General features: G+C 38.8%; 1 long non-coding RNA gene across 1 annotated transcript; it reads right to left on the minus strand.

Moving 5' to 3' along the window:
• Positions 1 to 20493: 20493 nt before the first annotated feature.
• On the minus strand, positions 20494 to 44436 carry LOC138752680 (uncharacterized). Its single transcript, XR_011350830.1, has 5 exons — positions 44351 to 44436; positions 25706 to 25905; positions 25274 to 25600; positions 24513 to 24631; positions 20494 to 20881 (listed from the first exon to the last, which is right to left on the minus strand). It is a non-coding gene; the product is annotated as an uncharacterized lncRNA (long non-coding RNA).
• Between the last annotated feature and the right edge of the window lie 27653 nt (positions 44437 to 72089).

The following is a 72089-nucleotide window of genomic DNA, read 5'->3' on the forward strand; positions in this document are numbered from 1 at the left end:
GATGGAGATAGAGAGAATGAGTATGGGGAGTGTAATGATAATGATCATAGTTGCAAGCAACTAGCAATGCCTTATTGTTTGATTATACTTGGCTGCCACCAGAGGGTGACACAGAGCAAGATACACAGTATACAGAGCTGTAACGGAGAGTTGCAGCCTCATGGCCTGCCTCATGGTGCTGTTTACATCAACTTAAACTAAAGAACCTTTTTCTTCATCCATGTATTGTCTAAAAACTCACACATATGAATACAAGATGAAACATGGTGTCAGGAGTGGTATGAAGGAAATTAGAAGGAAATACTTTAAAAGGTAAAATCTAAAGTCTGCAACTGATCAGTGAAGCGAAGCTAACACTGTGAAAAATGCAAGGATTACATCCACCAGTGAAACTTCAGCTGACAGATAATGTGGCTGAAAATTCAAACAGATTTAAACTACATTTTGGATTTTATTTAGTGGCAGTTGGAGCTGATGAGAAAAGTGATAAAGTGAAAGCATCAATTTTCTTACATGTCATGGGTGATGAAGCTCTGGAGGTGTATAATAACTTCACATTTGCTGCTGAAGGAGACAAAATTAAACTGAAAAAAAATAATGGAACGGTTTGAGGCATACCGCATCCCTAAATGTAATGTGACATTTGAAAGGCACAGATTTTAAACATGTACAGAAAACAGAAGGAAGTGTTGATCAGTGCGTAACTGAATTGAGAAACAGAAGCAAAACATATGAATTTGATGGACTGACCCACTCACTGATAAAAAGACAGACTTGTGTGAGGTATTCCAGATAATAGTCTAAGGGAAAGGCTGCTAAGAGAGCAAAATCTAGACCTGGAAAAAGCCATAGCACTCTGGAGAGTCACAGAAACTGTAAAATTGCAGACAAAGGAGCTGTTCAGTGAAACTAGCTGTAACGTGGATGCAGTGAACAAGAACAGGCATAAACCATTTATCAAAAAGTGCACCAAAGTGGAAAGAGATGTGGCCAGTGAACAAAAATGAAAGGGACAATTGAAAGCCATGTCATCAATGTGGTACATAACACCTACCAAACAATGGTCCAGCCTATGGTATAACATGCTATATATGCAACAAAAGCAACCATTATGCCCATTGCTGTCGGAACCAAGTGCAACAAAGCAAAGTTCATGCAGTAGATGAAAGGGAGATAGAGGAATTCTATGTAGACATTGTAACTGAAAACAAGAAAGAAAACAAAGACTGGGATGTTGAGATTAAAAGTGAATGACATCTACATTCAAGTTAAATTGGATACTGGAGCACAAATTAATGTAATGATTTTAAGAAGATTAGACCGAGACCAAAGATGTATGGAACAAAAGTGAAGGTGACAGGATATTCAGGTACTGATATACCAGTGCAAAGAGAATGTATGGTCAAAGTGAAACACAAGGACAGAGAACACATGCAAGCAATCATCATGGTACCAAAGGCGTGCAACTGTATCAATCTAAAGATCAATTAACCTCTCTTGAATATCTGTGATGACATCCTGAAATGGATCTAATATCCAATACAGGAATATTAAGGTTTAACAGGTCATTAAACCTATTCTACAGATCCATGTGTATTTGTTTCAGGTGTTTCACATAAACATTAATGTCATCATCCTTCAGTGTCACTGCGCAGTGTTTGGAAATATTCATTATTTTCTTCATGCAGCTGTTGGAATAGGTGGTGGTTTCAAAAGGGATGTGATTTTATAAAGTTTACCATCCTTACGACAATTGAAAGGGAAATCCAGGGGTGCTCCGCACTAAATTCTTAGCCACTAAGTGCTCCCTATGAACGACGCAATGTACAGTAAAGGCTGAAGTGTAAGGGGGGGCGTGGCAAGATGGCGTAGAACCAAGACGTGGATTCTGTCTCTCCCTGGAAGGACTGATTAATACCCAAGTTATATAAACTGTTTAAAAGTTAAAAAGTTCATTAAACATATTAAGTGTTGGGGTTGCAAGAAAGGAAAAGGTCAGAAGCAGAAGAAATTAGTTATTAAAGTTGTTGGAAAAAGTGAAAAATCTGGGCCTACTGACCAGGAGAAGCACCAGGATCAATTACGTATGGAACGTAATTATGCAGAGCATGTCCCTGGATCAACTTGAAAGAAGATCGCTGTCTCCGGGGATTCGATCGACCAAAGATGGCACCAACGTCAGCCAGGATGCCCGTGGAAGCAGTTGCATCAGCGTAGCCAGGGGGAGGGGTGAGTTGAGCAGGGCAGTGGATGGGATAGCGCTGCAAGTAGCGTTTTAGTATGTGCCGACATGCCTGTGAGCACCCGCTACTACGCAACAGGCCCAATGAGCATGCACCAAATGTCGTGTTTCTGTGGTCCTGGATTGATTTCGGGCTGCAGGGGAGACCTGCTCCACGTCGAGCTGAAGAAGTCGGCCCGACATTGGATAGGGTTCAAACGCGCAGCATGACAACTTGAGAGGATATTTTGGTACATGAAGATGAAGAAGAACAAATTGAATATTTGGACGAAGAAGATCAAGAGTTATTATTGATGGCAGCTGAAGCAATGGAAAGTAGGCCCAGAACTATAAAAATGGCTTCTCATTTTAAGTCTGCTACTTCACCGACTTCTACTCCTTCACCTGGACCTGAAATGGTTACATTGTTTGAGGAGTTAACAAAACAGAATGAAAATATTATGACTTATATAACCACTGGTTTTCATAATGTTGATGAACAACTTGTGGATGTGAAAAGTAAAATTTCAGATGTGCATGGAGAAATTGCCGCTATGAAAGAAGATCTTAATAAATGCTTGATTACAGTGAATGAAGTACAGGAAAGATGCAAGAATGTGCAAGATAGAATGGATCAAGTGGAAGAATCAGTATCTGGGTGGGATATGCAAAAGAATTTGCTTATGCAAAAAATTGATTCTTTGGAAAATCAAAGTCGAAGGAATAATTTAATGATAGTTGGACTTCCGGAAGACTTTGAAGGTCAAGACCCTATGAAATTTTTTTCATAAATGGATTCCAGAAATATTAGGGGTGGAAGCGTTTCCTGATGGATTGGAATTGGACAGGGGTCATTGAGCGTTAAGAAGGAAACCTTTTCCTGGACAACCTCCAAGAGCAGTTTTAATCAGATGTTTAAGATATCAAGATCGGGAGACGATTTTGCGTCTTGCGGTGCAGAAAGCCCAAATTGATCAGAATCCAATAATGGTTCAAGGTAATAGTTTTCTTTTATGCGAATTTAAGTCAGGAGGTTATACAGCGATGTACGGTGTTTAATCAAGCTAAGACGGTGTTGTGGAAGAAGGGCTACAGGTTGACATTTAGATATCCAGCTGTTCTGAAAGTGTTTTATGGGCCATCTCAATATCAATTGTTTGAGAAAGCTCAAAATGCTTTAACCTTTGCTAATTCTTTACCAGATATGCTGAGATTTGATCTTTCCAAAAAGCCAGCGATCAATGTTCCTAAAGTCAAGAATGGAAATGAGAGTGAACTGCAGAAGATGGAGATGCTGCAGTTGATTGATGTGGCGGAAATTATTATAAAGCAGACTGGACAATAAGTTTATGATTTTCTTCATTTTCTAGAAGCCCCACTAGGGAGAGGCAGATGACCCAATGATTTCGAAGTCATCTGCCACTAGTGGTATCGACCACACCCGGTTGACAAGGGGGGTACTGCTTAGCAGTTTGGAAGGGAGGAGGGGAATTTCTGTGATTGTATTTGATAAGTTAGTAAGTAGGGGGGAGTTTTTGTTTTATTTTACCTTTTTTGGGGATTTTTACTAGTTTAGAGGGGGGTGGGCGGTTTAATTGTAAGAGTAAATTTTGTGAAGTGTCACTCTATAGGTGATAATGAATAATCTGACTTTTGCGACGTTTCATGTTAGGGGGTTAAATCATCCGATAAAATGGTAACGTATATTGGATTATATTAAAAAGATGAGGGTGGATATAGCATTTTTGCAAGAAACTCATTTAACTGAGAAGGAACATTTGAAATTGAAAAGAGATTGGGTAGGACATGTGACTGCTTCATCTTTTAATTCTAAGGCCAGAGGAGTAGCCATTTTGATAAATAAGAAAGTACCGTTTATTTTGGATTCCTTTTTTGTTCATGCAGGTAGTAGGATTTTGGTGGTGAATTGTAATTTTTTTCCAAAGCCTGGACTTTGATGAATGTTTATGCACTGAATGAGGATGATGAAGTATTTATTACAGATACTTTTTTAAATTTGAACCAATCGACTGGAAATATTTTAGTGGGAGGGTACTTTAATTGTTGTCTGGACCCTTTGTTAGATAAATCTCCAAAGACTGAAGAGAACTAGAATGGCAAAGAGAATTATCGAGGTAACGAAGGATTTGAATTTGGTGGACATATGGAGAAAATTGGACCCTACTGAAAAAGATTTATCTTTTCATTCGGCACGGCATAATTCCTTTTCTGGAATTGATTTATTTTTAGTTTCATCTCAATTGCAAGGGAGATTTTTACAAGCAGAGTATAAAAGTAGAAATTTGTCTGACCATTCGTTGTTGTTGGTCTCTTGTTAGGTACTGAGAAGGTAGCAAATACTTATCATTGGAGATTTAATGAGATGTTATTAAAAAGACCTGAGTTTATTAAATATATTAGGGAATAAATTATTTTTTATTGACAAACAAATCAGGATTCAGTACAAAGTAAATTTGTTTTATGGGATGCTTTAAAAGCATATTTGAGAGGTCAGATCATTTGTTAAACAGCTCGAGTTAAAAGGCAATACTTGATTGCAAGTCAAAATTGGGAAAAAGAAATTGAAAAGTTAGAAAAAGAATTTCAGAAGAATTCTACTGAAGATAATAAGATCCATTTATCTAAATTAAAATTATGATATAATATATTGCAATCATATAAATATGAAAAAAATGATTCAAAGATCGAAAAGCGTTATTATGAGTTAGGCAAAAGAGCACATAAGATTTTAGCTTGGCAATTGAAAATGGAACAAGCATCAAGAACAATTAATGCTATTAGGAAAGATTTGGAGATTACATAAACCTTAGGAAATTAATGAAGAATTTTTTAGATGTTGTAACGAACTGTATACATCTGAAAGTAGACAAAATATTGAGCAAATTGATTTGTTTTTGGCTAATTTAAATTTTCCATCATTGACTGGGAAAGATTAATGGTTTAGATTGTCCTTTCACGGAATTGGAATTAAAGGAAGCATTGCAATTCAATGTCAGAAGGAAAGTCCCCGGGTGAAGATGGGTTTACAGTAGAATTTTATAAAGAACTTAATAATTTGTGGTTTCTGGTTTATATGGAAGTTTTGAAGCAGGCAACTGAGGTGGGTTCATTTCCAGAATTGTTTTTGAGGGCATTGATTACTGTTATTCCAAAGAAAGATAGAAATCCATTAAAAGTGTCTTCTTATCGACCAATATCATTATTAAATGTAGATTATAAAATTGTTGTGGAAGTATTAGCTAACAGATTGGCTAATTATTTGCCAAAATTAGTACATGTTGATCAAGCTGGATTTATAAAGGGTCAATACTCAGATGATAATGTCACTAAATTGATTTCCATAATTAATGTTGCTAGACAACAAACTAATCAACCAATGATAGTGGTGTTAGATCCAGAAAAGATAGGTTTTTTTAAAACTTTATTTAAATATTTTATCACATGAATAAAACAAAAAAATTACATTTAAAGAAAAATAAAAATAAAGTAATTATTTCAACACAGCATTAATGACCTAACTTAAATCAGTCTAACCCCCCCCCCCCCCATATATACGGCCACTAAAAAAAAATCTATCTATATAAAAAAAAACACCCTTCCCCCCCCAAAATAAAGAGTGGAGAATTAATAAAGTTAATAATATTATATATAAAAAAACACTCACAAACAAAAAAAACAGATAAAAATACTAATAAAAAAATTATCAAATCTAAAATATCAAACATAAAACATATTTAAGTCAAACTTAATTGCATGTACTTAACAAATGGAGTCCACTTCAGCTTATAAAAGGACATTTTATCTTGAATTGAAAAAGATATCTTTTCCATAATTAAACAAGACTTCATCTCTAAATACCACCTATCTAAAGTTAATATATTTCTGTCTTTCCAAGTAAGCGCTATACATTCCTTGGCTACTGCTAAGGCTAAATAGATAAAAGAAATCTGATAATCATTTAAGCCTGTCAATTAATGATTGCATATTCCCTAATAAAAATATATCAGGATCTAATACAACATAGATATTATATAAACTATTAAATATAGATTGAATACCTTTCCAAAACTGTTGTAATCGATCACAAAACCAAACAGTATGTAAAAAAGTATTGGCCGTCTGATCACAACGAAAACAACAATCTGACTTACTAAGACCAAATTTTTTAAATTTCTCTGGTGTTAAATATAATTGATGTATAAAATTATAATTAATCATCGCTAATCTAGCATTGATCAATTTCCGAACACTATTCTGACAAATTTCCATCCAGGCTTCTTCAGCTATTATAGAACCTAAATCTTTTTCCAAATTCAACTTATCTTTATCCCAATCTGTCTTGCTTTCATTTTCTTGTAAAATACAATACAAATCAGATATATACCCTTTTTTTGGTATGGAAAGTACATATTTCTCAAAACTAGTTTCAGGCATAAAATCATATGTCGGCCACATATCTGTTTTACAAATGATCTTAACTGATAATACACAAATACAGAATTTCCACTAATACCAAATTTCCTTTGTAATTCCTCAAAAGACCAAAAACATCCTTCAAAAAAACAATCTGATAATTTTTTTATTCCTTTCCTTTCCCATTGTTTCAAAGTAATTTTGGAGACTGTAAAAGGAACAAGTTGATTATTATATAATAGCAATCACCCAGACCATTTATTTTTAAGCCCCAATTTATTAAGTTTACTTGTCCATAAATTCAATAAATGTTTCAATATTGGTACATCATAAGTTCGTAATAAATTTTTATTCCATCGAAACAAAAACTCATGTGGAAATTTTTCTAAAATAACTGCCATTTCTATCTTTGCCCAACTAGGTGGATCCTCCATATTCATTAATGCACTAAGAAATTTAAATTGAGCTGCCTCATAATAATGTTGAAAATTCGGTAATCTCAAACCTCCAAATTGAAAATCCCACATCAACTTTCTCATTGCTACCCTTGGAAATTTTCCCTTCCATAAGAAGTCTCTAACTGCTTTATATAAATCCTTAAAAAAAACTTAAAAAAAAAAGGAATTGATTGAAACAAATATTGTATCCGAGGAAAAATATTCATTTTGATAGTATTAATCCTCCCCAATAAACCTAAAGGTAAATCCTTCCACCTAATCAAGTCTAATTTAATCTTTTTTTATTAAAGGAAGATAATTAATTGAATATAAATCTTGATATTCTGTATTAACATTAATTCCTAAATATTTAATTTGTTTAGTCCACTTCAAATTTATAATATTTTTATATATTGAATAATCATCTTTAAAAATTGATAAAATTTCACTTTTAGCCTAATTTACCTTATAACCAGATAATTGACCATAATTTTCTAAAGATTCTTGAATTGCTGGTAAAGAGATATCAGGATCCACCAAATATAATAAGACATCATCAGCAAATAAATTAATCTTATATTCCTCATTCAAAACTCTCATACCCTTAACATTTTCATTTTGACTTATTAATTGTGCCAAAGGTTCAATAACTATAGCAAATAAAGCAGATGACAATGGACATCCTTGTCTAGTAGACCTTGTTAAATCAAAAGATTCTGAAATCTGCCCATTGGTAGCAACTCTAGCCTTCGGACTATTATATAAAGCCTTTATCAATCCAATAAACGAGGAACCAAAACAAAATTTCTCAAGTTCTTTAAATAAAAACTTCCATTCCACTCTATCAAAAGCCTTTTCTGCATCCAACGAAACCACTATTGGATAATTCATTTGAGATTTAGATTTGTTTATCAAAGTTATTAAATGCAAAATATTATCAGACTCATATCTATTTTTTATAAATCCTGTTTGGTCTTTATGTATTATTTTAGGTAAGTATTGAGCTAATCTATTAGCCATAACTTTAGCTACAATTTTATAATCCACATTTAACAACAATATTGGTCGATAAGAAGAAATCAGTAAAGGATCTTTATCTTTTTTTTGGTATAACTGTGATTATTGCATTAGAACAAGATTTAGGTAATTGAAAAGTTTTATAAATTTGCTGTATTACATCCTTATAAATAAGAGATATATCAACATAAAAAGTTTAATAAAACTCTATAGAAAACCCATCTTCACTAGTTGCCTTTCCATTTGGCATATCTCTTATCGCCATTTCAATTTCATTTTCTGTAAAAGATTTATCCAACTCTTTTCTATCTTCTTGATTCAGTTGTGGCAATTTAATATTTTTCAAAAAAGAATCTATTGCATCTTCAGTTGCATCTTTACATTCTGAAGTATATAATTTTTTATAAAAATTACAAAATTCCTCATTAATTTATTTTTGTCTAAAAGTAATACCCGATTTCTTTCTAATTGTTGGTATAATTCTAGATAAGTGTTCCTTTTTTAACTGCTATGAGAGAACTTTATGAGCTTTCTCACCCCATTCATAAAACTTATGTTTAGTTCGGTTCATTAAACATTCAAACTGATATGTTTGTAATTCATTATATTTAAATTTTAAATTAGTTAACTGATTCTTTTGCATTTCGGTAGCATTTTTTTAAAATTCTTTTTCAGTAACAGTTATCTTTTTCTCTAAATCTTCAATCTCTCTGATTCTCTCTTTCTTTACTTTAGAAGCATAACTAATAATTTGACCTCGTAAGAAAGCTTTCATTGCATCCCATAAAACAAAATGACTAGAAACAGAATTAATATTATTACTAATAAAAACCTCAATTTGTTTTTTTAAATAACTAATAAATTCTGTTTTTTGTAATAACATAGTATTAAATCTCCATCTTGGAGTTCTCTGAACATCTTGTGAACTCTGATATTCTAATAATAGTAATGAATGGTCTGAAACCAACCTTGCCTTATAATGCACAGATATAACCCTATCCTGTAAATGTGTTGAAATTAAAAAATAATCAATTCTTGAAAAAGAATTATGGCGTGAGGAATAAAAAGAAAAATCTTTCTCTGTAGGATTAAATCTTTGCCAAATATCAACTAAATTCAAATCTGTCATCATGTTAGTCACTTGTACTGCCATCTTAGATTTCTTAATTGCTCTTGGATACTTGTCCAATAGAGGCTCCAATACCACATTTAAATCTCCCCCAATCATCACATTAGAATTTGCTTGCCCAAGTAATAAAGACATATCCACAACAAAAGCTGTATCCTCAACATTTGGAGTATAAACATCAAGCAAAGTCCAAGCCTCATTAAAGATTGTACAATTCAGTTTTAATAATCTTCCACCATTTTTCTCTTCATTCTGTAACTGAAATGATAGATTCTTGTGCACCAAAATTGCCACTCCTTTTGCCTTTGAATTAAATGAAGAATAAAAAACTTGTCCAACCCATTCACGTTTAAGTTTCAAATGTTCCTTATCTGTTAAATGAGTTTCCTGCAAAAAAGCCACATCAACTTTTAATTTTTTTAAGTGAGCAAGTACTTTCTTATGCTTAATTGGATTATTTAAACCCTGGATATTAAGAGAAGCAAACTTTAATTTAGACATTTCTTACAACAACACAACAAGAAAAAAAAGAAAAAAAAAACAAGAAAAAAGAAAAAAAAACCCTCCCCTTATCCCCTCTTAAAACTACAACAAAAAAAAGGAAATTATTTAAAAAAAAAGAAAAAGAAACTTCACTCCTTAATCCAAAAATTAATGAATAAAAAACAGGTAAGAGGTTACAACTACCTCCTCCTGTCTGAACCACACAATGCGGTAACTCCCACAAAATATTGGGTGTGAGATAACTCACACGTGGCTTGACGACTTCTGGAAAATAATGCCCACCCAGTTCCCTCTCCTAACTCCCATTTCACATTAAACTATCATCATTATCTAAATCTTCTCGAAAAAAAAATTTTTTTTTTAATCAGCTTTGTCACTCCGACCACCATTGCTTCCATTTCTTTTTGAAATTCGATTCCCATCTTGCGTCTCCACTCTCTTTGGAGATCGTGGAGGACTACGTCGTTCCTGGAATTGTGTAATTGGTAACAGTTGAGCAAAGTCCATTGCTTCTTTAGGGTTATCAAAAAATTTTGGTTGATATCCATCCTGAAAAATCTTCAATACTGCAGGGTATCTAAATGTTGCTTTATATCCTTTTTTCCATAACACTTCTTTCACAGGATTAAATTCACGTCGTTGAGACATAATTTCTTGACTCAAATCCGGATTAAAAAAAACACGATTGTTCTGGACCATCAAAGGAGATCTGCTTTGTTGCGCATTTCTAATAGCCACACGCAAAATTGTCTCTCTATCATAATAGTTTAGACAACGGACCAGAACAGGTCTTAGATTCTGTCCTGGAAAAGGCTTTCTTCTCAAAGCTCGATGAGCACGTTCCAGTATTAAACCTTCCGGGAACTTACCTTGTCCTAAAACTTGAAGAATCCAATCAGTAAAGAATTTTCTTGGATCTGGTCCTTCTATATCTTCTGGCAAACCAATAATTTTTACGTTGTTCCGTCTAGACTGATTCTCCAAATAATCAACCTTTTTCGCTAAATTTTTATTCTGAATTTGTAAAGTTTCAATTGTTTTATTTACGTCTTGTATTTGATCTTGTACCTCAACTATACCTTGGTCACAAACATCAAGTCTTTCATTCGTTTCAAGCTTAAAAGCTCCATAATCAACCATCTGTTGAGTATTAATGTCCACCAAGGTATTAAGCTTAGTGTTAACTTGAACCAAAGATTTACCTATCTCTTTGATTGAAGAAGATAACTTAAATTCAAGATTCTTAATAAACATATCAACTGGAATAGATTCAGGCAAAATAGGATCCTGCTGTTTCTAAATAACCAGAGGGTCTTCTAATCCTTCCCTTAGTTTAACTGCTTTTCTTGCAGTATGACTCCGTGTAGAAACCCCTGCACAACCTCCTCAGCAGTATCAGAAGACTGATAGTCAGGGTTATCCTTAACCCATATTACATCAAGAGCCTTCATTACATCGAGATCTATTGAAGTCTTCATAACTGGTGGTGCATTTCGCAGCGCCACCGCTATATCAATCGGCGGACGTCTCTTTAAAGTCGGGTCTTCAGCTGGCAGCGTCCCAGCTGTTCCAACTGTCAAAGGTTCAGTGACAGCGCTCATAGTGGGCGTTGATTGAAATACACGCGCCTGGCTAGCCCTTGGTTCCAAAGGCTGCCAGGTGCCATCTTTAAAGAGCCCTACCAGTAAAGAGCGGGGCTCTGTTGCCGAATCCTGCACTTCTCCTGGATCCATTCCACGCTGAGTCCTGGCTTCTTGTAAACAGGTAGGCTCAGATAACTTCGGGAAATGTAATTTCTTAGCGATCTGTTGCCGTTTTCTTTTACTTTTTTTCAGCAATTGTACCATTAGAAGCTAGTTCAACACCTCTAACTATTTATAAACTTTTTAGAAGGTTTCAATGGGCACTTATAGACAAAACAATAAAAAAGAGTCAGGAGAGGACTGGAAGGCACGTCTATTCCTTACGCCATCTTGCCACACCCCCCAGAAAAGATAGGGTTGAGTGGAAATTTTTATTTAAAGTTTTAGAAAAATTTCAATTTGGACCAATTTTCACTACTTGGGTTAAAGGTTTATATACTAATCCTCCAGCACAAATAATGATGAATGGTCTGATTTCATTGGCTTTTACACTATCTCAATCAAATAGGCAAGGCTGTCCTCTTTCACCAGCATTGTTTGCATTGGTAATAGAACCTTTAACTTGAACTGTGAGGCAAAATTTGAATATTAAAGAGGGTGAACAAGAAAATAAGATTAATTTGTTTGCTGATAATGTTTTAATATATTTAACATATCCTAAAGAATCTTTAAGGATGCTGCAAAATTTATTACATCAATATGGCATACTGTCAGGTTATAAGGTTAACTGGGAGAAGAGTGAAATATTGCCTATATCAAATGAGGATTACTTAGATTGTAGACAGATTACTAAATTTAAATGGTCTGATAAGATTAAATATTTAGAAGTTATAGTTAAGATTAACATGACTTATATATTTTGAATTATATGCCTTTGTTGAATAAGATTAAAATTGATTTAAAAGAAATGGAAAGATTTGCCATTAACTTTAATTGAGAGAGTAAATTGTATAAAAATGAATATTCATCCTCGTATACAATATTGTTTTCAATCTATTCCATGTGGGATTCCGAAGAAATTTTTAAAAGAATTAAATAAAGTAATTTGATTATTTTTATGGAAGGGTAAATTATCTAGGATCTCTGTGCATAAATTAACATGGCGATATGAATGGGGAGGACTTAAATTTTCAAAATTATTATGAAGTGGCTCAGCTGAAATTCATTAATAGGTTGTTTGATGTTCAACGATCACCGGTCTGAGCTAAAGTTGAGTTGGATCAAATTCTCGAAAAAGAAATTAGTCAATTTATTTATAAATGGAATCCTTTGTTGTTACAAATATATAATTTACCAGTATTAATAAAATTATAATTTTATTCATCAATTATATTTGGTATAAGCAGAATCAGCTTATAGGTTCTAAAGGGAAATTTTTGATTAAATCACTGTTGTATCAGAATAAATTAATTCTGTTTTCTTTAAATAATCCTTATTTGAAAAATTGGAAATTGAAAGGATTAAGTATTATACAAGATTGTTTTGAGGTGGGTAAATTTTCTACATTTAATAGATTACAAGAGAAATTTGGTATTTCTGTAAATTCTATTTTAGCTTATTATCAAGTTTGAGATTTTTTACTAATACAATTTGGTAAGGAATTAATTTTACCAAGTCAATCTAAGTTCAAGATTATAATGGTTGGCAAGGACACGAAAGGATTTATATCAGATATGTATAGGTTGCTGCAAGAAAAGATGGATAAAGTTGTGATAGATAGAATAAAAGAGAAATGGGAGAAAGATTTAGATATTGAATTGTCTTGGGAGGAATAGTCAAATGTGTATGGATAGTGTTACAAAATTAGTTAATGTGAGATATACTATGGTTAATTATAATTTTATTCATCAATTATATTTGACATCTGAGAAGTTGAAGAAATATGGATTTAGACCAACAGATTAGTTTTATACGTGGAGAAAAGACAGGTACTTTTTTTTGCATTGTGTATGGACATGTAAGAAAGTTAAACTTTTTTGGGAAAAAAATTATTAAATTATTTACAATTGATTTGCAAATGGATTCAATGATGTGTTTACTGGGATTTACAAATGCTGTTACTTTGGGATTGGTTGATAAGCCACAACTGGCATTTCTGCGGTTAGGGTTAGTGGGTTGCAAGAAAATGTTTCGCGATAACTTGGAAAAATTATGTGGAATTGAATATACAAAGATGGCATAATGAACTGTAATCATGTTTATATTTGGAAAAAAATAACTTATAATTTGCAAAATTGTAAGTTAAAATGTGGAGTTTATATTTGGATTGATCTTAAGTAAGAGTATTGTAAAGAGTTGGCATGCTGGAGGGAAGGGAAGGAATAGAAGATCCTTTGGTTATTCAGAAACAGCAGGATCCTATTTTGCCTGAATCTATTCCAGTCGATATGCTTATTAAGAATCTTGAATTTAAGTTATCTTCTTCAATCAAAGAGATAGGTAAATCTTTGGTTCAAGTTAACACTAATTTTTTTAAAGCTCCGAGGAGTGAGGAAGGGAGTCAAGATGATGTAGATAGCAGAGGGAGGGAGGGGGTGGGGGGGATTATCATCATCAGTATTTTTTTAATACTTTTCCTTCTTTTTTATATATCTGTATTTGTATCTTGTATTTTGTTTATTTGTAATATCTTGTAAAATTCTTAAATAAAATTTTCAACAAAAAAAAAGACCAAAGTGTAACATTCAGCACATGATTAAACCTCTGTATCATCCAACAGGCAACCAAGTTCTCAAATGGAATATGATTCTCATTTATGTCATGGTTAACTTTTTTTTTAAGTAGTCAGTCCCTAAGTATCTGTTTTAATCCTTCTGCCAAACAAAAGCACTTCCATGATCTTGTTTCCATTCCAGAGTTTGGCACAAGAAGACTGTCGTTCTCTTGAAGAGTGAATTTGTCTAATTGTGAAGAGAATTTCTTGGATTGTATTGAAATGACTAATTGTTTTTCAGTGTCCATTGTCATCTCATCATTTTTAGAAATGTGGAATTGCTCAAATCAATATCCTGAATAGTTTCTTTGGCACTTAAGTTCATGATTGCTAAAAGCAAAATAAGTGACTCAGAGACATTATGAGCATTTCCACTTGTAACAATCAATTCACTTACCTTGCATGACGCAAGAAAGCACTTTTCTAATTTCTGTGATGTTTCATTAATCATCTATTTGAGCCCTCTCTTAAAATGACCTCAAAGTGTTTTGAAGTAATCCAAGTGTTTATCTTTCTTCTCTTTATGTACTGTTTCTAAATGTTGTTTCAGCTTGCTTGGCCTCATGTTTTGGTTTGAAAATGCATTCAAAAATCAAACACATGGGCAGAGAAAGTTTTGCAGAGATGTAATGAAGCCACATGATGAGTATTCCAGTGAATACTGCCAACATTTCTTTATGGCCAAGGAACTCATGGGTAAAATTATTTCTGAAAGTAGCAAAAATTAACTATTACAAAATGAAAGCACTTCTTAAAAAAGTCGACTTAAATTTTATGGAAAATAATGTACAATGCATTGGTTCTTCAATAAAAACTAGTAGAAGGAGACGTACATTCACTACCTGAAAACTCGAAGCAAAATGATGCGAGAAAGATGGAGCAAAACCTTTCAGCCTGCATGTTGATTTCTTGGAATTGAATGAAAGAGGAGAACTATGTGGAAGGCAATTCATAGTCAAAGCTGGTTCCGTGTCAGTCAAACACAATCACATCAAAGCAAAGAACACTCTGAAAACATTGCTAATTTTCTGTATTTCTGTAGGTCATTCTAGCCTGTCACTAATTGCCTCCAATCTTGCTTTGCTTGGCAACTATATAGCAAGCCTAGCAGAAAAGTCCTTTTCTTCCCCAAAATCTTTCCAACGTGCTTCATTGGAATATTATCAAGCAGAAATGTATAGGCCCTGAAAGGAGATGATTCATACATTCTATATTACTGACTATTCAGCATATTAAATCCATACTAGCCCCCACCAGAAAATCCAATCGTTTCTATTCATCCCCTTCTTATTCCTGCAGCTCCTATTTGAATTTAGATGTTTATGAACATGGATTGAAATACAGTGAAAATCTTAGTTTTGCTACTCCCCGATACCATGTTCGCCCATCACCAACTTTTATTCATTTGTCCCTTATCTTTACTCAGAGGTAAATTAGATAAGGAAATTAACCTCCCAGAATGTCTTTCAAGGAAATTGGAGCATTCAGAGGGAAACCCACCCAGAAAGCTCCAAGGTCAAGATCAAAACCGAGTCACCACAGCCACTGCACCAACAATCTGCTCTTCAAAGCTTGGCCAAAGCTGTTGTTCTTTAAGAAGTATTCTTAGGAGACTAAAGAGTTAGGAAGACAATTCCTGACTTTAAAGCCTTGCCAACTGAACCAAAAGGCCAACTTGCTTGGAATGTGTTGGGGCGTGGGGGGGGGGGGGGGGGGGATAGCATGGAAAAATGATTGGCAAATGGGACTGGTCCTTCTGTTTTATAAGAAAATATTATAATAATATAGAATCTAAGGAATTTCAGGGGCAGTGATAGTGAGAAATGCCGAAGATGTCAACAAGGTGTTCAAAACTGTGAAACTGAATAGAATGTATATTACAATTAATTTGAACATGGTTCATTCTTTACAGGATCTGCCTAGCACGGAGAATTTGCTTTTCAAGTTGCACTTGCTCTAAAGCCAACACATGGAATAACCTACCAGTTTCATAGCTGCTGGTCTAGAGTCCAGAAACCATATTTTCGTGAAGGAAAATACAAAGTCTGCACACACCATGGTTGAAGTAAAAATACGATGCTGGAGAAACTCAGCTGGTCAAATAGCAAAGGTAAAAGATGCATAACCAATGTTTCGGACTTCAGCCTTTCATCAAGGGGTGAAAAAATTGTTGGCAGGCACGAGAATAAAATGGTAGGGGGAGGAGCACAGTTCCAAAGGCAGGAGGCAATAAGTAGATAAGGGAGGGAGGACACACCAGCAAGTAGGGGGAGGATTGGAGAGGGAAGGGGGTGGAGCTGGAGGAAAGACGACAGAGAAGGGAAGGGAGAATGGAGAGTTTTTAATATTTTCAGACACAGTAAAATAATCTCTGGGAAAGGTAGCACAATAGAATAAAACAAATAATGTCTAGAATGCATGCATGTTCAGTAACTTGGTGTTCGAGTGGCCCAATATTAGACAGTTTTGCCTCTTGAAACAGTATAATTAGTTTTCAAAATACAGTAACAGAGTGTTTACAGACTGGTTAAATTCTTTCTCGAATAGAGTACAGAAAATGTATTTTGTGCATTGAACCTCGGGAACTATGCTTGAGATAAATGTTTACAAAAGCATGAAATACAGTGCATACTGTAAAATGACTCAAATGAAGTTTTAGAAGTCTTACTGACAGGAGTTTACCTCTCATTTCCCATTTTACTTTTTACAGACTTGTGATTTGTGAATTGCTTTCTTTGTAAGATGAAACAGTGGGAGGAAACAAAGTTGTCTGAATCATTACTGGAAGAATCATTCTACATTTTAATCAAATGGCAAAATCCTTAAAATTCTGGAGGCCACAAAATGTATATTCATGTTGAGAACAAGGTCAACTAAACCAAATTTGCATATAAACAACAAAATAAATGCATAACATGATCAATGGAAAAAAGTTAGTCAGGGAAATCATGTAATTACCTGAATAGTGTTGGGAATGTGACACAAATAAAATTATTTAGTCAAAGCATGCATATTAACCTTATATGGATGACAGGCAGAATTTACACAAATACACTCATTAATTTATTAATGTATGTTTTCCATACCACTGCTTCTATTATGTTGAGAGATTAGAATTGTGAATATTCCCCTCAATATGCTCAAATGCTAAAGTCTCAAACAGTGATACAAGGAATTACCAAAGAGGCTAATACATTGTTGGCCAATATTTCAATGAAATTGTGAATCAGATGAAATTATCTTCCATTTTTGCAGAGTGGTTATAGATTTTGGTTAAATCTTATTTTGAGTACAGAAAATTTATTTTGTGCATTGAACCTCAGGAGTTATGTCATGGTTGGAAGGATGCACAGTGTCAAGTCATCACAACGTCTTATATTCCTTTGAGTTTCCGTTGCTAAAGTAATTCAAAGAATTTGGAAACTTGGGATTTTAGCTTTATGCCATGATGTGATAAGTTGACCTACCAATAGTATAATGAGGGACATAAGCATGGGACATAGTTGCAGGAGATTGATCCTTGGGTACCTAAGGCTTGAATAACAAATGGGAAATGTACCATTAATGCAATTGATACTCCTTTCTCCTGGAGTCTAATTGGGCTAATATGTAGGCCACTTTAACCTGTATTGGGCATATGATACCAAAATTGGTTGTGTCTATCTCTGAGGCTGAGGAGTTAATGTTACTAAGGATGTGAAAAGGGGCTGGGGAAATCCCTATCAAGTCAGATATAATGGAAGATTGATCACTCCTAAAATTTGTATCTCAAATTTTTGGGTAGTGATTTGTGAATTCACAAAAAGTGATTTTGGTAAGTCGAACAGTTGTAAGGGCCTTACTAACAGATTCATGGCTGCCTTCCCATCTCCTCATGGACCCAATATCCAACCTCACAGATGGGAAATATTAAGCAAGTCCAGGGACAGAAAACAGCATCTAAGGACTGAAGAGATTGAAGAGCTTTTTAACAGTGACCCCCTCCCATAGTTTTACATTCTCTCATAGGACACGACACCCCTTCAAAATCCATCCTTCTAAGAGTCCTTCTAGTCTTAACAGCTTGGGCTTGGTGGTTGAAGGCTTTGGGAAATCAGGACAATGATTGGCTGGAGAAGGTGAGATGGAGAGAATGGAGCTGGATATGGAGGGTACAGAGACAATTAGCCCTCTCTGAAAAGACTTTCTTTGTTTCTTTTTCTCCTTTCTTGGCAAAATAGCACTGGAACTGACAAAATCTCATGACTCTGCTGGTCTTCGAATGCAGGCAAAGAAAATGTATTTACTGTATCTTGGTATACCTGATGATAATAATTGCCTCTAATATATTTAAATCAAGTCCACTCTAATTCTTCTAGACTCTGGTGGATGCAAGGCCAGCCTGCTCCTTCACCCTTCCTCAGAAGACAACCAGCTCTTTTCAGGTTTAGGAAATCTTCTTTAAATTGCTTTTGATGCATTAAAATCTTTCCTTTGAAAGGGAGAGCAATACTGTACAGACTTATTGGTAGCTAATGGGATCATCAGATTTTAAAGTCATATGAGAACTACAGTTCTCTATGCCTTCTACCCTGCCAGTGGCCACTTGAAAATTTATAAGGGAGGGAATAGCTTTAAACTACTCAAATTAATACAGATGAATCATGCATTATGGGGAGAATGTGTTCTTTGAGTTTGGACCATATCACAATTTTCCATAACTTGAATTTGTATCATTTGAGTGTGCATCCAGCTGTGCATGTTGAAAAAGAGATGTTAGTATTTATTCATTTACTTTATTTAACTTAAATTTGTGAGAGGGAATTTTATTCTGTATCTCAAATTTTTGGGTAGTGATTTGTGAATTCACAAAAAGTGATTTTGGTAAGTCGAACAGTTGTAACATGGGGTTGTCTGTTATCTATACATTACTTGGGGGGGGGGTTAACTTGAGGTCTTTGGTAGAAATATCTGAATGTGCTGCAATACTGTATCAGTGGTTTCTTTGTTAGAAATTTCAACTCTGTACGAGAAATTAGAGATTTTATGTCTTTTGCAGAAACCCCACTGCAATATCAATAGGGTATGACCCAATTGGAGATTTCATCTTTTAGATAGCACAGTAAATCCATGCCCTGTTTGCCATCTCAGATAGATGTGAAATATCTCATGAATAAGACCAAGGGAGTTATGTCTACGGCCTGGACAGTGGTTATCCCAGGCAATGATTTTTAAAAAGAAACTATCATGGCACTGTTTGTGGTATCTTGCTGTGCACAAGTTGTTTGCAACAACACTATTGAGAATGCACTGGAAGAAGGTTCCTCATTAGCTGTGAAGTGCTGTGGAGCATCCTAAAAGAAAAGTGAAAGATGCTATCAAAATGAGGTTTTTTTTCCCCCCCAAAGCTCTTTGCAATAGCAGAGAAGGAAAACATGATCTAGATGTACTTATGATTGTGTCAATTCAGGGACAGCATTAGAACATGTCTTAGCAGAGGGCATTAAGGTAACCATGGGGAGGGGGGCACAATCTGACTTGCCCCTCCTTCTGATGTAACAGACAAACGACCTGTTTATATCATGTGGAGACTAGTGACACTAGTGCTACGGGTTTGAGGGGGCAGGGGGTGAATCACAATACCTCGTTTTGGTGCCGGCGCTGTATCAATTAATTGACCTCTATCAGACTTTGACATTTAAAATTAAGCAGTAGCTCTTTTAGATGATTCTTTCATTATATTTCAGAATTAGATTTGGATTCTGCTTAACTTATGCATGGTGTTTAAGTAAACCAATAATCCAATAAAAGTCATGTTATTTAGCTCAGACCGTGATAATGCAAGTAATTTTCAGATAATGTATTTTTTTTAAAAATTCTCTCACTATGGATCACAAGAAAGCAATATTATATTTATATTAGAAACTTGCAACTTTAGAATCAAGGAGTGCACACTTTTCTACCATGATATAAATTTTAAGACATCCAAAAATGGCAAAGGTCAACTCCAAGTTTTTATGTGTTAGTTATTTTTAAATTAGAATTCTCTGCTGGCTACAACAGTTTCTCAGGTGCTCAGAGAGGACTTCTGGTGGATGCAATGCTGAAACATTTCCCTTCTGTTGTACTAGCTAAATCCATGTGAGAGATTCCTCGCTGAACTCTGCTTCTGATCAATGGAAATTCATTTCAGAAGCAAAGTTGGAGACACCTGTGTTCAGCAAATTTGCTGGATTTCCAGATATTCTAACTAGTCCAGGAAGTTGGGCAAAGATAATCCAGTTCTCAAGTTGGATTATGGCTAATGCATGCCTATATTAACACCAGCTGCTAGTTTACCAATTTTCTTGGCAAAGTTCAATATTGCTCAGTTAATCTTTGAGTTCCTTGAAGCATCAATGGGTATCGTACCCATTTCAAGTTCAAATTTATTTATTATTTAATTGCACAAGTACATCATGATGAAACAACATTCTCAAGATCTTGGTGCAAAACGTGCGAACACACAACCAGACATTATGCACATACAGACAAGTAATACATCTGCAGGACAAATATACATATACAACAATAAATATTGTTGAATAAATAGTACTGTTTCAAATGGTGAGTGTGAGCAGTTCCTTTGGTCATTCAGCATTCTCACTGCCCACGGGGAGATGGCATAGAAGGAATCAACGTGACCTTTTTCTTCGCTGGAAGTGAGTGCAAGAATATCAGTGTGTACTAATGAGTGGCTACTTGGGCTGACTCTGGTGGACTTTGATCTGACACCCACATCCCATTCCATTTGTGGAGTTCACACTGTAAAAGCAATAAATACTGAGATTACATCTGACAGTCTATTTCATGGTGTAATTCCAATCTAATGTGTATATCACTTAACCTTCATTTTTGTGGCTTCTGATATCATCTGTAGATTGCTATTTCTCTTGGCCTCCTAGGTCTACAAGCCTATTCTTGTTCTACATAGGTTATTGCAAAAGAAAGTACCACCTTTGGATCTCAGGAGGCTTATCAATGGTGCTGCATAAATTCAAAACCTTTCCTTTGTTCTTCCTCGATGTCTGTACAATACTCCATTCAAGCTAATGAGTAAAATGCACCTTATTAATGGATGTTATGCATAGGATGATGCAGTGATTTGACAAGGATTAAGCACTCTCATGTGTGCATCAAAACAATCTAATTTTATCTGGACTTTAGTCATAATTTGGAGCAACAGTAGGCTGCTTTTTTATCAATTACAGGTCAGCCTTCAACATCCCCTCAGTGCTGGTCAGCAAGTTTCAAAACCTGGGCCACTGCACCTCTCCCTGCAACTGGATCCTTAACTTCCTCATCAGAAGACCAGTCGGTGTGGATTGGTAAGAACATCTCTTCCTCACTGACACTGAACACAGGCCCACTTCTCTACTCTCTCTACATTTATGACATCTAGGCACAATTCAAATCTAAAAATTTGCCAGTGACACCATGTTTTTGCAGATGGAATCAGAGATGACAATGAGGACAGGAGTGAGATAGATCAGCTCGTTGAATGTGTCACAACAACCTTGCATTCAACATCAGTAAACCTAAGCAATTGATTGGGACTTCAGGAAAGGGAAACCAGGAGAACACAATCCGGTCCTCATCGAGGTGTCAGCAGTGCAAAGGGTAAGAAACTTCAGATTCTGGGGTCTCAACATCTCTGAAGACCTATTCAGGAACCATTATGCTGATGCAATCATGAAGAATGCACGCCAGTGCATTAGAGTTTGAGGAGGTTTAGTATATTACCAAAGGCTCTTGCAGAGTTCTATCTGTGCACTGTCGAGAGAATTCTGACTGGCTGCGTCACTGTCTAGTATGGAGTGTCAAAGCACATAACAGGAAAAGGCGAGAGAGGGCTGTGAACTCAGCAAGTGCCAGTATGGACATTAGTCGTCACTCCCTTAAGGACATCTTTAAGAGGCAATGTCTCAAGAAAGCAGCTTCTTTCATCAAGGATAAATGGGTGTTTTCCTATTGGCAGACAGTGGTAAGTGGGGTGCCGCAGAGGTCGGTGCTGGAAGAGGGAACAGAGTGTAGTGTAGCCAAGTTTGTGGGTGGATACTAAATTGAGTGGAAAAGCAAATTGTACAGAGAATGTGGAGAGGCTGCAGAAGGATATAGTTAAGTTAGGTGAGTGGGCAAAGGTCTGGCAGAAGGAGTACAACGTTAGTAAATGCGAGGTCATCCACTTTGGTAGGAAAAGTAGAAGAGCAGTTTATTATTTAAATAGTGAAAAGCTGCAGCACGCTGTTGTGCAGAAGGAGTTTGGAGTGTTGGTGCATGAATTGCAAAAAAAATGGGTTGCAGGTACTACAACAGGTTTTTAAGAAGGCAAATGGAATGTTGGCTTTCATCACGAAAGGAATTGAATTCAAGAGCTGGGAGGTCATGTTACAACTGTATAAGGTACTGGTGAGGTCACCTGGAGTACTGTGTGCAGTTGTGGTCTTCATACTTGAGGAAGGATATACTGGCCTTGGAGGCAGACCAGAGGAGCTTTACCAGGTTGATCCTGGAGATGAGGGGGGTTGACCTACGAGGAGAGACTAAATCTTATGGGATTATACTCACTCGAATTCAGAAGAATAGAGAACTTACAGAAACATAAAAAATTATAAAAGTGATAGAGGCAGGAAAATTGTTTTCACTGGTAGGTGAGCCTAGAACTAGGGGACCCAGTTTGATAGTACAGATCTATCACCAATGTATGTAGTGTATATAGTTACAGTATCTAGACTGTGTTTACAGCGATTGGCTGAGAGCTTAGCCACACCTACTGTCTGGGCCTTAAAGGGTTGTGTCCCTAGCCAGGTGGGATCATTCCGGACTGGTCGGCCACCTGTGAAGAGCTCCTGTCTTTTGCTAATAAAAGCCTTGGTTTGGATCAACAAGTCTTTGGTTCTTTCGATGAGCTCGACACCCAGCCTCAAAATTCAGGGGAGTTGATTTAAGATGGAGATGAGAACAATCTGTTTTTCCCCCAGAGAGTAGTGAATCTGTGGAATTCTCTACACAGGGAAGCGGTTGGGGCTACTTCATTAAACATATTTTTGGTTCAGTTAGATTTTAACATAAAAAAGGGAATTAAGGGATGTAGAGAAAAGGCAAGTAGGTGGAGTTGAGTCAATGATCAGATCAGCCATGATATTATTGAATGGCGGAGCAGCTCGATGGGCCAGATGGCCTACTCCTGCTCCTATTTCTTACGTTCTTATGACCAAGACCATGCCTTTTTTCATACTATTGCCATCAGGAAGGAGGTACAGGAGCCTGAAGACACACACTCAACATTATAAAAACAGCTTCTTCTCCTCCATCATCAGATTTCTGAATGGACAATGGTCCTTTTTTTTTGCACTACTTATTTATTATTTTATATCTTGTATTTACAACATTGTAATTTATAATAATTTTTCATCTTGTCCTGCACAATACTGGTACCACAAAATGACACATGTTCATGACAATAAACCTGATTCTGATTTTGAACTATTAATGGTGTTAGGAACGGTTTTGAAATGGTTTAATGTGTGAATTATGTACCAGTCACAAGCCATTTTGACTCAATTATTAGCCCATAGAAGTCACCCTATCACCTGGATTATCTGCATTTGAAAGCTATACATTGACCAGATAGTTTATTAATTGTAACATGGATCAGTGTAACATAGTCTATTGACTAGACTAACAAGATCAAGTTATTAATCGGGTTCACAATTATTCAGCTAGAAAGCTGAATACTAAAGGGACAGTGAACTATTTTCAATGTTAATAGATAATGTTGGAAATTATTCAAGCTGCATCTGTGGACCTAGAGTTAAGATTAAATCTTCATCAAGAAGAAGGCAAATGATTGGCTACAGGTTAAAAGGGAATGAATACTGACATAGCTATCCATGAATTGCCTCCAAACTTCAACTGTTAAGTTGAATGTATGAAGTTGTGAGGTTGATTTTCAATCATCTCATTTATTGGGATAGTCATGTGGTTTAGAGTTTGATGCTGGGTCATCTGGTAGATTAAAGACTCGACATTGAAAGTGAGAGCAAGCAGAGCTTCATCTGATCAATTCGTGACTTGCCAGAAAAATGGACCAATAACTGCTGTGCTCCAGGAAAACCAAAAACAACCAATGGTATAAATCTGAAGTAAAAGCAGAAATTACTGGAAATACTCAGCAGAGCTGTGGAGAGAGGATCAGAGTTAAGGCTTCAGAACAACACTGATTGGAGCTGCTTTTTTTGTGGGAAATGTTTGTTCACAATTGAGAGATAATGGGAGTTATTTTTAGAGGGTTCCTCTACATGTTGGACAGCTGCAGTCTCAGATTGGATCAGAGAAGCGAAACAGGATGATCAACAATGGGACAGTATCAATATCCGCAGAATTCTGCCTTCACCTGAAAAAGGAAGACAACACTTGCCACACTCCACGAATAGACGACAAACTTTCCTGCCATGTCTGAATGACGATATGAAAGTAGAAAGTGCCGTAAGTACTCAGCAGCTCAGAGCCCATCTGTGGGAAGGGAAACAAAGTCAATATTTCAAGTCTGATTGTGACAAACATCTCAGGAACCTTAGGGTGGCAGACATGTGCAGTCTATCTGGACAAAGACAAGCTGCAGGCTGGACCTGGTGACCATCTTAACAAGTGGCAGTTGAAGCCATCATTGGCTTTGGTTTATGGTGCCTCAGGAACGGACAGAAATACCTTCAGAAATGCACTGTCATAAACACCCAAGTGAGGAAAACTAGTGGCCGATGACTTTCTTGTCAGGCTCGATGGTGCCTGAAATACAACAAGATTAGCATGTAGGTACAAAAGGCATTTCATAAGGTGAATGGAATGTCAGCCTTTACTTCAACAATGTTGGCTCAAAGCTATTACAGTGCCAGTGACACGAGTTTGAATCCACTACTCTCTCAAGTCTACCTGTGATCGTTTAGGCTTCCTCCAGGAGTTTTGTTTTTCTCCCATGATCCAAAGATGAATGGAGTTATTAGGTTAATTGGTCACATGGGTATATTTGGAGCATTGATTTGTGGAGTGGAAGGGCCTGCTATTAAGCTTAAATAAGGCCTCAGTTTGCAGCTTTTACTGGCTTTCCGTCGGTACCACCATCTTTGATGCAACACGAGGCAAATGGAAGCTACTTACATGGTGCAGGGATATCTTGCCATTGAAAAGCCTTCCAAGGTCTACTAGCCTGTTATCAAAAAGATATCTTTATCCAGATGTGCATAATGTACAGTCCGTGGTCAGGATCCTGTTGGCCTTTGTACCCAAAGGTGTAGTTTCTGGCTGTCTGCATGGAGACCCATTTAACACATAGCTGATGTTAGTGATCTTAAAGGCCACATCGCTAGCCATCAAAACTATTCACGGGCATGCTAATAGACAGATTGGAGGTGCACCAGCCAGGGTCTCTGAATGAGGGCGAAGTTCTGGGCTGTGTATCACACCGAGGAGCTGAGTTGCTTGGATCTGCAGAAAGAATAAGATTCAGAAAGCACACATTTAATGATATATCCAAGGAGAAGGAAGAAAAGGAAATGAGCAAGGAAGCAGAATATTAGTATAAATCACTACCTTGACATGAGTTAATGGACCCTGGGTACTATTTATTGTTCAGTTAGGTTCCAGCAGTGAACCCAACTCTACGATCACATGCAAATAGCACTCTTATAGTCCCTTCAAAGATGATTTTGAAGCAAAAGCCAGTGCTTTCCATTAATGGATGTTCAGTCAATTCACACATTCATCTTCATTATCGAATAATTACCAACCATCTAAACAGAGCAAAGTGAGAAAATTTATGTGTTTAAAAAGTATTGCAGGAATGTAACAATCTTATTCAAATACACATTTTAACTCTTTCTTTCTTCAGCTGTTATGTTGTGAAAACCCAAAGGCCTTAGCAGATCAACCTGTGTGAAGAGCACGTAGAGAATGCTTGGCACAAAGGAACAGTCGGGATTGTTGCTGCCTCACCACTTCGGTGACTTGGGTTCATTCCTGACCTGGGGATCAATCCTGATCTGCGTTTAGCTGAACAGAAGTTAGAGAAAAACCAAGAAGATTGTCCACACACAAACTCGAGTAATTCCGATCTATTACATGGTCCTTTGAGGACATCCAAAAAGGGAGTGGACTTCTTTGTGGAGTCAATGTCACCAGCTGATGTCTTTCTCCTAACAATAGGTGGAAGATATCTGTAAGACTCCCAACATCATAGCTATGAAGATGTTGGTGAACTGGGTCACAGTGTTTTCTCACCTCAACTCCATTGAAAGTGTCCTTATTTTCTCTGTGCCCATTCCAATTCTTTCAACATACATCCTTGGATTATCCCCCTTAATACTCAAGAAACACAGTGGATTTGGGAGAGTGTCATTGCAAACTGTAGGCATTGTGAAACAATTTGAGGTGCATTCACTATTACTCAATACTTAACCATATAACCAGTTACTTAATTTGAAAATTATTATGAAAGTGTATTAGAAAAGAAAATGTGAAATGAAAAGCCAGTCTGGTTGATGAATTAGTTAAGAACTGTACATATTGACTGGGCAATTTGCCAATTTTGGTTTTCTGTTTTCCTGAGCAAAGTTCAGGAGCGGAATAATAGTTAGATTAAACAAGAATCAGGGGAGCATACTGCACATGATACAGCATTTAGCAATTTTTTTTGACAGTATCTATCAAAGACAAAATCTCCGCCATCTACCTGCATAAGGAGATTGGGCACAAGGGAACAACGTTCCACACCATTGTAACTTAGAAAAGCATTGTTGTTCCTTCATTGTACCATCTCAAAACTCTAGTAACATTGTAGAAACACATTCATCCTAACCCTAATGCAGTGGTCTGAGAAGTTATCTCGCCACCTTCTCAGAGGGGAGTGGCAATAGTCAAGAAATGTTGGATTTGCGAGATGTAACAAATTATAAACTGAAGTCAGTTTATTAGATGGATTTCAAGTAGAGGTCTATTGGCAGTTCTGAGTGCCAATATCAGACTGGTTTTGACTGCACTGTGCTAATAAACTGCTATTGGAAGGACTGGTCTGAAAGGCCTTCCATGTTAGTTCAATGACTCAACGTAATTTGATGAGAACGATTTATTACATGGAGCTGGGGTGAGGAGAATACACATTCAAAGTGTAAGAGCTATTTATTGTCAATTAACCTCATACTGCAATGTTCAACAGCAACATTACAACAGAGTGCATATTATTAACAGACACTCAATTGATAAGATTTTTCACCTGAAACATTACTGTTTTTCTCCCCACAGACCAGCTGACCTATTGATTATTTCCAGCATTTTTTGTTTAAATTTTGTTTTATTAAATTTCAGTTTCTCTTGCTGTTGTTATTTTTTAAAATTTCCAACTATTACTAAATGCACATGTTGTTTCATGGTAAGGGTATGAAGAAATGAATGACAGGAAGTTTCAATAGATCTTTCAAAGTCACAGATAATGCCTCAGATGGAGTAATGCTGCCTCATGATGGAGGATATTAAAGTCTCAGAGAGAGTGCAGGTTCACTGGAATAGTACTGTGATCAGGGATTTCTCAAAAGCAAGCAGGAGCAGTACTCAGAAGAAGATGAGGAAAGATTTAATGAAGATGTTCAAATTAAGGTGGGTTTTGATCAAAGAGATGCGAGGTTACTGTTTTCATTAAAGGTAAATCCATAAACAAAGATGATACAGAAATTAAATAATTCCGCCCCCCCCCCAAAAAAAACTGAAAGTCATGCAGAAATTTAGATGTACACTTTGAATTGTTATGAATTTGAATGTTTGAAATTTGGTGAAGGCAATCTAGAGTATAACTTTTTAAAATAAAATATATTTTTTTAAAACATAGAGGAGACTGCAGTTACTGGAATCTGGAGCACAACCAACCTGCTGGAAGGACTCAGCGAGTTGAGCAGCATCAGTGGGGGTAAAAGAATGTCCAGTGTTTCAGGCTAAAACCCTTTATCAAGTCAGGTCTGGTTTACTTGCTCTCAAATTGACAAATAGTAAAAGGAATCCGTTTCAGGCTTCAAGAAAGAGAAGCAACGAGAAGCTAAATTGGTGAGATCTTGCAAATAATGAAAATGTATAAAGGATATCAAAGTCTCCAGCTATTGCTGTGCATTCTATAATTCTAATGTTCTTCTCCAGAGATTTGATTCCAGAATAATAGGCTGAAATTCCAGTGAAGTTCAAAAGGGTTGTTAAACTTTCAAAGGGTTTGATTCAAGATGGATGCTTCCACACAGTCACGAGTTGAGTTCCATACCTAATAAAGTATAGTTGTTTTAAAAGAACCCAAGTTTATAACAATAAAAAGAAACATCACATGGTACCAGGAGTAGTAGAAACACCAGGAGTAGTAGAAACACCAGGAGTGTGCATTACTCATTATCAGCAGAGAAATGGAAAGTGCGAAAATGCCTGATACTGTAAATTGGACTGGATATGTTGACCACAAGTGGAGGTTGTTCAAAGATGCATGCTGCATCTGCATGCCATTGGACTTGATAACAAATTTGATGCATGGAAGATTTCACTGCTACTACAGTGGCAGGACCTCAAGCACTAAAAGTTTTCAACACATTGGTTTTTGTCAAGGCAGAAGACCAGGGCAAGTTCGACAAGATTATTGAGATGTTTGATAATCACTGTTCACCAAAGAAAAATGAAACGTTCGAGAGATACATGTTTTGCTCGTGCATGCTACTGCAGCCAAAGAGCTTTGATACTTTTTTTTTAAAAAACAAAATTAAAAGCAAGAACATGCAATTTTGAATCGCTGCAAGATTCAATGGTCTGTGATCAAATTGTGTTCAGGATTATTGATAAGAAAGTGAGAGAGAAGTTGCTGCAAGAGACAGGTGTTACGAGCTCAGAGGACCCTAAAATCCAGCAGCAATAGATATTCGCCAAGACAAATGATTACTTAAACAAAAGTTTCTTGTAATTATCTTTAAACATGAGAACAGAATCATACTTTATCACTATTAACTTAACTCCCTTTTAATTCTAAGTGCACGTGTATGTAATGTGTATGTAAGTTCAGAAAAGTTCTTTGATTCACAGTCCTATCTCACTTCTCATTCCTCCAAGTTCACTGGTTGCAGGCAATTCTTATACTATGCACAGAATTTAACATTTATAAAGTTCACCAGGCTTTGGTGCTAGAAAGATGAATGGTTACCACTCAGAAAACCACTTGTCGGTTTTCAGAGAGAGATTTGTTGTTTGGTGGGCACCCACAACTGATTCCACTTCAGTGTCTTGCTAAAGAAACTTGCCCTCTCAGGGTGCTCGAAATGATAACCTGTTTCTTTCAGGTCACCACAAAGTTCCTTTTTGTTTCTCTTATTTCAAGTGAAACATTAGGCAGCCAGTCTTCTTGCATGAACCACAAGGGCTTTGACCAGACTGAACTAAGCACAAACAACCCTTCTTCCAAATGGGGTTTTCCACAAGCTTGCCAGCTTGCCCAGTTCCAGTCCCAGCTGCTGCTGACTGTAAAACTGCCCAACTAAATTTGTCTCCCCCTCTCTCTCTCTCAGAAAGCCTGTTTTACTCTTGCTGCTTGCAAAACCACATGACCCACTTAGAACAGCAAGTTCCACTCCAGACAGCCTGCAGCTCCAATGTGTTCTTTCATCTGTTGCCTTTTTGTAAACAATAATCCATAAGTGACATCTTTTGGGCACTCTCCAAACCTTTTGCAAAGGCTCTTGGCGCCAGCCTGTCTTGTCGAGCTCCAGTATTTAAATAAGATCGGTTTTAAAGTATTTGTAAGTGACCTACCCTAAAAATCCTGCCTCAATTTATCTCCCAAAAACATATCTATATACAATACAAACACAACATAATCTGAAACACAGGGCATACTTTAGCTGGAGCTGTGAAGATATGCCACACCAAGGAATTAGCTTTGCAGCTCATGAAAAAGTTTGGTGAGAGCGCAAAAGCCAGTGAAAATAAAGGCATAGATATTGCTACAGTGTGTGTCCACACACACAAACAAAAAATGAGATTGAGGAAACAAAAAGATGGATAGATATTCAATTGCAAACAGTGTGGCACTCAACATGCACCAAAACTATGCCCCACCTATGGGAAAGTCTGTAATAAGTGCAAAGGGCAGAATCATTAAGCAAATCAATGTTTTTCCAAAGGGAAACACAACAGAAGTGAAAGTGTGGACACTGTAAATACGATTGGAGAAACTGACCTCAGTGATACACTATTCATTGGCATAGTAGTGCAGAAAGACTATAAACCAACAGATACTGAACAGTCAAGCATGATCAGAGTTGAGCAGAATAAGTAGACTTTATCATTGCATACAAATGGAACAAATATTCCTTTCAAGCTTGACACGGGGCAAAGGTCAATTTGATCTCTGAGCACATCAGGGCAATGAAGAAAAAGCCATACATCCATGCAAATCCTGTACAGCTCAATGCCTACAATGGTCAGAGTATTGACATGAAAGGTACATATAAACTCAAGGTGAAAGTTAATAAAGAGCACCACCACAGGTTCACAGTAGTCCCTGATGGACTGATAAAGCATATTAAAATTGCGCCTAGTCAAGAGGGCGTCCACATCAGGGAAATCTATTGCGTTAACTGATACATTTATCCAGAGCATCAACACAGAGTGAAGCACACAATGAGAGTTCCACAGAGACAGATGTGAATCTCCATGTGACTTGATCACGAAATCACTGATATGAAATCCAAGCAGATTCCAGCTGAAACAGAAAAAAAAAATTCTACTGAAGGTCATCAAAAATCTGAATGAAGGATTGCCAAGAGGTGAATGTCAGCCATAGTAAAACATCAGAGCTGAGATGACTGTTGTTAATTGGCTTCTAATCAGACAGAGCAGAATTGTCATTCCTCATTCACTGAGACGAGATGCTGAAAAGGCGGCACAAGGGGCACCTTGGAATGGAAAAATGCAAGAGGAGGGCAAGAACTGCTGTTTATTGGCCAGGGATAAATGCTGACATTGACCAGATGGTTTGAAGCATCACACAAAGCAGACAAAGAAACCCATGATAATAACTAATGTTCCAGCAGAACCATGGCAGAAAGATGGGACTGCTCTGCACCACATTGATGGAAACAATTATTTGCTGGTTAATGACTATTGAACCATCCGGAGATTGTACAGCTTCCTAATATGTCTGCTGCTTGTGTGATCAAATATATGAAATTGATCTTTGCAAGACATGAAATTCCTTAAATTGTCTACAGTGTCAATGGACCATGCTACAATTGTTGAGAATTCCAGAACTTTGCAGAAGAGTATGATTTTTGATAGGTGATTTCAAGTCCTCTGCATCCACAGTCAAACAGTAAAGGAGAGAAAGAAGTTCACATAGTTAAATAGTTGCTTAAGAAAGCACTAGACAGTGGCTCAGATCCACATGTATCTCTATTGAGTAACAGAGCTTCACTACTTGAACATGGAATATCATCAGCTGATGAAGTAGACTACGCACCACACCTCCCTACTCTGCAAACCCAAACAAGAACAGATGTCAAATGGAAACAACAATATCTGCAATGGAGACAAAAAGAAAACTATGGCAAGTCAGCTTATGACAAGTCACTGGCACAACATGACAGAGTATGATGCAGAAATTCCAACACTTGGGACATAAAGGCTACTGTCCTGGAGGAAGTAAATCCAAGATCCTACAAACAAAAAAAAAAGCCTGCTGAAAATCCAAGAGACACTGCAGTAACAGACCAATGCAGAAGATTCAGCCTGTACAGCAACAGAGGAGACACCACCAGGGCTAGACAGTAGTGGGCCAGCAGAGCCGACACAAGCACCTGTGTTAAGATCCATACATTGTCAAAGCACCTGACACACTGAATCTCAAAGAAAAAGAGCTGCACACTTAAAAAGTTGGTGGTGCTGATGTTGTGTTTACATTTGTGTTGAACTTTGAATTGAATACTGTATTTGTGTGTCATATTGTTAGATTAAACATCTCAAGGAAAGGAATGTAGTGATAAGAGTACTAATGATCCTCTTGACCACTAGAGGGAATCAGAGACTAGTTTGTTGCCAGCTTCAATTGGATTTAAGATGGATACCTCTACATTCTCATGAATTGAGTTCTATAGCAAATAAAGTATAGTTGTTTTAAAAGAACCCAAGTTTCTTTATCATAATAAAAAGAAACATCACAGCATAATAGTCCTTAACTTGAAAGGTTGAGTTGCGATCTGTTATGGTCTTGATCCCTTGCCAAATGTCACTGGTATCGCAGAGCTGTCTGTGGATCTTATTTGCGTACCCCTGCTTTTCCCTACGGATTGCATGGGAGAGTTCAGTCCTGGCTGGTCTTAGTGCCGTCCTTTCCTATCCTGAAGGCAGCATTACGAGCTCTGAGAAGAGTGCAGGTCTCTGCATCCAACTATGGTTTCCAGTTAACCCTGGTTTTGAAGCATTTTATCTCATTGATATCATCAATGTATTTGCTGATGGAGCCAGTCACTGAGCTCATGTACTCCTCTATGTTTACATGACCATTGTAGGTGGCCACCTCCTTGAAACAGCCAAAGTCTGTGGTCTCAAAGCAGTCTTGCAATGCTGCTGTGCCACCCTCCCCTCCTCTCCACCACCCCTCCTCCCCACGTTCTGATTTCCACACAATCTGAACTAGTTTGCTTTGCTGGCGATCTGTTCACCAGGGTTAGGACAAATATGTGATCTAAGTAACCATGGTGGGGGTGAGGTGCAGCCTTGTAAATTTGATCGTTCTCTCCTCTGGTGGCGAAGCTCACATGCTATTGAAACCATGATAAGACTGCTTTCAGGTTGGCGCGATGGAAGTCGCCTGCAGCAATCATAGCACCATCAGAGTGTGACATCTGGGCTTGACAGATGGCACCGTAAAACTCCTTCATGGCTTCATCCTCTTTAGCTGAAGGCAGGTTGCATCATCATGGCTAAGAATTCCCTGGGCAGGTAGCAGGGTCATCGGACCTGAAGTGGCCCCTGCAACCTTGTACTGTCATCTTGAAATACTCTTCACCTACCCAGCCAAGTCCAACTTCAATAATATTCAAGAAATGAAAGGATTTAGTTCAAAGCAGCTAATTTACAGGTACCCCATGGAACATATTGGACATTCATTCCACTTGGGGGTGTGGAATTTAACTGTTGTCTTTTCCAATATTGCAACAGTAATTACTTTTCAAAAAAACATTCATTGAATGATACAACTGAAATACTAGTGGAAACAGCTAATAGGTATTTGAATCATTCAAAAAGCATTTTAATGGCCACTGGGGAATAATCTATTGAATGGTTCACACAACATTCAGGAACAATTCACTGACTAGATTATGCAGCAGTTAAAAACAACTTATTGATTTTTTTTCTGCATCTTTGATAAATGATCAATTGACTAAGCAATACTTCATTTGAAAGCAGTTTATTGATTAGAGAGCAGTAATTCAAGAGCTGTTGATGAACTAACTGCCTGTACACCATTTGAGAGGTTTTTTTGCACAATTAGAAAGCAACATCGTTTGCCATTCTTGGGTAGTTTATTGGTTAAACTATATCTTTTTCAGCAACAGTTAGTCGACAGAAATATATTTCACCTGTGAGTAGTTTATCAATAACGCGGTTCTGTTCCAAGTAAATATTTTAATTATTTAAATTAATTATTAACATTTAAATTAATTATGATCCATTTGAAAATAGTGTTTTGAATGCAATTTTTCGATACAAAAGTTACTGACAAAGCTGCTACAGCAGGTAGGTGGAACTAGTGAAGTTTCACTTAAATTGGTGTGGAGTAGAAGGGCCAAATACGGCCTGTTTCCGTACTGTAATTGTTATATGCTTATATATTGCTCAAATTCACCTGGCCATTGGAAGTGGAAAGTATTCCCTTTTTGATACAGTGCCATACAAAAGTTGAAGGAACATCACAGTTTTTTATTGGGTAGAGGGCTTCAGGATTAAATCTCATCGACGATGCAAGAACATCAAAGCATTTCCAAATCAGGCCTGAAGGGAGGCCGCAACTGATAGCATTTGGAGCCTTGCAGCCCTCATCCTTCTGTGTAGTAAATGTGACAATTTGAGGAAACATTGTTGGTTCTTTGTTGAGTTGTATTTCATTGATGACTTATTACAACTAATGTACACCAAAGGTGAGAGAGACCAAAGGTGAGAGAGACCAAAGGTGAGAGAGACCAAAGGTGAGAGAGACCAAAGGTGAGAGAGACCAAAGGTGAGAGAGACCAAAGGTGAGAGAGACCAAAGGTGAGAGAGACCAAAGGTGAGAGAGACCAAAGGTGAGGGAGACCAAAGGTGAGAGAGACCAAAGGTGAGAGAGACCAAAGGTGAGAGAGACCAAAGGTCCAAGATATTCATTGGGGTGCCTGTAAAATATCTGGGTTATTAGAAAGTATTCCAAGTTATTTCCTGCCCTGTTCTTTCCAATGATGGAACACTAAATGAAAGGTCACCTGCTGCAAATTGTGCAGCCTCTAATCTACACTCGTAGCCATTCCATCTGTGTAACTGGTGCTTGTTGGTTAATGCTCACGCTCAAGGTGCCAATAATAGAGAAGTTAATGATAGAAATGCTGTTGAATGTCAAAAATGGTTATTTGTCTCTCCTAAGTCTAAGCCTATCTGAGGTACTGCATTCAACTGGTTTCAATGGTGGAGGGCTTGTTTCTTTCTTTATACCTACAGTATTTAAGAGAGTTCCATTTGAGTGGGTCTGTTCACCTGAACATTAAGTTAGTGTTAACTCAGCATTCGTGCTCTTGCCTCTGAACCAAAGGTGATGCAGTGGAGCTCATAGAGCTGATACATCATGCCTCTAGAGTCCCCAGCTTAACACTGACTTCTGCTCTCTGAGTGGAGCTTGCATCTTCTCCTCACGGCCCCATGTTTTTCCTCCAGATGCTCTGGTTTCCTTGCATGTCCCAATGAACCTATGGTTCGGTTGTTTAATTGACCATAGTAAATTGCTCCATTGCAAAATCTGGAGGAAGTTGATTGGATTTTTTAATTTTTAAAAAAATTTAGGCGTACATGACCCCATTCGGCCCATGACCCCATTCCCCCAAATGCACCAATTAACCTATGTAGACATGGGGAGAACGTTAAAAACTCCCTACAGACAGCAACAGATTCAAAACTTCGTTGCTGGCACTGTAATATCATTGTGAGGAAAGTATCAAAAATAACATTAGTGAATTGAATTGTTTTAGTGTCATGTGTACCAAGATAGAGTGAAAAGATTTGTTTTGTGTGCTATCCTGACAAGTCAGCTCATACAGCAGGTAGTACAATATTAATAAATAAGACAACAGTGTTGGGAATAATGCTACAATAATTCAAACAGGGTGGAATAGAGAGAAAAGTGCAGAAACTTTAAAAAATTTAGACATATAGCACAGTAACAGGCCATTTCGGCTCACAAGCTCATCCTCCCAATTACACCCAATTAACCTACAGCCCCAGAGTAATGGCATACAAGAGCAAGAATGTAATGATGAGACTCTATTGGGCACTGGTGAGACCTCACTTGGAGTATTGTGTACAGTTTTGGGTGCCTTATTTGAGAAAGGATGTGCTAGCATTGGAGAAGGTTCAGAGAAGATTTACTAGAATGATACCAGGAATTAAAGGGTTAACTTATGAGGAATGTTTGTCGGCTCTTGGACAGTACTTGTTGGAGTACGGAAGGATGAGCGGAGACCTCAGAGACAATTGAATGCTAAAAGGCTGGACAGAGTAGATGTGCCAAAGTTGTTTCCCATGATTGGGGAGTCTAGGGCAAGAGGCCACAATTTCAGGATAAAAGGGCATTAATTTAAAACAGAAATGAGAAGTTTCTTTAGCCAGAGTGATGAGTCTGTGGAACTTGTTGGCACAGGTGGCAGTGGAAATGAGGTTGTTGGGGGTATTTAAGGCAGAAATTGACAGGTATTTGATTAGTCAGGGTTTCAAAGGTTATGGGGAGAAGGCCAGGGTGTGAGGCTGAGTGTGAGATCACCTCATGATTAAATAGCAGAGCAGACCCGACAGACCGATTGGTCTAGTTCTGCTCTTATATTTTGTGACCTTGTGGTTTCTCGGACTGTTGCTTTATAGTTCAATGCTCTGTGCCCACTTCTATTACAGATGCTAATAGTTTCATTAAATGCCATCTAAAACGGAATCACTGCAACTCTGGTGCCATTTTTCTGTGCACCCAATTGAATTTAATAAAAAACAAAATATTTCTGACTTTAAAGGACAGACTCAGAAAAATCAAATGAAAAAAATTAGAGGTCTGAATTTTATAGACAAACTTTTTGAACTACATTTTGTACATAAAGGTATAATATTCACTTTATATTATAAAATATTGAATACAAAAACAATTTCCTTAAGTAAGATCAAAACTGAATGGGAGAATGATCTTAATTTATCCTTTGCAGAGGAAGATTGGTTCACAATTCTAGGCCTTATTAATAATTCTGTGTGCAAGACAGAGTTTGATTCAATTTAAAGTGGTACATTGAATACACTTTTCTAAAGTTAAACTGTCTCAAATTTATAATGCCATCAATCTATTCTCTGATAAATGTAAAATTTTTGAAGCCTCTTTGATACACGTTTCTGTCTTGACTCATATTAGGAACATTTTGGACAGATATTTTTAAAACTTTTTCAGATATCTTCAGAATCAATTTTGAATCCTGTCCATTAATAGCAATATTTGGTTTTCCCAAAGATGAGAATATAAATTTAATGTCAGTCAAAGACAAGTTTAAGCATTTTCTACATTGCTGGCCAGAGGAGAAATCCTGTTGAAATGGAAAGATGAATTTCCACCTACCCACTTACAATGTTTACAGAATACCATGTCCTTTTGGAGTCTAGAGAAAATTATACGTAATTTTAAGAAAATTAAAGTCACATTTGAAATGACAGAGTGTCTATTTATGGATCACTACCACAATCTGATTAATTAGTTTATTCTGGATGGGTGTTGTTTAATGGGACTTGCTTCTCCAACATCCACATCGTGATAAATCACTGATGTCCTTTTTGGAACATCAGGAAACAAACTCGTATATTTTAAAATTAATTCCTTCAACTGCATCTGTTCTTGTGACTTAAGATGACCTAACTTAAAAAAATGAAGAAAAGATGCCGGAAGAGAAAGAAGAAGGTCTTACCTGCATGAAGAAACAGGGAGCCGTCGTGGAGAAGAGAGCCCGTTTCCAAGGTTGGTGACGACCCTGCGGAGTCGCGACCTCCCGACCGCTGGAATGCAAAAATGGCTCTCTGAGCCAAACAAAAGTGCACAAATGCACATGTGTGAGGAGTCACGCATATGCAGTGCGCTCACTAAGGAAAAGGAGAACACCGACGGGAGGGGGGCCCAGCTGAGGAGGGGGCAAACACAGTGCGACCAGCTGAGGGATGCCCGACACCAGGGCTCTCAGCTGGAAGAAGAGGAAAGTAACAGGAAAGGGAGTGATAGGAAGGAAGAGCAGCAACAGGAGGCCCAACAGATGAGTAGCCCAGAAGAAGAGGACCAACAGCAAGAAGCCAAGCAAGAAGAAGCCCATCAAAGTGAGGCAAGCAACTCAACAAGAAAGTCAGAGACACAGATACAAGGAAGAGAAGTAGAAGACACAAACGCAGGTACAGACGCAGAAGAAGAGGAAGAAGAAGACCAAGATCTGCACAGAGAAATAGAAGGTAAAACAGATGGACAGAATATAGATAAAGTTTTTTTTTCCCAAGAACAAATGAGAGCATTAAAAGAATGGTTGACATTAGAATTTAGTGAAATGAAAAGTACAGAAGAAAAAGTGAGTAGAATAGAGCAGGTCATGACAGAAATAGGGAAAAGATTAGAAAATGTGGAAGAACGAGAAACGGCTGTAGAAATGGAAGTGAACGACTTGAGAAGAAAATTGGAAGAAAGTGACAAAAAAGTTAGTCACAGGAGTTGTTACCTCAGAAAATTGATATGTTGGAAAATTATAGTACCCCCAGAGAACACTATTTTCCTATACATATAACAAAGCTCTCTCTCTCTTTTTCTCCCTTCTTCCCCTTCTCTTATCCATCTTTAAATCTTTATGGATACAGTTGCAACATTGGGTTATGTCTTTGCCCTGTGCTTCTTGGCACAAATGGGCCTGGAGGATGAACTGCAGACATGTTAGTTTGACATCTGGTGGTTGGATACTGATAGATAAAATCAATCAAGATGCATTTCACAAACATTTCTCAGACTAGTTGACCCTGTATTGAATGTGCCCAGAAGTATTGAACTGCACGTTTTACAAACATTTCTACGTCTGATTCCACCTGCATTGAATTCGCCCATCATTATTGAATGAAGATCTACCGGGTCCAATGCCTAAAGAGGGTGCACAAAATCAGTGAACCGGTGCAGACTCGAAAGGCCAACATGGCCTGTTTCCACTCCATAAATGGTTATATGGTTATAAGGTACATGGATGTAGTAGATTGGTATGCTTTGCTGGACCTCCAAAGGTCGCTGTTTGATTCAAAGCTACTAATAACATTAATTCAACCTTGTTTAGTAGGAGGGGTTAGAGCAACTGTTTTTTTTCCATTTAGTTAAAGTTAGTGTTTTTTTTCTATTTCCTTTTTGGAGGGCAATAAATAATTATGGATTTGATTGTGATTTTATGTATTATCATTAATGTATAATATGATAATCAATAGAAATATATATGTATTTTGGTTACTTAGGAATCTATCATACATTTTGATTAAACTCAATAAAATATTTTTAAAATATAGTATTAGAGGATGAGTGGGAATGAATTTCCCAAGGCGCTACTTGCTCACCACCTAGTGGACAGCCACAGAACTTCTTGAAATTCATTTGTATGGATAATGGGGCAGAAGGTGAAGAAGAATACTTCTCCAATTTCCATTAACTCACTCCCGAGTGCCTCTTTTCCACTATCCCTCTCCCCTCCAGCTTTCCACTCCCTTCCTTCGCTCTCCCCCACTTCTCAGTTTTCCCTTCTACCCTCCCACATGCATCCATCTATGCTCCGTCAGTACTGACCCTTTTTACAAATGTTTATTCAAATAACAATGCATGACAAAACACAGAGCTACATCTAAACATACCATTAACATTGTGGAAGATGTGGAATAAGCAGTAAATTTCTACTGCCCTTCTGATACGTACACTTTACAGATTCAGATTGAAATCCGGTTATCACTACTGATCACACATTCAATCACCTGGGGGACCCACCATTCCCGGAACTCACCCACCATCCTCTTGGACACTGCACGCTCACACTACCACACCACATGGGCCTGGACTTAACCCCAAAAGAGGGGAAGGCAGTCAGCTTGCTTGAAACCTTCAATGGCCTGCTGCTTTGACCCATGAATGGCCAGCTTGGCCAGGCTCAGCAACAACCCCACAAGGAGATCCACCGAGGGTATGACCTCCCTCCACACTGGAGCAAGGGACTGAAGTGCAGCCAGAACTTGAGGAGCAGCCCGTTCAGGAAGGCGAAGAGGGTCTGCAATCTTTTGCACTCCACTTTTGCGTTGTTCAGAGTCACCTCCCAGCCACAGAAGTGACAGGCAGCAGGGGTTTCAGTGAACCGGCTCCAAAAGTGGATACACGGCATCACACAATGCACACCCTTCACCCCAGGTCCCCAATGTAAAAGGGAGGACTCACATGTACAGAAACCTCTAATGGGGTATCCACTCATCGCCAGGTGGTAAAATGGACCACCGTGGTGTGTCCAGATGGGTGACGAGGGTGAGGAAGTGGAAAGTGTGCAGGAGCAGCCCATACAGGAACTGCTTCGGCATGTCTCTGAATGGCACAGTGTGAATCACAAGGGGCTCACATTGTGCCAGGCCAGGTCTCAAAAAAGACATCAGGTCTTGGGTCTGACAACTCCAGCTGATCAGGGGTCATCACGGCCAGGATCGCTCCACTCCCCCAACCTCCCTATCCCCCATTACCACAGGATAGAGACCAGCCCCTCCAGCAGAGACCATGCCCCAGACCCACAACAGCACGCAACAAAACATGGGGAGCTCCCACATAGCATCATAACTGATATTCACCCAGGGAGCCGCATACCCTCCCAAAGGCAGCATCCCCGGAGAAGAAAATAGATGGCCAGCAGGCATCATTGTGAAGGATGCTCAGTGTAAATGTATCTCTGCAGGGTCCTGAGATGGAGCGACACAAGCTAGGTCAGGATGTACACCAGTAACTGATCGCCTCCATGATCAAGAGACTCAGGACTGCTGCAGTGATCCCAGGGAATCCTGTTAACCTAGAAGATGTCCACCTACTACATCTGGGTTGTGGGACAAAAACAGTGGGAGGGACCAGGGTGACTAGCAGGTACTGCAGCATTGATTCCACCAGCTCATTGATGAACAGTGTCCTGGTACAAAACTGCATGGAGGAGGCTCGACTAGTACCCCAACCAATCAAAGACCTTCACCTTCAAGTTCTGCCAATTGGCCAGCTAGGTCTCCGAGTGGCAACCAGGTCGATCCCCAGGAGCAGGAGATGGGTGCTGATTCACTCAAAGGGTTGCATGTCCTCGGGCAGGATGTCCACCTGCCACTGTCCCACCAGAAGACCGCATTGAGGGCAAGTCCAGCCTCCCCCCCCCCCTCTCCCCACCAGCAGCATGATCGCCCACTAACTTAGAGAACATGCTCAGAGGATACAGCCTCCACAGAGGGCAAGTCCTGCCTCTGTGCTGCAGGACCACTTTCCAGCTCCGGGATGGCAGAGTCCGAGTACACGGCTTTACCGGGGGTAAATCAACTCCATCTGGTGATCCCTGTCCATCAGGATCCTTGGGTGTGCCTCCTGAATTTCATCCCACTTCATTTGATCCCATGTCAGAGGAGACCTCTGCCTCTGGCATCCGATCACTCCCCCCCAACTCCCTCAGATCCTTGTTAGACCCCAGAGACTATTGGGTCTTCTGGGTTAGGCTTGGCTAGAGGAAGCCATCAGCTTTCGCCCCTCCAGAGGAGAGCCCTGGAGGTGTTTCCAACCTTCCAGTCCATAATAGTAACCCACCACCCCCCCACCCCCTCTCCCACCTCCCCCACCTCCCCCCACACTGTCAAGGTGTACTCAGCAGCTCTCCGGTTCGGGCAATCCCTCCAAATATGCCCTTATGTCTTATATTCCTGTCATTGTGGATGTCCCATGGCCTAGAAAACAAGCTAAAGGATTCCTTCAAAGTCCACCTGAAACTGACCCTCAGCATCTCCACCCCTTGCCAACTGCATGAGCACATGCTGTTTAAATCCATACACTAACTTAAAACCAGATACAGATGGATATAAGCAGCATCAGGGCGGTCTACGACTTCACCTCACCCAGAGACCTCAGGTGAGGGAGAATGGCCACATTAGGTATGTTATAAACTCACATTTTATTTTGTAACCACACTTTAAGGGTTAACACAAGCTGAAAACCTTTTATAACAAAACCTTTTCACAGCAAAATCATCCATAGCTCTTGGGACCATCAAGTTGGAAGACAAAGTTAAAGGTTTGGGAGACAATGGTTGTTATTTCAGGAAGAAAGACCAGAGAGGACATTTACAAAGTCATATGATTGAGTCATGTTTTTGAGAAATTGAAACAGAAAAAATTTCAGTATTGATCAAGTAAATCATGTGATTGAGACACTTGAAGAAGCAAGATTTATTAATAAGTAACCAGAGATCCACAAGAGGCAGAAATGAAGTGAGGTCTGTGTGAAATGGACACTTCCGCTGTTTCTCCTTGTCAGGGGAAACAGTGATCTACTATGACCATTGTAATGGTCATTTTGATTGACCCATATCTGGGTAAAGGAAGCAAGATCATTCTTGCATTTGGATCGTGACCATTTTGATGGTCGTTTTGTCTGACCCTTGCGTGGGTTTTTGGAAGCATCATGGAAGTCACAAGTTTCATTTTCCCTATGCAAGGAAGAAGTGAGTTGTAACAGTCATTTGTATAAAAAAACACATCTCTGGAAGGAATTAGACAAGGATTCTTGAGTTAAAGGCAGTCTGATGACTCATTGTCTCAGATATGTGCAAATGTACCTGTGTTCAAGTTTTGATTTAAGTAAGATGTTATATTATTAGTGATTATTAATAAAAATATTGTTTTATTGCTAAATTTATATTGCTGCTCGTCTATGACATAACAAATAAATAGGACAACCTTCTCCACAGGGGCCATCACCAGCTTCACTGGCATGAAGAGCCACCCACTGTCAGACCCCCTACTCAGGGCCAGGGACACCTCTTTAGTGGATCGCAAGAAAAACATGAACTTCCCATGAATCTATCTGCCACAACGATACCCTCCTTCCTACCCAGAGATAGAGCTTTTAAACCATCATCCAGACGAATAGAGGAGTCTATTGCATTAGGTGGCATTGTCCAAAGTCAGTAATCTAAAAGGCAACAACTTTGCAGGAGCCCTTCCTCCAGGAGCTGTAACTGGTCCATAGGACCGAGTGGTCACCATCTTAGAGCTGCAGCTTGCCGTAATGAAAAACCTAAGCAGTCAGTAATTATCCAAGTCTGCTGATTTGATACACCGTTTTTTAAATCAACAGAGCAAGCCATTAATCAATTTTGCTGAAGAGCAGTGCAGGGAAGGGAGTTCAAATGTTGGGAGTCTCCACAGGTATGTCTGTGATGGAATTGTAGTGCTGTTCTTCTCTGTGCAGGGAAAGATCTCTGCCTCCGGATCAGCTCAATGTACCTCCAGCCTCATGAGTCTGAGAAGCCATCGACATTCCTTGTCCCCCAGTGGTCCTGAGCAAAAGTCCTCTGTTGGGAAGGGGCTTTTGGACGATAACGACTCTGCTCTCACTGAAATCCAGAAACTGCTTGTGTCAATCTGCCAGTCACTGCTGCCCCCATAGCACTCAGACACAGTCAAAGACTTTGCAATGCAAAATCTTCCAAAAACCACCACAGCCAGGAAGAGAATACACTCCCACACTTTTCAGCGACCTCTGCATGTGCACTGTTCAATTTATGAATTGTAAATTCTCAGTAGACAAGAGAGCTTGCTCTGCACCGTCGCACCCACAATGTCATCCTCCCTCTGCTGCCCTTCAAACATTTTGAGACCTCCTCAGTACTCTTTCCAGGTGCCTTCTACTCTCACCAATTGCCTCCTACCTTCAGCAAGTTCCTCCCACTCTCGGAAAGTGCCATGTACTCTCAAGTGCTTCGCACAATCGCCTGTGCATAGCACGCTCGCCAAGTCCCTTGCATTCTCTTCAAGAGCCTCGCTCCCCCGGCAAGACTCTTCCACTCTCGCCAGGTACCTCACATTCTCTCAAAGCACCCCTCACTCCTGCCAAATTCCTCCAACTCTCAACAAATACTTTCGACCCTTGCATCGTACTTCCCACTCTCATAATGAACCTCCCACTCTTACCATGGGCCTCGTACTCTCTTCAAGAGCCTTCCCCTCCTACTCATGTCAGCCACTCTCACCAACCTACTCCACTCTCTAAAACTCCCCGCACTCACTAATGCCTCCCTTCTCGCCACCTCCCTCCTCTCACCAAAGCCCCCCAGCTTCTCTCCATTCACACCAGTTCCCCTCACTCTGACCTCCCTGATGCTCCTGGTCCACTATGCATGCCAACCCACAGTTGCTATCTCCCTCCACTCTCCCCGGCTCCCTCACGCTCTCTTCATCATCCTCTCCTGCACTCCCCAGCTGCCACTTACCAGAAAACATCACAGACACACAGGGATTGCTGTTTCAGAGAACAAATCAAAGCCCAGCAGCACAGAATGCAACAGAGCAACACTCCTTGATGAGCTGGACATATTTTGTGCTCAACTTGCAGAGGAGCCATTGGGGAGTGTCATCTTTGTCAATTACCACATGTTGTCATATCCATGGTCACTACTGCTGAAGTCAGGGTGGTCTTTAAAGGGTAAATCCCTGGAGAGTGACCAGCCCAGACAGAATTATGGTACATGTCCCGAGAGCTTGTGCAGATCAACTGGGAGACATATTCAGTCATCTCTAATCTCTCATGACAACAGGACACAGTCTCCACTTGTTGAAAGATGGCCACCATCATTCCAGTCCTGAAGAAAAACACAATGACCAATAACTGGTGGCTCTGACACTTACCATAATGAAGTGCTTTGAGAGGCTGGTCATTGTCTCCCGGTCAAACCAATCGACAGCAGACACCTTGCTCTCCACTTGGCTTTGCATCACCTGCACCCAAGGGCACAAGTTTCAGACAACTGTTCATAGACAACAGCTCTACCTTCAATACTACGGTCTTAGTAAATGCACCCCAAACTTTAGCATCTAGGCCACAGTATCCCCCTCAGTAACTAGATTCTTGACATCCTGTCAAATAGACTGCAATCAGTGAGGTGGGGAAGAACATCTGTACAATCACTCTCAACACCAGTGCTCCTCAAAGATGTAATCGACTCCCTCTACACCTGCCATTCTGCACCAAAAACCTTTCCAACTTCAACTTCATCAACCGCACCACAGTAGTGGGGGGGGGGGGTATCAAATAACGAGGAGACAGAATGAGATTGAATGTCCAGTGGCACAGTTCCAAGATAATGACCTCTCTCTCAACATCATTCAGATGAAGGAGATGATCATGGACTTCAGGAGAAGACACAGAGTCAACGCTCCTTCCACATCAATGGTGCTGAATGTGAAAGTATAGGTAGGTTCAAGTTGTGAGGATTAGGCATCTCCAATGACCTCACCTGGAACTGGTATGTTGATTCAATGGTTAAGCATGGTCACCAACGTCTCAACTTTCTCAGAAGGCTGAGGAAATTTGGCATGTCCTCCATGCCCCTCAACAACTTGTACATTTACTCTAATGAAAGCAGGTTTGCTGGATGCATCACACCATGGAATGGGAGTTGCTCTGCCGAAAACTGAAGAGGCAACATAAGGCAAACCCCTCCCCTCCAATGGACTCCATCTACATCTGCTGCCGAGGAAAGGAAGCCAACATACTGGAGGACCCTTCACACCCAGGTCACACCATCTCCTCCAGTGGAGGAGACTAAAGAATGGGATAGCGTGACCAACAGACTTAGATAGTTTCTTCCCCACAGCCATCAGCCTCCTGAATAAACCCCACAATGGTGCCCTGACAAGATGTTAATTGATTTCCTCTTCATTATAACCCTATACTCTCTAAATTGTGCTCCTTACACAGCTGTTTGAATGTTAGAGTCGGCCTGTTGGACAGCTCGCAGAAGAACCTTTCTTGCTGCACTAGGGGCAATGGGATAAATAAACTTAAAACTTTAAAAAGCACTCAACTACATGAACCAGACAGCTGGAGAAATCCAGCAGGTCCAGCAGATTGTCTGCTCCAGAATCTAGCAGCTGCATCCTCTCACGTGTCTCCACTTGATGGCACTACTTTGTTGTGAAAGTTAATTCAATAGCAGAACGTAATCTTGCCTCCCTTTCCCAGAGTTGTTCTCCATTACAGTTGTTTCACCCGTATGGGATGCACTGGAAATGGATGATAACTGGAACCACTCACAGGTGGTAGTGGAACTTGTGTATTTAACAGCCATTTCAAAAGGCACTTCGGCAAGGCTTCAAATGGGATTAGCCAGCTTGGGCCAAAGGGTCCTCTTCCATGTTGCGCATCTTGGTGGCTCAGACTGGGTGCAGGCTCACTGCTACATTCCCTCAGCCTGACTGTGAAAAGGCAGCAAACATAGCCAGGTCCATCACAGGCTCCGACCTCCTATCCACTGCAGACATCTCTGTGAGGCGCTGCCTCAGGAAAGCAGCCAACGTCATAACCCTAGTCACAATTTCTCGTCACCGCTTGATGGAGTTAGGGCTTCCTTTTGTGGAACAACCAAGGATGAGAGGGTGACTTGATAAAGGTGTATAAGATGATGAGAGTTGGCTAACATTTCCCACCCACCCCCCCCCACCCCACCCCACCCCCCGCAAGGTTGGCAATGACAAATGTTAAAGGTGCAGGGTGGAAAGTTTGGGGAAAATGTCAGAGCTATTTTATATATACACACACAGAGATTAGTGAATGCCTGGAGAGCATTGCCAGGGATGGTAGTGGAGGCTGGTACAATAGGGAAATTGAAAAGACTCAGATAGGCACATGGATAAAGAAAAATAGATTATGGGTATGAGGAAGGGAAAAATTAAATTGTTGAATAGGTTTATCATTGGGCCGAAGGGCTGTACTGTGCTATAATGTTTTGTACAGAAGCCTGAAGACCAGAAATTTTTTGAACTCAGATAATCATGAATATTATTATAATTCTATCATACATATTTATTTGTTTCATTCAATGAAGCTTATTATCATAGCTTTTTATACCAAAGAACCTGTTTAGCTGCAGCAAGTAAGAATTCTGCAGCAGCTGCACATTGTAGACAGTGTCTAAAAAAAAATTATTATTGAAGTGGCTGGAGTTCGAAATTTGGAAGAGAATCTTGACTTTGTAGCAAAGAGGGTGATGAGGAGGAGCTCTTGGGTCTGAGTCCCAGGGGAGAGTTTGGTCACCCCATCCACTTACCCAAAAAGAACGATACGGCACCAATTTGAAATAAGTGACTGCATCTTTCTCTGATATACTCTCACCACACAGGTGGACATTTGGCCACTGAGTTTCTGCTGGTCTCAGAGCATTCCCATCAGTCATTTATTTCCTGTCACCATTACTCTCCCATCAATTACTCCCAACTCAGCCATGAGCCACTTACATCAGGGGTAACTTACAGTGGCCAATGCACCTAGCAGCCTGCACATCCCTGGCACATGAGAGGAGACTGGAGCACACATTCACAGACCCTGAACAGCAGCTGAGAGCAGAATCGACCCAGAGCTGCCATCTCATTGTCTGAAAGGCAGCCAACATACTGAAGGACCCCCAGGGTTGCTGTCCCTTTCGTAAAAGCACATAGAAACACTGGAGGAATTCAGCTGAACTCACAACATCCATGGGAGGTAAAGATATATGGCCAACATTTCAGGCCTGAGTCCTTCTCCAATGTACAAGGATAAAACAGGAAGGCATCTGAATAAAGACTGAAGAATGGCAGGGGGAGGGCAGGGGGAGGAGTCCAGACCAACAGTCAAAGGTATTAATTGGATATGATAAGAGGAAAGGTGAGAATAGATTTTGGAAAGCAGACAAAAGGAAAAGGAGAGAAAACGAGAGCGAGCTGGGTAAAGGTGACAGGGGGAAGGAGAAGGGGCAGGGGATACAGTTGATGATCCCTGCAGATTCACAAATGAAATGTTGCTTCACTTGGAAAGTCTGTTTGGGGCCCTGAATAATGCTGAGAGAGGAGGTTTGGGTGCAAGTGGAACATCTCCTGCAGTCACAGATAGGTGCCAAGGGGTCATTTGATGGGGACAAGGGAGTCATGGAGGGAGAGGTCTCTACGGAAGGCAGAGAGAGGAGAGGGGAGTACGTGTCTGGTGGTGAGATCACGTGGTAGGTGGTGGAAATGGAGGAGGAGGGTATGTTGGACACAGAGGCTGTTGGGGTAGTAGGTGAAGATGAGGACAATCCTGTCCTTGTTGCACTTGTGGGCAGAGGGGGGTCAGGGCAGATATGTAGGTAATGGAGGATAAGAGGTTGAGGGCCGAGTTGATAGTAATAGAGGGAATGCCACACTTTTTGAATGAGGAGGATATCTCTGATGATCTGGCATGGAAGACCTCATCCTAGGAGCAGATGCGACGGAGACAGTGGAATTGACAGGGGAAATTGAATCCTTACAGGGAACAAGGTGTGAAGAGGTGTTGATGAGGTAGCTGGAGAGGTTGGTGGGTTTGTAGACATGTCTGTCGAGAGTTTGTCTCCTGAAATGGAGACAGATCGAGAAAAGGGAGAGTGTTGGTAGAGATGGACCAAGTGAATTTAAAGTCAGGGTGGAAGTTGGCAGCAAAATGGATACAGTCTACAAGCTCATCATTGGTGCATAAGGCGACACCAAAGTAGTTGTCAATGTATTGGTGGAAAGTTGAGGGGCCTTGTCCGTGTATCCTTGCAGCATGGATTGCTCTAATATAACCAACAAAAAGGCAGGTATAGCTGGGGCCAATGTGGGTACCCATGGCTACCCCTTTGACTTGGAGAAAGTGGGATGAGACAAAGAAGAAGTTGTTGAGGTTAAGGACAAGTTCTGTCAGCCAGAGGAGGGTGGTGATGGAGGGGGACTGGTTGGGCCTATTGTCCAGAATGAACAGGTAGAGATCAGTGTTCGCTAAGGAGAAGGACACAGACAGTGATAGGAAGCGTAAGTGTAAAATGCTCATGTGCTGGGGCATGGAGGAGTAGAGGGATTGGATGTCCATGGTGAACATGAGGCGATTGAGTTCAGGGAACTGGAAGTTGTGGAAGTGATGGAGGGCACGTGAAGTGTCCTGGATGTTGATGAGGAAGGAATGACCAGTGGTGTGCCTCAGGGATCTGTATTGGGCCCATTGTTGTTCGTTATATACATTAATGATCTAGATGATGGAGTGGTGAATTGGATTAGTAAATATGCAGATGATACTAAGATAGGCGGAATAGTGGATAATGAAGAAGATTTTCAAGGATTGCAGAGGGATTTGGGCTGCTTAGAAAAGTGGGCTGAAAAATGGCAGATGGAATTTAATGCTGATAAGTGTGAGGTGCTTCATTTTGGTAAGAAGAATCAGAACAGGACATACGTAGTAAATGGGAGAGCATTGATGAATACAGAAGAGCAGAAAGATTTAGGAGTAACGGTACATCGTTCCCTAAAGGTAGAAACTCATGTGAATAGGGTGGTGAAGAAGGCTTTTAGTATGCTGGCCTTTATCAATCATTGCATAGAATATAGGAGTTGGGAAGTGATGTTGAGATTGTATAAGGCGTTGGTGCGGCCTAATTTAGAGTTCTGTGTGCAGTTCTGGTCGCCTAATTATAGGAAGGATATAAACAGAGTGGAGAGAGTGCAGAGATTTACCAGAATGTTACCTGGGTTTAAGCATCTAGAGTACAGGGAGAGATTGGGCAGATTAGGTCTTTATTCTTTGGAGCGTAGAAGGTTGAGAGGGGACTTGATAGAGGTATTTAAGATTATGAAAGGGATAGACAGAGTGGATGTGGATAGACTATTTCCGTTAAGAGTAGGAGAGATTGAAACAAGAGGACACAAGTTAAGAGTTAAGGGGCAGAGGTTTAGAGGTAACATGAGGGGGAACTTCTTTACTCAGAGAGTGGTAGTGGTGTGGAACGAGCTTCCGGGAGAAATAGTGGCGGCAGAGTCAATTTTATTATTTAAGAAAAAGCTGGACAGGTATATGGATGAGAAGAAGGTGAAGGGTTATGGTCATTGTGCAGGTAGGTGGGACTAGAGAGGAGTGTTTGGTTCGGTGCGGACTAGAAGGGCCTAATGGCCTGTTTCCGTGCTGTAATTGTTATGTTATGACTAGGGAGGATAAAACAGAGTCGAGGTAAGATTCTAGTTGGTCAGGTTGTCTCTTTGCCTCAGGTCAAAACAAAAATGTTACAAGCCTTTGATCGCAACTTTTTCTCCTTCATAAACAGATGAAATCCTCGGCTTTAATGAAATATCATCATTACTTGAGTGTGAATATCTTTGAGCAACAAAGAATTGATTTAATTCAAATAATAACATGGTTCTTGGGAACATTTAATGGGAGTAATTGATTCAAATTTTGTAGCAAATCACCTCAAAAGACTGTGGCCAATATTAATTTCCTCATTTGCTGAATCCAGTCATGTATACAGACAGGTGTATAGAAATGGTAAAATAAATGGGTGGATGTCATAGGATTTACATTTTTATTGCAGAAAAAAATGCTTATAAATATCAAAATATTTTTCCTGTCAATTAAGGTATCCTGAATACACAATGAAGTAGTAAAATGCTTTTGATAATTTGGCATTACAATTTCCCCTTGGTTCTAATGAATAACAAAGACAATATATTCCTGAGTTGTGCAAACCCACTGAGAGGATGAACACTCAAATTTTAGCCAATCCTCAGGCCAAGAGAATTTTTCAAATTGTTAATTTATATAGTACTTTGAGGATTTCATTTGCAAACTTAGATGAGGGAGAAGCTTCGAGAAATTGTGTAAAGCTGTGCTTCCCCCGATATCATCTAATCAACCCACTGGTTAAGTTACTGCACTATCAGTTAGACATCTGGGGTAGGATCACCAGAACAACCCCACCATGGAAGTGGGGGATTTAAACTCTGGTTCATTAGCTAAAGTCTCAGTAACAATAGGAAAGGACTGGACTATAATAAATCATACGTTTACATTTGAACCCCTGCAAAATTCATCAACTTTATCAACTGATAATAACTTGCACTCTGCCCTCAAATTCATTTGGTCTATTTCCAAAACCTCTCTCCCCTTTCTGGATCTCTCTCTCTTAGGAAAAAAAAGATCCACTGGCATTGACTATGAACCCCCAACTCCCACAGCTACCTCGATTACACCTCCTTCGACCCCATCTCTTGTAAGGACACCACCCATTTCTCAGTTTTTACACTGCATTTGTTCTTGAGACTAGGATCTCCAGGCCAGCACATCTGAAATGTTCAGCTTTTCCCACTGTGGTTGATGGATCCTCACCTGCATCTCCTCCATTTCCCACACCTCTACTTCTCTCAGACAGGACACAGGTAGAGATCAGTGTTCACTAAGTAGAAGGACACAGACAGTGATAGGAAGCGTAAGTGAAAAATGCTCATGTGCTGGGGCTTTTTGAGATCAAGAAAGAGGTGGTGTCTTTGAAGAACATTTAAGTAAACAACTCTCCTAGGCCTGATGGGATATATCCCCAGTTATTGAAAGAGGCAAGTGAAAAGATTGCTGGGTCTGTGACAAAGATCTTTTCATCCTCACTAGTGACAGGAGATCGGTGGGTGGCTAATGTAACTTTAAATCTGGGAATTTAATAGGTCAGAAACACTCACATCAGTGTTTGCAAAGGATACTTAGGAGTAGGATTTATGCACATTTGGAAAGTCATTGTAGGTGCAGAAAGGGCAAGGGAGGGGGCACTTAGTTATGCGGCATCCCAGGATCTAAAGGCCGTGCACAGCCTTGGTTCTCGTGAGCACGCGCGAGTGCTGGTTAGTGCATGCGTGATGGTTGGTTTACTGGGGCCAGTTGGCACGTGTGCAGTGGACCCGCAGATGTGGGCCATTTAGCGCATGGACGTAGTTCTGGGGCGAGGCAGTTTTTTGTTGTTGGCTGTGGAAGTTAGTTATTGTTGGTTAGCCCATCCAGTGGGGTGGTGGGCTGTAGAAGGGTGGGGGGGGAGTAAGGATTCATTTATTTTGTTGACCGTTATTATAGTTATGGTTATTGTTAACACAGATTATTATCATAGACATTTTTATGGGCGTTATTTCTACCATTGGAACATTGGAATTATGTTACTACAGATATTGCTATTTATAGAATGCTACAAGTCTTTGTTTTTTTTTTAAACTTTATTTAAGATTTTATAACATGAATAACATATAGGATTACATTAAAAAAAAATTAAGAATAAAATAATAAAATTACAATACAATATCAGTAATCTAAATAAACTATACCCTCCCCAATAATTATTACACATTAATAACCCAACTCAAATTAGTCCAACTCCCCCTTCCCCCCAAACTAAAGAGTGAAGAATTAATAAAGTTAATAATATATGTGAGAAAAAAACCCACTTACAAAAACAAACAAAAACATAACCGATTAAAATACTAACAAAAAGAAAAGTAATTAATACTAAAATATCAGACTTAAAAAACATATTTAAATCAAACTTAAATGCATATATTTAACAAACGGAGTTAAGATGAAACATATATTTAACTCAAACTTAATATAAAAAATTAGTAAAGTTAGTAACATTATCTATCAAAAATTCTTAAACAATAATCAATTCTTAAAAAAAATTGTAGCATGAAAAAAAAAGATGAAAATAAAACTCTCTATAGAGATAAACCTTCACCAAATATCAACTAACTTCACATCTATCATCATATTAGTCACATAAACCACCATCTTTAAACAAAATTCAAACCTCATTAAGCATTGTACAATTCAATTTTGGTACTCTTCCACCATTTTTCCCTTTTACTCTTAAATAGTTATCCAATAAAAGCTCCAATACCACATTTAAATATCCCCAATCATTATGTTAAAATTCAGATATCCGAATAATAAAAACACATCTACAATGAAATCTATATCTTCAACAAATGGAGCATAAACCACAAACAAAATTCAAGCCTCATTAAAAATTGTACAATTCAATTTATAACTTTCACCATTATTCCCTTCGTTCTATAACTAAAATAGCAAAATAATATTACACCAGAATTACCACTCCTTTCACCTTAAAGTTAAAGAAAAAATATATTAAAAAAAACTTATCCATCCCATTCACATTTAAATTTCAGATATTCCTTATCTACTGAATAAACTTTACAAAAAAAAACATCAATTTTTAGTTTTTTTAAACAATCAAATACTTTCTTTAAACAAAAAAAACCCTTCACTCTTTAATCTAATAATACAAAAAAAAGGAAAAAAAACCAGGTAGGAGGTTAAAAATACCCCCTCCCGTCTAAACCGCGCAATGCGGTAACTCCCAAAAAAAAAATGGATGTGAGATAACTCACACGTAGCAGATGTCTTTCAGGAAATAGTGCCTATCCAGTTCTCTCCCCCAACTCTCACTTCATCTTAAACTAACATCATCATTATTTAATATCCCTTTTTTAAAAAAAAAACATTAGAAAAAAAAGAACAACTCTTCTTTTAATCAGCTCCAACTACTGAGTCACCATTACAACCATTCCTTCTTGGAGCATGACTCTTTTCTTCCATCTCTTGTCTCCTTAGAGATCGCAGCGAACTATGTCTCTGTTGAAACTGAGTAATTGGCAGCTCTTGAGCAAATGCTATAGCTTCCTTTGGAGAATCAAAGAACTTTGGTTGGCAACCATCTTGAAAAACCTTCAAAACAGCTGGATATCTAAAGGTTGCCTTGTAACCTTTCTTTAGCAGGATTGAATTCCCGTCGTTGGAACATAACTTCTTGACTCAAATCCACAAAGAAGAAAACTCAATTATTTTGAATCATCAAGGGTGATTTTCTCTGTTGTGCATTTCTAATAGCCACTCGTAAAATTATTTCTCTGTCGTAATAATTCAAGCAACGAACCAAAACAGGTCTTGCACTTTGATCTGAAATAGGTCTTCTACGCAAGGCTCTGTGAGCACGTTCCAGTATTATACCTTCCGAGAAATGTTCTTGACCCAGCACCTGCGGAATCCATTCAGTAAAAAATTTTCTTGGGTCTGGTCCCTCCATACCTTCCGGCAAACCAATAATCTTTATATTCTTCTGTCTGGATTGGTTTTCCAAATAATCAATCTTTTTCACCAAATTTTTATTTTGAGTTTGTAAGTCTTCGACCATTTTGGTCACATCAAAAACTTGATCCCGTATTTTGTCTATATCTTCTTCACACAAATTAAATTTATCTCTCAATTCAAGCTTAAAAGCTCCAAACTCAGCCATCTGTTGAGAATGTATTTTCACCAGAGTATTAACCCTAGTACCAAGTTCAGTCATAATCTTGGATAATCCCTGCATTGTATAAGATCATTTAGATTCAAGATTCACAAAAATCTTTTCAATTGGAAGAGATTTTGGCTCGACAGATTCCTGCTTCTTCTGCATAACCAAAGGATCTTCTGTTCCTTCCTTCATTCTGGTTGCCTTCCTTGTAGTATGACTGCGTGTGGAAACCCCAGCCACAGCCTCTCCAGCAATGACTGGAGGACGCTGGCCGGGGTTTTCCCCAGTCCATAATGTATTAAATTCTCCCAGTACATCAAGTTGTATAGGTTCTTGTATCTCAAGAGATGCAGTTTGCAGCACCACCTCTACAGCTGACAAATGCCTTTGAGTAACTCTTTGTTCTAAAGGCTGTTTGGCACCCTCTTTAGGGGGCTCTACCGATGTAACATAGAGTTCTACATCCGAACACTGTACCTCTCTCCTGGGATCCATTTCACGCTGAGTCCCAGTGTCTTTCCTGTAGGTAGGCTCCAAAACTTGAACTTTTGGAAAATGTAGTTTTTTGATGATCTGTTGTCGTTTTTTTTGCTCTTTTCCACCAATTGTACCATCATAAGTTAAATTAACAGCACTGAAATTATCTAAACTTTTAAAAAATTTTAACGGGCATTTCTAGACAAAACAATAAGATAGAGTCAGGAGAAGACTGGAAGGCACGTCTGATCCTTACGCCATCTTGCCACGCCCCCCCAGAATGCTACAAGTCTTTGTGTTTTAATAAATAATTTGTTAGAAAAACACTTCTGGACTTCATGGTGAAATAATAGAAATGTGTTGCAAACAAAAGCCTCCTAGAGGCTATATTGGAGAGTAGTCACTATATCTTAATCAACAAAATGTATTTTGGAAACAAAAATAGAAAATTGGTAGACAGAAAATAATGACTCTTTAGTTTGAAGTAACACTGAAGCCTTCTCTTAAAATCTTTCAAGATGGCCATCTTTTGACAATCCATCCCATAGGATGATGATGATTCCTTTCAGTCAGTTTGTGGGGTCTGATGATACCCCACTCCTCAGAAAGGAACAGTGTGCACGTGAATGGGTTTTAGGGGAGAAGGGGGTTGCACTGGTCCAGGCCTACCCTCTTGATGTCCTCTTCCAGATTGAGTGGCATGATGAGGTCCAAGATGGCTGGGAGGAGCCTTGTTGCAGTAATGGCAAGACCAAGCTTCAATGCAAAAGATACTCTTTCCGCGCTTCAAGGCACGTGTTTGCTAGATGGCCGCCGACCCTACGAGAGAGTTTGTCCACCCTTTGACAGATCTTGTTTTTCATCCTGCAGTGTGTTTTGTCATCCTCCTCATCAGGCAAGTCTGGTGGGGGAGCCGGTTTAGTCGCTGACCACCTGACCATGTGATACATCCATTGGTCTAAGTATCAGCCAGGGAGGGGTCCAGAGCTTCTAATCTTAGAGACAAAGGTCCTAAGGACACTTTGTGGAGCCATTTCTTCAAAATTAGTGATATTATCTTCGGATGCTGCAGTGGAAAATTGCTTAACGACAACAGAACACAGTTTGGATCTGCTGCCGCCTCTCCATTTGGGACTGTTGATAAGAAGCGGTTGGCTTATATCTGCAGACTCCTGTTGTGTATTTGTGGCAAGTTGGAACACAGTTTGGGTCAGCTGCTGCTTGTCCACTGGGGACTGTTGATTTGGCATATGCTGTGCATGCTTAGTGCTTGAGTTTAACAGACGGCAGGATGGAGACGCGTAAAATGACCACTGCCACTGCTGAGACGCGACGTATCAAAGATGCAAAGAATCTGAATGAAACCAAGAACAAGCAGAAAATGATGATTACTATAAGGACCTGGAAGAATGTTTAAAGGAGGAGGAGAAATCCAGACAAGAATTGGAAAAATCAAAGAGGAAACTGGATGGTGAAACTACTGATTTGCAAAAAAATGGCTGAATTGCAACAGCAGATCAAAGAACTGAAGATTCAATTGGCAAAGAAAGAAGAGGAGCTGCAGGCTGCTCTGGCCAGAGGTTATGACGAAACTGTTCAGAAAATGAATGGTCTCAAACTAAAATTGGGAGTTGCAGGTTCAGATTTCTGAACTTCAGGAAGAACTGGAGTCAATGAAGGATGCCCACAGCAAAGCAGATAAGCAGAAGAGAGACCCAAGTGAGGAGAAGGAAGGTTTGAAGTGGAGGATACTTTGGAAAGCACAGCGGCTCAGCATGAACTAGGATCCAAACATGAGCAGGAAGTGGCTGAGCTAAAGTAGGCCAAGGCTCAAAGTTCAAATCCAGAGACACAGCTCTGCCCCAGAGGAGCTCTCAGAACAACATGAACAAGTCAAGAGACACAAAGCATTATTTGGAAAATAATATCAGGGAGTTGGCAGCAGGGAAAGGCAGATCCAAACACAAACACGGAAGCTTGAATCATATGTTAAGGAGCTGCAAGTCAAGTTTGCAGAAAATGAGAAAGCAATGTCTGGCCTATTTGTTAAGACCCGCAAAGTTCAGAATGAATTGGACAATGCCGCTGGACTTCTCAAAGAAGCTGAGAAAAAAAAAAGCAATTAAACTAACCAAAGGCACTGTCAATTTGGAATCTGCACTTCAAGATGCACAGGAGCTAGTTCAAGCAGAGTCACAGCAAAAAAAAAAGAACCTCAGCAGTTGCGTTCAACAACTGGAAAAAAAAGAGAAGAACAATCTCCTAGAACAGCAGGAAGTAAAGAAAAATCTTGAAAAACAGATCCCATTCTCTGCATGTAGCTGGTTATTGCAAAGAAAAAGGCAGATGAAGATGTGGCAATAATAGAAGGCCTTGAAGAGGCCAAAAGAAAACTTCTGAAGGATGTGGAAACTCTGACTCAGTGGTTTTGAAAGAGAAGGCAGGGACCTTTGATAAAATGGAGAAAACTAAAAACCGTCTACAACAGGTGTGCTGAGGAAAGGGATAGAGCGGAGGCTGAAACTAGACAAAAGGTGATTTTAAAAAAACCTATTGTTAACCTGAGCACTGGATGAGACTCTTGGAGCTAAAGAAGAGCTGGAGAGGGACAACAAGCAACTCTGTGGTGAAATGGAAGACTGAGTGAGTTCCAAGGATGATATGGGGAAGAATAAGCATAAACTTGAGATATCCGTGAGCTTTGGAGCAACAGGTGGAGGAGATGAGGACTCAGCTTGAGGAAATGGAGAAAGATCTACAAGCCACTGAAGATGTCAAGCTTCATTTGGAAGTTAATAGGAGTGTCACCTGCAAGCCAGAGATGAGCAAAATGAAGAAATCTTACAACATGCTTCTGCAGTGAATGTCTGCCAAGCTGCCTGTCTCCCCTCTGGTAAGCCTTGCTGTACTAACATCGGCTGTGCATTATCTCTACAGTTAAGGACACTCCCCTTGGGTATAACTGTATATGCACCTATTGTCTTTCATTATTGTACCACGAGTTTCTGCTAATAAAAGCCATGATTATTGTTTGACCACATCGTCTTTGTCTACTTCATCAACTGGCACTTCAAAACTTGTGTACGCTTTGGCTGGCAATGGTACAATTGCCTTCAGAGAGCAAAATGTTGAAAAGGGACTTGCAAGTATTGGATAATTGCAAAAACAATAACCAAAAGGATTTTAAGTGACCAAAAGGATTTTAGGTGAAGAAAAGGAAAGGTCAAGAGTAGTTGACAAGAATGGAGATTTAATTGTGGATAGAATTCACAAAGCCAGAAAGTGGAAGAATTTACTACAGCAGGGCTGAAAGCAGAGGTACCACACAACACTTTCACTCCAAGTCACTAACTTCTCAGAAGATTAAAAGAAAATGTGTTCCTTTTGAAGAAATTGAATGCAGAGAGAGAATCTAATAAAAGGCTTCAAGATAAACTGTCAGAAAATGGGACTAAATTGAAAGTTGCAAAATTAGATTTGGAATTGCAGGAAAAGGCAGTACAATAGAAGCCAGAGTGGCCAAAAAGGCTGCAGTTCAAGTTGAAGAAATCTGTAGGAGCCATAAGTGGATTCACTCTGTTTCTTTACAGAAGGATTCTATAAATGCCTTGACCATTGATGAGTTTGAAGAACCAATGCCATTTGAATCTTACTTTGTAACCAAATGCAGAAAAGAAAGAAAAAGGTGAGCATAACTGTTGCTGGGAAGATTAAAGAGACATTCATTAAGATTAAGAGAATTAGATGAATCTTTAAAATCTGATGCTAAGAGTTCAAGTTCTTCCTACGGAGAACAAAATCCTGAAGAAAGGAAGAAAGCTAAATGACATGTTGAAGATGTGCCTCATGTTAAATCAAAAAGGATGATGATTGAAGTGGTACCAGTTTTGCCAGATATTCAATTGCCACCTATCCAGCCTCACTACAGACCTCTCCTTTCCATGGATTTTAGACCATTATCACTACCCAAAAAGAAAGCTGTGTCTTTTCTATCTGAGGAAGATCTAGGGTTTACTGGCTGCCATTTCAACTCAAAGACACAAGTGTACTCTCGACCAAAGATTATTTATCTTCTGAAGATGATATTGTTATGTGAACTCTATTCACAGCCTTGGAAGAGTGATACGAGGCAGAAAGACCCTTCCTGTTAAGTGCTTTTTGAAAGAGGTTGTGGTTATTCACCAGGTTTCAGAAGCATTGAGAGAAATAAGAACCCCAGAAAGATACATTCTGGAGAAACTAAATGTTTGTCAACTGACTTTATCCACAAAGACCAGAATATTGTTCAGCTTTGGGCAGAACCAAATCACGTGGTGTTGGGAAAAGGACTGATGGGCGCATTTAAGTTTGTTATTACAGTTATCAAGGGACTTCTGAATTACCACTTAAAGGAGTTCAAAAAGATAGGGATAATAGTCATGAAGAGACATTTGATGCAAGTACAGTGAAAGTGCTCAGTATGAAGCCTACTCTTGATGCCCAAGCTTTGGTTCGTTTGGATGTCACATCTGACCAATGAATGTTGGATGCAGGAGTTGCACAAAAGGTAATAAATCATATCCAAAAAGTTCAAAAAAGGCCCGTTTTGTGCCCTCAGGGAAAGTGAATGCCATATAAAAAAAAATTTTAATTGTTTTCAAGGACTGAAGAAAAACAAAGCCAGCTTACAAGTAGATGAAGATAAATACAAGAACTATCTTAAAACAATAGAAAGTCATCAAGATAATATGGATCTGAATGCAAAGACTATCAAAAAAGAATTAGAATCTACAGCACTGGAATTAGGTGCAGTTAAGGAAGAGAACAAAAGATTGCATGAGGCAGATAGGCAGAAAAGTTCAGCTATAGACACCGTGATAATGAATCATGAGAAAGATAAACTGTGAAAGATAAGTGCTTTTTTTTGGAATGAAAGTCTAGAAGATGCAGAGAAAAGGAACTGTGACAAGTGCATATTGATTTTATTTTGTTGTTGTTTTGTACCTTGGCCCTTGCCCACTGCATGGACGAAATGGACTTGAAAAAAGAAAAGATCTTTATACATTTGAAGGTTCTGTGGTGATTGTATAATAGTATAATTATTACTCGACATTATGCTCATTATAATAGTTAGGTGCTAGTAAATGTATGGGCAGAAAGAGCAAGGGAGGGGTTCTTCCTTAACTATGTGGCATTCTGGGGTCCTTAGGCTGTGCGCTCCCATATTTCTTCTTGTGAGCATGTGCGAGTACCCGCTAGCACATGTGCACTGGTTGGCTGATTGGGGCCAGTTGCCGCACGTATGGTGGACCCATGGATGGGGGATGTTTAGTGCACGCATGCAGTTCTGGGGCGAGGCAATTTTTGTGCGGTGGTGGGCTGTGGAAGGAGGAGGGGTTGATTAAGACTCAATATATTTTATCGACCATTCATTACGTTATGTTACAGCTATCATTATCATTGATGATGTTTTTACAGATGTTATTGCTTTTATTGCAACATTTAGAATTACGTTACTACAGATATCACTTTTTATTGAATGCCACAAGTCTCTGTGTTTTAAGAAGTAATTTGTTAGAAAAGCTCTTGTGGTCTTTGTGGTGAAATAAAGGAAATATGTTGCAAGCAAGAGTCCTAACTAGCCTCCTGCTGGCTATATTGGACAGTAGTCATTACAGTCATGATCAGATTAGGGACAGTCAACATGGCTTTGTGAGGGCGTCATGACTTTCCAATTTGATGAATTTTTTGAGGAGGTGACAAAAATGGTTGATGAAGGTGGGGCAGTGGATGTTGTCTCCATGGACTTTAGTAGTGTTTGACATTATCCCTTGTGGTAGGGTGTTTCAGAAGGGGCAGATTCATGGGATCCCTGGTAAGTTGAAATTGGAATTAGCTGGTTCATAGTTGACAGAGGGTAGTGGTAGAAGGGAGTTCTTTGAGCTGGAGGCCCATGATAAGTTGTGTTCCTCAGGGATTGGTGATGGGACCTATATGTTTGATAAATGAATTAATTTGATGAAAAAGAAGGTGAGTGGCTTCATAGGATTGGTGGAGTTGTGGGCAGTGTAGAGGATTATCAAAGATTACAACAGGATATAAACCAGTTACAGATAGGGGAATATGGGCAGAGAAATTGGAGATGGCATTTCATGCATTTCGTCAAATGTAAACAAAATGTATAGTCAGTGGCAGGATTTTGAAAAGTATCAATGCGCAGAAGGATCCAGACCCATTGCTCATTGAAAGTGATCACATAAGTAGCTAGGATGGTCAAGAAGGCATATGGAATGATTGGCTTCATTAGCAGGTTATTGAGTATAAAAGTAAAGAGGTCATGTTGCAGCTATATAAAACTTTGGTCAGGCCAAACTTGGATTATTGTGTGCAATTCTGGTCGCCATATTACAGGGAAGAGGCCTTGGAAAGGGTTCATAGCAGTCTCTGCTCTCACTTCAAAGATAGAGATGGTTGCTTCTATATTTATACAACTTCTAATGAATAAGGGGCAGAACGACCCTCACTCTTAATGTTATATAATTCTATATATGAAAAAATGGTTTCCTAGCCCTGACATCTGGCTTTTTGGTGTTTTCTTTTCATCAGACAAAATAGAATGTTTATGGTCTGAGGGTACCCTGAAAAATACCAAATTAATGATGTTATGCTAACTTTATCTTTGCTTTTCATTGTATCTGTCCTTGCAGAGTCTGTACAATTGGTGCCTATTCTCAAAGCACGCTTGCAAGGTCATACTTGCAGCTGTCTGTTTTCAGCCATCTTATGTCACAAAGGTTTGTCAGCTATCTTGCATTAAAAGCAAAAGCTTTAGCATTGAGATACAAGTCAAAAGCATTAAAATATGAGTGAGATACAAATCATTCTTCCACAGTTCTGAAATGGATATTTGGGAATGTGTTTAGTGGATAGGAGAGAGGTAACTAAAGATAGCCATGACCATGTCTGTACCAATAGTGAAGAGGTGTTAGTGGTCATAGATTGGATTAAGATAGATGAATCTCGGTCCAGACAAATGCATCCCAGGACATTGTAGGAAGGAAATTGTTGGGGTCTTGACAAACATTTTTAACTAATAACGGTGAACAGAAGTTCCAGACAATGGGAGGTTGGAAAATGTGGTGGTGTTATTTAAAAAGGCCTGTAATTATAATCCAGGTAACTCTAGACCTGTTGGCCTGATATTGGTGATAGGGAAACTGCTGGAGAATTCTGAGAGAACAGAAAGAAAAATAGAAATGGATCGAATGGAAAGACCAGACTGTCCAGGTCAGTAGCAGAACATTGAGCACCATTGTGCTGAGGGTGCTCAGCCTGCTCCTGTTCATGCTACTGACCCACGACTGCATCACCAGATCCTGCTCCAACAGATTTATCAAGATTGCAGATAACACAACAGTACCATAAGAGTGTCAGACAGGTTCACTGGAGTTCACCTCCCCCACCCCATCAACATGATCTACCGGGATCGTTGTCTGAAGAGGGCATGCAAAATCATTGAGGACCCCTTCCACAGCAGCTCCTGTCAAGGAAGATACAGGAGTATCAGAGCCAGCACTGACAAGCTGAGGAACAAATTCCCACGGGCAATGAGAAAGCTGAACGACCAAAGGAACTGCTCACACTAAACATCAGAGACTCTCATATTTACAAAACAATATTTATTTATATAGATGAAATACTTGTCCTGCATATGTATTGTATGCCTGTGTGTTCTGTCTGGTTGTGTCTGCATGTTTTGTACCGAGGACTGTTTCGCTGGGTTGTACTTGTACAATCAGATGACAATAAACTTGACTAGTTGGCCTCCTCGACAACGATACTCGCACAACAGAGAAAAGATGGAAATCCCATGATATGATGTGATTCTAACAATTTGAACCTCAACATGGATAAGATGAAGGGGATGATCAGGATACTGGAGGAACTCTGCTGCTCTTTTCAGCGTCTATAGTTGACATTTTGGAGCTGAGCCCTTCTTCAAGGAAAAAGCAGAAATTCAGGAGGACCAGGAATGACCACACTCCACACTGCAGTAGAGAGAGTGGAGAGCACCAAGTTCCTTGGGGACCAGTTAATCAGTAACCTATCATGACACAACATCTCCTCTTACCAGGAAGGTGCAACAGTGACTGCACTTCCTGTGGAGACTGAAGTGGGCAAGGCTACAAACCATCATGTTAATCTTCTATAGATCTATTGAGAGCCTCTTGGCCAATACCACTGCAACCCTCCACCTCCCCCCCCCCCCAACCACCGTCCAAAGAACCTTCTAGTTGAAGTGTCTTTGTTTAGCATGAATCTGAAATCAGCGCAATTACTTTACAGAATGCAATTATTATTATTCTGTTATCCAAAAAATTTTGAATTATGAAAAGAGTCTGGTCCCAAGGATTTTTGCAAAAAAAAATGATTCTGTATTTGTATCTTCCCTAAATTTTCCTCAACTCAACTTAAACAGATGTCCTCTGGTGCTTGCTATTGTAATCCTAGGAGAAAGTTGTCCACCTGATCTAAGCCCCTCGTAATCTTATATACCTTTATTAAGTATATAATAAAGAGAAAACCCTTAAATCTGTCACCTTGCTTTATAAGGGCATGTTCTCGATTCCAGATATCATGTTAAATTTCTGAATCCTCTCCAAAGTATCTACATCCTTCCTGTAATGAGACAACTACAACTGAATGCAATACTCCAAGTGTGGTCTAACCTAAGTTTTATTGAGCTGCAACATTGCGTAATTGCTCTTGAACTCAATCCACCCCCCCCCCCCCAAACTAATGACAGCCAGCACACTGTGCCTTTTTACCAACCCTATCAATTTGCAAATTTGATGGTTTTGCGGACCTGAACCACGAGGACTCTACACTGTTGCAAGGAAGTGTTCAAACTTCACACAGACAACTCTGGAGGTCAGGATCGAACCCAGGTCACTGGAGCCGGCTATTTTCATGCCACCTACCTTTAAAACGATCATTTACAAATGTGGCCAAACCATGCGCTGTGCTGGAAAGTGGGCGGCATGTGATGATATAATTGCAATCAAAGTTTTTGTTGATGGACATCCAGAGCAATAAAACAGCTATACTTCTGTTCACTTGAGATAGTGTCGCTCCGATCTTGATACAGTCAGAAGAAATACACAATTTGAATGAGAAAACAACTTGCAATTCAATTTTAAAAGTAAGAACTGTGCTCTATCCAAACAGATGTAATCTGCAGCAATGTATTTACAGAACTTCAGAAACCAGACCAGAATAGAACAAATAATCTTATCACTTAGTTAGTTCATTTATTCATGAATTATTAAAGATAATAAATTTGACAAATGGAATATGTGGAAATGGAGATGATAAATATTTGTTGCAGTGGTTTATTTGCTTTCTGCTAGTTGGCAGCTTGAGCAGAGCACATAAAAGTGGAATTCCAGTGACAGTGGTCAGGGAAAATCACAACCAATCTCAACATTTCAAGTGCCAAGTTAATTTCAGAAAGATATTGGATATGAAGAAGGACAAGGGGACTTAGGCAGAATGCCAGTGTGAACCATAAAAGGATTGGTACATTTCAACATGCATGTGGCATCCAGCTGTGTTAAATATGCTCGCAGAGAAGCTACAAGGCATGGCACAAGTTCAGGTGAATATACAAGCATGGATGATGACAAAACAATGTACAGCTTGCTTCACAATGAATTAAACCCACTTACTATCTCTGGAAACTCAAGTGATGCTTTTGATCTTTGCCCGTTTAGTAGAATGAGCACAGTTCAACATTTGAGGAGAGGAGGAGTCACGTGATGGAGTAGTGGCCGGACGGTGAACTCCAGCCCTCTCCAGAAAAGTCGGGAAAAACAAGAGAAAATACAAAGGCACAGAAATACAAGTTAAAGAAAAGTGAATATAAAGGTGGAAAGAAGATGGAGACAAAAGGAGAAAAATCAAAATCAACGGAAAGAAGAGAGGAAGAGAAGACAACGGAGGAAAAAGGTGAAGGCCTTACCTGTCCGAAGAGGCCCGCTGTGGAGAGAAGACCCCACTACCTCAGGTCGGTAGAAAGAGAACTACAACAATGGCTCACAGAGCCGAGTAAAAGTGCGCAACCGCGCATGCGCGAGGAGTCGCGCATGCGCGATGCGCATACAAAAAAACACACCGACGGGAGGGGGGACCAGCTGGGGAGTCGATCTCCACAGCCGGCAACGACAGCTGCAGAACACCTGCAGCAAGAAGAGACCACAGAAGACAATAGAAACAAGAAAGAAGAGGAGGAAAGGGCAGCAAAGAAACAACAGATGGTCAACCTAGAGGAAGAAGAAGAGGAAGAGGAAGAGTACAGGGAAATAGAAGAAGAAAAGATAGGCAAGGTAAAGGAGGTACTTGCTCTTGTTAGAGGATACATGGAGTAATTTAAAGAATGGCAAACACAGGAATTCAATGATTTAAGAAGAAGAATAAACAACACAGAAAAGAAAAGAAATAAAATGGATATGACCTTAACAGAAATGGGGAAAAAAATGGACAAGATGGAAGAACGGGCAATAGCAGCAGAAATAGAGGTAGAAGACTTAAAAAAGAAATTGGAGGAATCTAATAAAAAAACTAAAGAGACACAAGAATTACTAGCCCAAAAAATAGATATAATGGAAAATTATAACAGAAGAAATAACATAAAGATAGTGGGCCTTAAGGAAGATGTAGAAGGCAAGAATATGAGGGAGTTTATAAAAGAATGGATCCCTAAGGCCCTAGGATGTCCAGAACTACAGCAAGAAATGGAAATAGAAAGGGCACATAGAGCATTGGCCCCTAAACCACAACCACAACAAAAACCAAGATCTATTGTAGTAAAATTCCTAAGATATACTACAAGAGAAAAGGTACTGGAGAAGACAATGGAAAAAGTAAGAGAGGGCAACAAACCACTGGAGTATAAAGGGCAAAAAATCTTCATTTATCCAGATATAAGCTTTGAACTCCTAAAGAAGAGAAAAGAGTTCAATGCAGCAAAAGCGATTTTATGGAAGAAAGGATATAAATTTACACTGAAGCATCCTGCGGTATTGAAAATATTTATTCCAGGACAACAAAACAGACTATTCTCGGATCCAGAAGAAGCACGAAAATTTGCAGAACAATTACAAAAATAGACTGAGGGATGAAGACGGGTAATGAGAGCAAAAATTATCACGATTGATATGTATGTGGGTAAAGACAAAAATAGACTGAGGGATGAAGACGGGTAAGGAGGGTAAAAATGACCACGATTGATATGTATGCGGGTAAAGAGGTATAAGAGTGAATAGAGACAATGGGCATATGTGAAAGTATCTGTAATTAGAGGAAAACATAGAAAGTATAGACAAGAATTAATAAGGGAAGGTAATGGAATAGAGAGAATAAGGAGGGAACTAAAAGAGTGACCTTTGTGACATATAAAAAACGAAATCTTTTCTGGGGGGAGCTGGGTGGGGGGAAAAGAGCGGTCACTGCAAAATCAGTTGACGCTTGCGAGTGGATTCGCAAATCCAAATGGAGAGGGGAGATGTGGTTGTCCGACAAGGGATAAAGGGCAACTCAGGAGGGGAAGGGGAGATTGGGGATAAAGAAGATAGAAATAGGAGAATAAGGAAAATGTTGGATGTTGTAGGAATGTTGTCTGGTAAAGAGTTGAAAATAAGAAAACAGAAATGGAAAAGGAGGAAAGGTAATGATGGAAAAACGGAAAGAGAAGATAAACAAAATATAAAATGGCTACGCTGAACTATATGACTCTAAATATTAATGGAATACATAACCAAATTAAAAGGAAGAAACTACTAAATTTACTGAAAAAGGAAAAAATAGATATAGCATTTGTCCAAGAAACACATTTAACTGAATTGGAGCACAAGAAATTAAAGAGAGATTGGGTAGGACATGTAACAGCAGCATCGTATAATTCAAAAGCAAGAGGAGTGGCTATATTAATTAGCAAAAATGTGCCATTTAAAATAGAAGAGGAAATAATAGATCCAGCAGGGAGATATGTTATGATAAAATGTCAGATATATTCAGAGCTTTGGAATCTACTTAATATATATTCACCTAACGAAGAAGATCAAAAGTTTATGCAAGATATCTTTTTGAAGGTAGCTAATACGCAAGGGAACATACTAATAGGAGGGGATTTCAATCTGAATTTGGATCCAAATATGGATAAAACGGGGAAAAAAATTAACAGGAAGAACAAAGTAACCAAATTTATAATTAAATCAATGCAAGAAATGAAACTTGTGGACATATGGAGGAAACAAAACCCAAAAGAAAAGGAATACTCATACTACTCGACTAGACATAAAACATACTCAAGGATAGACCTATTCCTGTTATCAGCCCACATACAAGGGAGAGTTAGGAAAACGGAATATAAAGCTAGACTATTATCGGACCACTCACCCCTGTTATTGGCAATAGAGCTAGAAGACATCCCTCCAAGAATGTATAGATGGAGATTAAACCCCATGCTACTTAAAAGACAGGATTTTAGAGAATTTATTGAAAAACAATTAAAAATGTACTTTGAAGTAAATACGGAATCAGTGGAAGATAAGTTTATACTATGGGACGCAATGAAAGCATTCATTAGAGGGCAAATAATAAGTTATGCAACCAAGATGAAGAAGGACTATAATCAGGAAACAGAGCAGTTGGAAAGGGAAATAATAAACATAGAAAAAAAATTAGCAATAAAGGAAGATACAACCAAAAGAAGAGAATTGGCGGATAAAAAAATAAAATATGAAACATTACAAACATATAAGGTGGAGAAGAATATAATGAAGACAAAACAGAAATATTATGAACTAGGGGAAAAAACACCCAAAATCCTAGCATGGCAGCTTAAGACAGAGCAAACTAAGAAAATGGTATTGGCAACAAGGAAAAAAGACAAACAAATTACATATAATCCAAAAGAAATTAAGGAAAACTTCAGAGAATTCTATGAACAATTATACCGAACCGAAAACGAAGGGAAAGAAGGGAAAATAGATGAATTTTTGACTAAAATTGAACTACCAAAACTACAAATAGAGGAACAAAATAAATTAACAGAACCATTTGGAACAGTAGAAATACAAGAGATAATAAAAAATTTACCAAATAATAAGACACCAGGAGAGGATGGACTCCCAATAGAATTCTACAAAACATTTAAAGACCTAATAATACCGCCCCTCCTGGATGTAATCAACCAGATTGATGAGACACAAAACTTACCAGATTCATGTAAAACAGCAATAATTACAGTGATACTAAAACAAGGGAAAGATCCACTCTCACCAGCGTCATATAGACCAATATCTTTGCTAAACACAGATTATAAGATAATAGCTAAACTATTAGCGAACAGATTAGCAGAACAGGTACCGAAAATGGTAAATTTAGACCAAACTGGATTTATCAAAAAAAGACGCACAACAGACAATATTTGTAAATTTATTAACTTAATTCATGCAGTAGAAGGAAATAAAGCACCGGCAGTAGCAGTTGCTTTAGACGCAGAGAAGGCCTTCGACAGAGTAGAATGGAATTACTTGTTCAAAGTATTGCAAAAATTCAGTTTACCGGAGAAGTATATTAATTGGATTAAAGCATTATATAAGGGACCGTTAGCGAAAGTGACAGTAAATGGACATGTATCAAAGCAATTTAACTTAAGCAGGTCAACGCGGCAGGGATGCCCACTATCACCATTATTGTTTGCGCTAGCTATAGAACCACTAGCAGAATCGATAAGAAGAGATAATAATATAAAAGGAATAAAAATAAAAGACAGGGAATATAAAATCAGTCTGTTTGCGGATGATGTGATAGTGTACTTAACAGAACCAGAACTATCAATAAAAGAACTATATAAGAAATTGAAGGAATATGGAGAAGTGTCGGGATACAAGATAAACGTAAATAAAAGTGAAGCAATGCCTATGAATAACGCGGATTTCTCAAAATTTAAGGAGGAATCCCCATTCAGATGGCAAACGCAGGCAATAAGATACCTAGGTGTGCAAATAAACAAAAATCTAGGCCAATTATATAAACTCAATTACAATCCACTAATGAAAAAATTACAGGACGATTTAGAGCATTGGAAAGAGCTACCACTAACACTGATAGGAAGGATAAACTGTATTAAAATGAACATTTTTCCAAGGATACTATACTTATTTCAGGCATTGCCAATACAACTGACAGAAAAATTCTTCAAAGAGTTAAAGAAAATAATAAGGAGATTTTTATGGAGAGGGGGGAAACCGAGGATAGCACTAGACAAATTAACAGAATGGTATAAACAAGGAGGCTTACAATTGCCAAACTTCAAAAATTATTATAGAGCCGCACAATTAAGGTACCTATCAGATTTTTATCAAACAAGGGAAAAACCAGACTGGACGAGACTAGAATTAGATAAAATAGGGGAAAAGATACCTGAACACATATTATATAAATGGGACGAAAAATTGGTACAACATAGAACTTCTCCAGTATTACACCATCTCCTCAATATATGGAAGAAGATTCATGTAGAAAGAAATAAAATAAATTACCAAATACCAAAACTAATATTGACGCAAAATAAGCTACTCCCTTTTACAATAGACAACCTTGCCTTTAGAAAATGGGAAAAAAAAGGGATTAAAAGAATAGAAAATTGTTTTTCAGGAAGTAGATTCTTATCCTTTGAACAAATGAGAGATAAGTACAATATAACGGGAGATACAGCGCTGGCATATTACCAACTGAGATCCTACTTGAAAGATAAATTAGGAAGCAACTTGAGTTTACCAGAGGGAAGTAACCTTGAATATGTGATTACAGATACAATGTTAATCAAAAGATTTATAAAAAATATGTATATTAAACTGCAAGAAAAGGAAAATGAGGAAACAAATGGTAAAACTAAACAAAAATGGGAACAAGATTTAAATATAAAGATAAAAAAGGAAACATGGGAGAAGTTATGCTCTGGAACGATGAGAAATACAATAAATACGAGGCTGCGTATGATACAATATAATTGGTTACACAGACTATACATTACACCGCAAAAGTTAAATAAATGGGACCCAACAGTATCTGATAGATGTTTTCGATGTAAAAAAGAAAGGGGAACAACAATTCATGCAATCTGGACATGTGAGAGAGTAGAAAAATTTTGGGATGATCTCAATCAGATATTAAATAAAATAACAGAAAACAATATACCAAAGAATCCAGAGATCTTTCTCCTAAGTAACATAAAAAATAAAGAATTTGGAATTGACTTGGAGGATGCACAAAAAAGATTTGTTAAGATAGCCCTAGCTGTAGCAAAAAAATGTATTATGTCAACCTGGAAATTGGAAGATAATTTGAAAATACAACAATGGTATATAGAAATGAATAAATGTATTCCATTAGAAAAAATAACATATAGTTTAAGAAATAATATTGAAATATTCGAACAAGTATGGGAGCCTTACATTAAATACAATAGCGAAAACCTACCGGGAACAAACATTACCTAAGTTGATGGAAGGAGAAGAGAAGAAAAGAATGGACTCAGTAGAATTTCTGGTGTATTTTTGTTGAATGACAACATTGTCTAACTGAATCAATGCAACCTAGATTGTATAACTAAAATGGATGAGAGGGGGGGGGGGATGGGGGGGTGGCTTGGGAGGAGGGAGGGGGGAGGGAGAAAAAGTCACTGTAAATGTGTGGAAAAGAAAAAGTGTATATCATGGCTATTGTGATTTATGGTGTGAAAAATAAAAAATTTAAAAAAAAAAACAAAAACATTTGAGGAGAGGATGAATGTCTGGTTATAATTCACTAACAATACTATACCTCTGAGCTTTTGTGCTAATTAATAGGAATGCAAAATTGTGAACCAGGACAATTTTTCCATCAGAATTGGTATCAAGCATTCATAATTGGGAAAACAGAGTCAGCTTTGGAGCAGAACAACTTTTATATAATGTTTTGTTATGGTGAAAAAAGCAAAGTTGAACTAAATCGGGGTTAACGAAAAACTGGTTTTTTTTTAAATGAACACATGTACAATACCAGTATTTGCAATTATATTTTTATTTCCTACAATCATAATTTTATTTCTTTAAAAAGCAATCGCGTGTTCATTGCCCGAACGCAGCAGGCCGCTGGTGGCTGCGAGCAAAATCCAAAACTCCCGAGCTGGAGGATTTTTATGTTGTTCACATCCTGGGTCTCCAGCCAACGCAGGCTGGCCTCGAGGTACTCAATGGGTTCACTTTTGGGGATTGGGGTGGAGGCTCCTCATTATCATCCTCCTGTGGTTCTGGAGCAGGTACTACAGTAACTTTACTGACAATCTTGGAGTTTGTCAGCTGCTCATATATTGGGCATTCGTCAGAGTATCACTGGTGTAAATCCGCTTTGCTAATTTCAAACAGCCTCTCTGACTCACGAACCTCTTCAACTGTGAAGCTGTAGAATTCTTGCTTATTATCATCTTCCTTGGTGGATTGTTGTGATGAAAAGGCTAGATCCAGACCCTTCTCCCAGCAATTTTTCCACACATGAGCAGTCAACTGTTGCCCAGCCCTTCCCGCCTAAGTGGCAAAATTCCTTAATGTTCGTGCTTTTCAGATAGCTTACCAATTAATTAATGCCTGTAATTCTGCTTGAACATGGAGATGATCCCCTGATCTAGGGGCTGAATCTTAGATGTAGTGTTCTTTGGGAGGTAAGAAACTCGGATCTTTCCATCGCAGCTTACTAGGTTGGCAGCTGGTCGGGTCAGTTGTCAAGCAAAAGAGCTTTGACTTCTAGCTTTTGCGTGCACAAATGAGGTGGAGAGTAGGGACAAGAGTTTTGTAAAACTAAACCTCAAAGATGACTCTGATCATCCAAGCACTGCTGCTATGCATGCATTTGAAAGGTAATGACTTCACGTTGACTTGGTCGAAACAGCAGGGTGAGTGAAATTTGTCAATCATGAGCACTTTTAACTTGTGTTCCAGTCTTTTCTTTTTGAATATTTTATTTAAAAATTTCCCCATACTTGCAGTAATCAGAATTAATATAGTAATGCAGGTTCCAAAAGAAACAAATCAAAAGTTACATACAACTCCACCCCAAAACACCTCCCCTCCTAAAACTTCTCCCTCAAAAAAGTTGATATAAAAGATATAATGTAGCCACATAAACATAGTAAGAGAGAAAAAAAATCAGGATTGCATAGAGAGATGTTGTCACACATGTATAAAAGTTATTCAGTACAATTTAGAGGAGAATCTTGCAAGTCTAGAGACATAGAAAGGACATTATTACAAACTTAATATTTGGGTGTATGATTGCCATATTTGCATATTTATTTCTCAAGCTTTATGTAGATTTTACCAAAGGAATACAGCTGAATCTTGACCTGTCTAAAAATACATCCAATGTCCAAGTAACTGCAATACATTTCCTCACCACCACTAATGCTACATTAACAAATTTAAATTGATATAGTGATAGTTTTAATTTAGACCTTATTCCTTCAATATTTCCTAATAAAAACAAATCCAGATTTTGCAGAAAAGCAACTCCTGTAACTTGTTCCAAAAAATTATGTAAATTTCCCCCCCAAAAAAGGTCTTGCATTAAGATAACAAAAAAGTTCCTACATCTTCACTATACCTAAAGCAATATATATCTGATTTTAATTGATTCAATTTCTGTGGTACAAGATATAACTGATGTAAAAAAATTATACTGAACTAATTCATATCTTATATTGATAGTATTAGTCATACAATCCCTACATA

Source organism: Narcine bancroftii, chromosome 2 (assembly GCF_036971445.1).
Source record: "Narcine bancroftii isolate sNarBan1 chromosome 2, sNarBan1.hap1, whole genome shotgun sequence".
Taxonomy (NCBI): domain Eukaryota; kingdom Metazoa; phylum Chordata; class Chondrichthyes; order Torpediniformes; family Narcinidae; genus Narcine; species Narcine bancroftii.